This window comes from Centruroides sculpturatus, unplaced genomic scaffold (genome assembly GCF_000671375.1).
Source record: "Centruroides sculpturatus isolate CEXI.00-Female unplaced genomic scaffold, Cexi_2.0 scaffold537, whole genome shotgun sequence".
In the NCBI taxonomy this organism is placed as follows: Eukaryota; Metazoa; Arthropoda; class Arachnida; order Scorpiones; family Buthidae; genus Centruroides; species Centruroides sculpturatus.
In genome coordinates this window covers 351159-423247 of record NW_019384802.1, presented here as the reverse complement: position 1 = coordinate 423247, position 72089 = coordinate 351159, and the positions used below count along the sequence as shown (strand labels likewise).

At 30.7% G+C, this 72089-nt stretch overlaps 3 protein-coding genes and 2 long non-coding RNA genes across 9 annotated transcripts in view; all 5 read left to right on the top strand.

Annotated features, from left to right (window-relative positions):
• Positions 1-1192, top strand: part of LOC111629568 (neprilysin-1-like) — a 12606-nt gene extending 11414 nt beyond the window's left edge. The window contains exons 10-14 of the mRNA XM_023373482.1: positions 72-282; positions 360-458; positions 530-607; positions 693-796; positions 875-1192. Coding sequence (XP_023229250.1) covers positions 72-282; positions 360-458; positions 530-607; positions 693-796; positions 875-1001 — 619 coding nt within the window. The 3' untranslated portion in view covers positions 1002-1192. The remainder of the gene's footprint in view (positions 1-71; positions 283-359; positions 459-529; positions 608-692; positions 797-874) is intronic.
• Positions 1193-2281: 1089 nt separating this feature from the next.
• On the top strand, positions 2282-7476 carry LOC111629570. 4 transcript variants are annotated; one of them, XR_002757364.1, is made up of 6 exons: positions 2294-2348; positions 2802-2867; positions 3187-3285; positions 3358-3431; positions 5452-5660; positions 6193-7476. It is a non-coding gene; the product is annotated as an uncharacterized LOC111629570 (long non-coding RNA). The 4 variants fall into 4 exon arrangements; XR_002757361.1 differs by lacking the exon at positions 2294-2348 and adding an exon at positions 2469-2549; XR_002757363.1 differs by having other exon boundaries at positions 2282-2348; positions 2802-3285.
• Positions 7477-11468: 3992 nt separating this feature from the next.
• On the top strand, positions 11469-15038 carry LOC111629569 (membrane metallo-endopeptidase-like 1). The gene is made up of 7 exons (XM_023373483.1): positions 11469-11556; positions 11630-11697; positions 11765-11898; positions 12151-12216; positions 12536-12634; positions 12707-12780; positions 14801-15038. Exons 1-7 carry the CDS (start codon positions 11495-11497, stop codon positions 14925-14927), a joined length of 630 nt encoding a protein of 209 aa, XP_023229251.1. The 5' UTR covers positions 11469-11494; the 3' UTR covers positions 14928-15038.
• A 16559-nt stretch (positions 15039-31597) lies between these two features.
• Positions 31598-45809, top strand: LOC111629560 (solute carrier family 41 member 1-like). 2 transcript variants are annotated; one of them, XM_023373471.1, is made up of 11 exons: positions 31598-31661; positions 35939-36310; positions 37371-37478; positions 37543-37614; positions 38325-38469; positions 41032-41178; positions 41321-41465; positions 43850-43923; positions 44004-44138; positions 45136-45284; positions 45367-45809. In XM_023373471.1, the coding sequence occupies exons 2-11, from the start codon at positions 35981-35983 to the stop codon at positions 45541-45543; spliced, it is 1482 nt and encodes a 493-aa protein (XP_023229239.1). In that variant the 5' UTR covers positions 31598-31661; positions 35939-35980; the 3' UTR covers positions 45544-45809. The 2 variants fall into 2 exon arrangements, with proteins under 2 accessions (XP_023229239.1, XP_023229238.1); XM_023373470.1 differs by having other exon boundaries at positions 31608-31661; positions 35927-36310.
• Positions 45810-57395: 11586 nt separating this feature from the next.
• On the top strand, positions 57396-58018 carry LOC111629559. Its single transcript, XR_002757360.1, has 2 exons — positions 57396-57590; positions 57806-58018. It is a non-coding gene; the product is annotated as an uncharacterized LOC111629559 (long non-coding RNA).
• Positions 58019-72089: the final 14071 nt, after the last annotated feature.

Below are 72089 nucleotides of genomic sequence, written 5' to 3'. Positions count from 1 at the left end.
TACTGCGGAAAGTACTTTACATAGAATTAATCACGCTAACTTTAAAAGTTATTTCTTTTTTTACCTTTCAGATTATTACTAAATTATGCCGGGGCCTTATTTATCAGCGAATTGCTGACATACAACACCGAAAAAGAGCAAAATAATTTTAAACGTAAATTAAAACGTAGAAGATCTTCGAACTCGGATATGAAATGGTCTTCGTGTTACGATTTCTTTGTAAAATCAGCTAGTCCCGCTTTAGATTATCTGTACGGAAGACACAGAAAACAGAAAACCATTGTAAACATTTTATTTATATTATCTCGAATTAAGTGTAAAATACAATATCACGATTACGGTTTCTGTTTTTGTCTCAGAGCAAAGAATTGATCGATTATATGACGAAAGCCATGAAAGAAATGATTGATCAAACGACCTGGTTAGATAAACCAACGAAAGAAGCGGTTCAAGACAAAGTAAGTCAGAGCGAATTCTCGTATTATTTCCGTCTTAGACCTTGTTAAAATAGGAAAATGTTTCGAAACAGTTGAATCATATGGTGACGTTCTTGAGCTTTCCACAATGGACTCGAGACGTGAAAGAACTGGAAGTTTATTTTAAAGAAGTAAGTGGAAGTTTTAATTTTTACAATTTTTTATACAAATGAGTAAATAATGTAATGCCTAATAAAATAATATTTATATTTGTAGCTTCCCGAAATGACCAACAATTCTTTTGAAAATACTTTAAACTTGCAACGTTTTTCGTTTAGGAAATATATGGATTTCTATCATCAAAAAAATGATAGATCAAAGTAAATTTCGCCACTTCAGAAATGTTTATATTTAATATGATTATTATTATTATTTATTTCGATGATTTAATTTTTAAGGTGGCCACGAATTTCTGAATTAGGAGGATCGCAATTGAATGCGTTCTATTTTCCAGATTTGAATATTGTCAGTGAGTATATTATAAAGCACACAAGTAAATGCCGTATATATATATTCAGAAATTGATAAAAATTAAAGTTAATTCTTTATATTTTAACGTAATTGAACATAAAATACTAAAAAAGAAAAACTGAGAACGAGTTGAAGATATATTCTACCTTTAAGTAGGAATACTCGTCGCCAGCTGCTATCCTATAACATATTTCAACATTGAAATTAGTAATATTTCAAAAATTTACCGCTTTTTATCTAATGATGTTAGATACGTGTCCCAATTATCTTGTTAATCTTATTTTTGTTCAGCGGTTTAGCAATTAAATTCTTCAAATATTTATTTCACTCCGATATTATCCATACAATATGGGATTTTTTGCAAAACAGTTTGTTTAAATATTATTCACTAATGTTAAACAGAGGCAAGAAAAGGTGAACCTCATTTAAGCACTAGCAACGTGAAATGCAGAAGCATTTTACATAAGCTAAGGAATATATTGATAAAAAGAATATCTTGTTCTACAAAGTGATATTCTGCTTAATTTATCAGATGAATAGATAAATAATTTACCAAGAAGAGAGAGTGACAAATTAAGTTCGTTAATGCTAAATCATATATTTTTTTTTCTATAATTTCATGACAGGTTAACTATTTTTCTTTTACAATATTACTACTATATCAATATATACTAACGACACAAGCTTGAAAGTAATACAAGGAAAGGTAAAAAATGAATATTTACAAAGACTCAAATATACTAAATTTATTCAAAGAATATCAAAATGAGAATAGTAAAACAGAAATAATTATAAACTTTGGAGGGTCCATTTCTGTATTCTGCAACTATTGATAAGTTTTCATTGTCATTCGATGAAAAGTATATTATTTAGTTTTTATAATAAAGTCTGTTTATTCATCTACATTGATAGTTATGGTAAATTGATGAAGTACAAATACTGCAGCTATGCGATTCGATATTAAATTCAATTTGCATTTTTGTAATCTTAATAACCTTAGTCTTAATCTTCTTCAATTATTACTCCGAAGATTTCTTTAGTTTATCTAAATTAGGCCCAAAATTTCTATTCAGTAGTCTTTCGGTAACAACTGAAGTTATTTTGTGTAAAATATAACCAATGAATACATTAACACATTATCAACATTTAATTAAATTTTCATGCTATAATCGAATTGACGAAAGTGTAAGCTTTGTATGACTGATGACGTACCGTTGTTATTAGGGATACAATTATATTTAATCATANCCAACGACCCAAGTAAATAATAAATTATAAAAATGCTTTTAATCAAATTATCTCTAGATATATTTATAAAATTTATATATTTTAGATTTATGAATTTCGGAGCAATGGGATTTGTTTACAGTCACGAAATGCTTCACGGATTTGATATGTCAGGTAATCGGACGGAATTACAAATGTATTATTCAAATCACAAATGAAATGTTAAATATTTTCAACTCAGGAAGTTTAAAAGATAAATATGGAAATCTTAAAAACTGGTGGACAGAAAAATCCAAAAAAGAATTTAAGGAAAGATCGAAGTGTTTTATCGATCAGTACAATTCCTATGTACACAAAATTGGCATCGAAAATACTGTAAGTGGTCTAATCATATTTTCTTGCGTACTTAACCGCAAGCAAATCGTGAGCATTTTATTTTGCGTAATAAATAAAATGTATTTTACTAAGAGTATTGGGCTTTTTAAATAAAAAAATCGCGTTATCTTCGTAAAAGCCACATGTTGTAAAGTACTATTGTGTTGTATTTAAAGAATTAAAATTTTAAGTAATTATATGAAACAAAATTATGATTTAAAGCATATAAAGTGTTGTTTTGTAATATTTTAGGCGTACGGTAAGAAAACTTTATCGGAAAATATCGCCGATAATGGTGGCCTTCGTCTAGCTTATTTGGTAATACGATTTGTATATTATAATTTATTTTTATAAATTCATTATACAGTATACGAGTTATTTCTACTAAACTTATAATCTTTCTCAGAATAAGATGGAAGCAATGTTCAATACGTACACGAAAATAAAAGTTTCTTTAGATAGTAAAACAGTAGTGTTATCGATGTTACGACTGTTATTATTTGTAATAAAGTATAGATAAATAGAGTTATCCTTATTTTTTCATTAATTGTAATTTTATTTATAAAAAATTCACAAGTTTATAAATTCTGCGAATGAATTTAAAATGAAAAGTTATTTATTTTTAAACTTAAACTAGAGTTATAAAAAATGGGTGGAAGATCACGGTAGAGAGAAACGTCTCCCGTGTCTAGAAAAGTACAGCCCCGAGCAATTGTTCTTTATATCTTTTGCTGAGGTAATTAATTCTCTTAAATGTAATAAATAAAAATTTAAAGACGAATATTTAATATATTTTATTTAATTATAGTCATGGTGTAGTTACATTCCGTTGGAGAGTGTGGTTCGAGTTGACGAAGACATACATGCTGCCGATCAATTAAGGTAATAATTATCGTATAAATCCATTTTAGATGAGTTATTTAATTTTATCGTATATTTTTCTTAGATTGATCGGTAGCATCGCCAATATGAGAGAATTTTCTGAAGCTTTCAATTGTAAACTGGGTTCTAAAATGAATCCCGAAAGTAAATGTATTATATGGTGAAAGAACGACGTAATAACTATGTTCCGATCAATATATATCTAGATGATTGTATAGCTACATCATGAAGTGTTATAGAGTTAGATCTGAATTATTGAATCTTATTTAATTAAAAAAAACTCTTTAATAAAACACGTCAAAGTTGATATTTATAGTAATTTGAAGAACATCTTTTGTAAATGATCTGAGTTGTACATCACAGATCGTGTTTGTTTTTATAATCAGCAATAGCTGTAAGTTATTAGGTTCTTAAGATCAACATTAATAACTTTATAATAATAATAATTTAAAAATTATTATTATTATAAAGTTATTGAAAAATGCAGCAGAAGGTGACGTCTTATAAAAAATTTTAATTTCTAAACACATTCTTCGTATTTTTTTAAACTTAAATATTATTTTTTAAAAGATACCAAAATTCAACAAAATTACTTCTTTTAAGCTTTTATTATTATTTAAATTTTATATCGTAGTATAATACGAAATTATCGGAGTTCTTTCTATCTCCTTAACCTCTTATTACAGTGATGGGAAAGCTTTTTGGTTTGCAATTTTCAAATTGCAGACCTATAGATTCCCTCTCGCTCGTCGGTCCTTCCTTAATCGCTAGAACAGGGTTACGTAGATGAAAATCGAAACCGCATATAAAAAGCTTAGGACCAGAGGCCCGATTAACTATATACGAACTATATAAGGTTCAGACCGAAATTTCGGGTTACGTAATTTTTTAGATCGAAAGTTTTATTTTTGGAATGGGAATGACTAAATGCCAATAAAATTTTCATTATGTCTCAATCTAGTTCAGATGTGATCTTTACCACTCTTTATCTCCTATTCACCTTGACTTATAATCTCTGAAATGTGACAGCATCATTACCTCATATACAGAAGTATTCTTGTAAAATTCAAAAATATTTGGTTCACGCAGTCCTGAGATATAAAGCAAAATACAGGCCAATACTGTCGAGAGGGAACCGGGAGATCAAAATTTGATTGATCATCCCTATGTATAACCGAGGAGACTTTAAAAAGGGAGGAATTTCAATCTGCTAAAGAAGTTGCTTAATGTTACAACTATTATTTATTTACAATTAGCTTGCATCTTCACATTCGAGTGAACAAAAAATTATCTTAAAAGCTTCATTTATGTTGCATATGCTCGTTACATTTTATCGTTACAAAACAAAAGATAATTTGAAAGTTGTCTTCGTTAGTTGACAGACGGTGATACATGTAAATTAATACTTTTTTATTATGAACCACAAAAATTATACATGTTTACAGTTCTATCATGTAACGGATTCATAATTATTTTCCTATTTTATATTAATTTAACAGAGTAACAATTCTACTATTTATAGTTAAGCAAGTGTAGACAATTCTCTTAATGATAACCATAGATAACCACTATATACTTAATAGGCTATAAAATATAGGAAGGAATATTTATTAGAAGCAATACTATTTGTTAAAATTCTTAATCTTTTTTAAGAAATGAGAGATTTACCGAAATTACTGTAGAAATTTTAATATTCGATCTTCAAGAAATATTAAGAAATTTTATATTTCGTAGAAAAAAGAAATTACGAAACGTTCTAATACTGTATTTCTAAATTAAATCCTTATTTAAATAAATTTTTAAATAACGATCAAGCGATACCAGATATGAAATACAATACTTTTATTCTTTGAACGTTGTTCAGTATTTAAGCTGCTGAAAACAGAAAGACAATCAGATCTCATCTTAACAATGAAGGCTTTGCTAGTATTCTTTCTGATTTCTATTGGTGGTAAGGACAATTACTTCAATATTTTCTTTAGTATATTAGGATAAAAATTTATACATTCTTTACTTTTAGGACTATCCACATTAGTTTCGAGTCAAAGAACGTATCGTTCTCCAATGGATATCTCTCTCCGCGACGGTGCGCTTTGTTCTAGCGAAGAGAGAATTGGAATTTGCTATATCGAATGCCAGATAATTAGAACTCTTGCTTGTACAAAAGCGTTTCCTCCTTGCAGATGTCACGATTACTGAGACGATAAAGAAAACCTTCGTGTTATTGCGGTAATAATTTATTGTTTTAGTTTAAGATTTTCAAATAAATTAAAAACAATATTCTGTTTGAATGGGTTCAAGAACGTCTTCAGATTTTGTTAAAACTAATTTTTGTTTGTTAAATAAAGATAATTAATTGTGGATAATGCATTCCCGTCGTCGCAAAATGAACCGAATATAATTTCATATATTATTTTAAATATTGTAGAATTTTTCTCTATCGAAGTGTACAGCTTTTAACTTCTAACTAAAGGTTTTTTTATTTTACTTTCAGCCACGAATTTTCAATCATGATCATTTTTTGATCTAATGGATGTTCAACATTACTAATTTTTAAACTTAAACTAGAGTTATAAAAAATGGGTGGAAGATCACGGTAGAGAGAAACGTCTCCCGTGTCTAGAAAAGTACAGCCCCGAGCAATTGNCGCAAAATGAACCGAATATAATTTCATATATTATTTTAAATATTGTAGAATTTTTCTCTATCGAAGTGTACAGCTTTTAACTTCTAACTAAAGGTTTTTTTATTTTACTTTCAGCCACGAATTTTCAATCATGATCATTTTTTGATCTAATGGATGCTCTTCATTACTATTACTTTGATCGTTAAAGAATTAGCCTAAGCTATTTATAGTTTATGATATTTTAAAACGATATCCGAGTGCTACCAGTTACATTTGTAACTGCTCTCTTTATTTTTATAGCGCAGTTACGCAGGAAATTATCGCTTACTTTATAAGATCGAAAGGATTAAAGTTGCTTATTATATTTATCTATATACTTGTTAATTCTTTAACTTGTTTTAGTCGAAATTGTTGTATTAATTAGGGGAGACCGGGGCAAGATCGGCATGTTAAGCTTTACTTAAATTTTGTGTAATAAATACTGCTGTAAACTGGAAAAAAAAGCTTTGCATATTGTCTATTGGAATGTTTTCTTACTATAGAACTGGTTAAAATCAGTTTGGAAATAAAAATAATTAAAATAATTACAACTTTACAAGACGAGAGAACTCCGTCTCCCGAAGTTGGTTTATCGTGTTGAACACGGCTTGGATAGTTCTAGATGTAGGTCCGTTGGAAGCACACCTCCACACTCAAAACAGTCAGTATATACATTTTATTTACAAATTTATACAAATTATACAAGTTAGGTATACAAAGAGTGATGTCTCACGTTCCAGTTTGACCTTTGGGAAACGATTATATCCTTGAGAGATATCGGTCAGTCAGTGGATTGGCTCTATCTGCACTGTTCGTCCCGTCTCAGCACTTACCTGTCCCTGAGATATTCTGCAGAGGAGTATGCTCTCTCTCTTTCCCTCTAACCTCAGCGGTTTGCTAAGTGTCTGAGACCTTAGTGCTACCAGTCCCGAGCCCTTTCTCTTTCCCTCTATCTTGCTCGCTTTCCAATTTAAAGACTTTTTGAACGGGAACGTCAGACCAATTACAGCTCTTCCTTGCAAACAGCTTTCATCCAGGTTCGCTTGACTCGGATCAACACCACCTAGAAAACAAGACTTTACGGCAGACTTCATGATGTCTTTACTGATGAATCGTGTACTACTACTACTTGAATGGAATTCGCGTCTAGAAAAGTAAACGATATATATATAATTGATTTAAAAAATGTTTTTATATATAATTCGCGAATTCTTCTTCAAACTAAAAGGCGTTGATGTTAGAATGATCAATCATTTCAAAACAAGGACTGAGGTCTGTTCTTTGTCAAATATCAGTCTATGGAAATCATCCAACACAGATTCTTAAAAACCTTTATTATACAACTGTAATTGCAGGTAATAAATTGTAACTTTACTTTTACATAGCAGCTGTTAAAATTAACACAACTAAAACAAAATGTCTATAAATGTTTTTCATGAAATTTGTCATTAAAAAATACTAATTATTTGTGAAAGAAAAAACCTTTTAATTCAGAACAAATAAAAATGCTTTGTTCCTCAATTGAAAGAATCATAGTTTTAAAATTCAATTATATTTATAATATATACAATTTATATTATAACTTCAATGTAGCTTCAAAATAAATTGATGACTTTAACATAAAAAAAAATATTTTTTATTGTTAAGAGACCAAAGGACACTTAATCTATTAAGTGATCTCTTAATTGTGGCATATTGCTTTTGGCTGAAAAATCATTATTTATCTCACTATAATTATTTAACAAGATATTTGCAGTAATATGTACAATATGTTTAGAGGTCAGCAGCTAGATGTGAATGACAGTGGTGTCCAAAAATTTTAATAAGGCTTGTTATTTTTAGCAAGGGCAATGACTTTATTTCTCTAATTTGGCTGTAGAAAAAAATACATGCTCAAGGTCTTTATTGAGAAGTTTTTGTATGATGACATACACATGGGCAATGCAATAGATGACATTTTTACTTGGATAGCACAAATCACCCCTATCAGATGCTGTTATTAACCTTTCAAAAAAAGGAAGCATAAATTCTTTATCATCTGCTTCACTTAAGGAACACTTTGCAATAGTCACATTTCAGCATTTTTGTTACTGCGGAAGAAGCATAACCTCCTATGTAGATAAGGAAAGGTATCACTCATCATCTACAGATATCTCATCAATAGCATCATCAACAACTATGCAATTCAATTCCAAAGTCTGGAGCAATGTCTGTAAGTTAATATGCTTGCCACTTTCATCTGTAAAAATTTCTCATACAACACAACAATTTACATATATTGGAATTTCACCAAAAATGTGTGACTTAATGAAAAGTGGAAGCAAATTTTGAATTCTTAGTTTGCCTTCAGACTCAAAAATTTCCCTGGCTGATATATGACCCAGCTAATTGACGATATTTCCCAAATCGATCTTCCAGATAATCAGTTTGAACTTTCCCACATAGGAAATAACTATTGCCTTTCTTTGACAGCCAGTATTCTGACAGCTTCAGCAATGCTTGTCTACTGAACTTTAAGGCAAACTCTATCTCATTTGTTAATCCAGATTTATCTGAAAATGTTTCCCATTTCTGTAACCAAACAAAACACTTGTTCAAATACTCTACAATTTCATGCATTATTTCACAATATTTTCTAAATTATTTAAGTTACCCACAGTGAAGTTTCTTCCCCAAACTCCGTCTCGTTGAGTTGGTTTGCCGTATTTATCACGACTCGATATAGTTGTGATCCAGGTTCGGTGAAAGCACACTTCCATACTCAAGATAGACAATATATACAGTTTATTTACAAAATATATATATAGAGTATATAAGTTTTGAACCGCTACCGCTACCGGTATCGATACTTTTCCTCGGGTATCGGATCTGGCATCGTTACATTTTTCACGGATAGGTAAGGTTCGGCCGAAACCGCATTTTGTAGCCAAATCAGAAACTGAAATGGAATTTTACATCATTATCGGTCAAGTTAAACTTATATAAATAATATTAAGCAGCAAAATATTAATTTCTGCTCTGGAGCACACGCAGTCTTAATGACTTGCAGTTTTAATTTCTTTAATTTTGTGTTGTTTTTTTTTATTCTTTAAGCCCTTTGGGCACTAAAAGGGCATTTTTCCAAGCCTATTTCCAAGGAATTCCAGGTCTCTCAGAGAGACTGACGTCTAAACTGCCCTGGCCATCTGGCTAGTTTATTTTTTCAGCTATCATACAATTAACTATACTTATAAATTCTTCTTAAATTTGGTATAATAAATAACGAGTATTTCTTTACAATGTGTTTGTGTATAAATTACACCTTATTTACTAATTACAATAACAACGTACAAAAAGTAAAGAAATGAAACACATATTATAAACTTAAAACTAACATAATTTATTTATTTAAGAACAATAAATTACTAAATGTTATATTTTATCTAAAACACAAATATCCTTTTATTTAAAGTAATAGAGCAATAAGTTGTTTGCAAATAAATATATTTGCAAACAACTTATTGCAAATAACTCATCTTGATAGAGATTTATTGCTTATTTTCATACGTTCATGGTCGGCAGCCATCTTCTATACCGTAATAAGAATGTGGCCAAAAGGATTCAAAAGACTATTGTTGTACGCCACAACGTATTGCATTGTATATCGAGCAGATAGAAAGATAAAATGTTATTCTTCCATCATTTCCTTAACGAAAATGATTTTGCTTATCAACAAAAACAATAGATACTTACAAGTAAATTATGCAAGTTGTGTATCGACAGACAATAAATTTTTACTGCGCTTTCTATTTTCAGGGTCGGATTGATTAACGGTAAAGGCAGCGCAACACATAAACGCAATAAGTATAAACAATGCAACGATACTTGTTAAACTAAATACACGACAAGGAAAAAGTGCCTCTGGGTAGGACTTTTATGGAAAATTGGTCCTTATTTAGACATCAAACACGTGAATGCCAGAAAACTTCGCGTGGCCAGCCTGTTAATCAGAGCAAATCCATGGCCAGTATTCAGCAATTTTAACCACCCGGCAAATAGTGGGCACTTATACGATACGTAAATATTTTAGTATTGTACTGCGTGATGATCATTTTTCCAAAGACTTTACACATTCAATATCCGTGTTCATTCAAATATTCAAACGAAATTCTAAATGCAGCAACCCTTATTGCTTATTGGTAAAATATTGCTTAGTGCGAACTGATTTTTAGATCCATATTAATTAATACGAGACTAAAAATCAGTATGAGAAAGAAGGCAACATTTCGAATACTTTCAAAAATCAGTAAATTTTCGGAAATAGAGTATTCTGAAGATATAGTGGTTCTAATTTTACTTTTCCAGCTCCATGTACTGTATATAAGACGGAAAAGTATTGGAATATGGGCGTGTATTTCATTTAATATGTCAGGATGGGAAAATAATTCAGAAACGAAATTTGACACGGTAGCTTTTGTATAAGGAAAATTGGTACGTGTATCATATCTCAAGTTGGGTTTGACTTAATTAAGAATTTACTCGTTATTAATATTTACAATTGCTTTTTCTTTTATAAAACTGATTTTCATCCTGAAAATTAAATTTTTTGTCATTTTATAATAATTAATTATATAAAAGTTTTTTAAACATAAAGTGTTACAACAGATTGCACCACACGCAATTTCATTTATTACAATTAATAATGTACAAGTCGTTTTATTTTAATACAATCACGTAACGGACGAGAAAGTTACGCAACTTATTGCTGAATTGTTCCTTTATTTTTCTCTATGATAAGGATTACGGCTGGATTAAAAGATACTTTTTTAAGACGAACCAAGTTTTGCATCTTCTTGAAAAAAGCATCGCACTCTATCCTTAACTCGTGTTGCTCTATCCTAGGGGTGGCCAAAACGTGGCGCATGCGCCAAACATGGCGCATTGGACGATTACAAGTGGCGCTTCAGTTACATCTGAGTAAAATTGCNAGTAAGGTAACATTCCAATAGACAATATGCAAAGCTTTTTTTTCAGTTTACAGCAGTATTTATTACACTAAATTTAAGTAAAGCTTAACATGCCGATCTTGCCCCGGTCTCCCCTATACGATTGCATATAATATATTTAAAAAATGAAAAGTAGTATGACGTGTTCAATTTTCAACTAGAATTAATCGTTTACTAGCTGATATTCTAGAATATTTTTTAACATTGAAATTATTGACAGTTTAAAATTTAGTCTTTATCATCTAAAGGTGTCTGAATTATCCTATTAATAAACTAGGATGTGTTTGTTAGTTACTTTTTAGACAAGCATTATGAAATAAGTAGGATATCAGCTGACATAATTTATGACATACTGTAATTTATTTTATATTTAATCATAAATATAATATGTTATATTATCGTTGACTTACACAATGTTTTTAGTTATTCCTGCCGGTATACAGCAATTACCCTATTACCATGCCCAACGACCCAAGTAAATAATAAATTATAAAAATGCTTTTAATCAAATTATCTCTAGATATATTTATAAAATTTATATATTTTAGATTTATGAATTTCGGAGCAATGGGATTTGTTTACAGTCACGAAATGCTTCACGGATTTGATATGTCAGGTAATCGGACGGAATTACAAATGTATTATTCAAATCACAAATGAAATGTTAAATATTTTCAACTCAGGAAGTTTAAAAGATAAATATGGAAATCTTAAAAACTGGTGGACGGATAAATCTAAAAAAGAATTTAAGGAAAGATCGAAGTGTTTTATCGATCAGTACAATTCCTATGTACACAAAATTGGCATCGAAAATACTGTAAGTGGTCTAATCATATTTTCTTGCGTACTTAACCGCAAGCAAATCGTGAGCATTTTATTTTGCGTAATAAATAAAATGTATTTTACTAAGAGTATTGGGCTTTTTAAATAAAAAAATCGCGTTATCTTCGTAAAAGCCACATGTTGTAAAGTACTATTGTGTTGTATTTAAAGAATTAAAATTTTAAGTAATTATATGAAACAAAATTATGATTTAAAGCATATAAAGTGTTGTTTTGTAATATTTTAGGCGTACGGTAAGAAAACTTTATCGGAAAATATCGCCGATAATGGTGGCCTTCGTCTAGCTTATTTGGTAATACGATTTGTATATTATAATTTATTTTTATAAATTCATTATACAGTATACGAGTTATTTCTACTAAACTTATAATCTTTCTCAGAATAAGATGGAAGCAATGTTCAATACGTACACGAAAATAAAAGTTTCTTTAGATAGTAAAACAGTAGTGTTATCGATGTTACGACTGTTATTATTTGTAATAAAGTATAGATAAATAGAGTTATCCTTATTTTTTCATTAATTGTAATTTTATTTATAAAAAATTCACAAGTTTATAAATTCTGCGAATGAATTTAAAATGAAAAGTTATTTATTTTTAAACTTAAACTAGAGTTATAAAAAATGGGTGGAAGATCACGGTAGAGAGAAACGTCTCCCGTGTCTAGAAAAGTACAGCCCCGAGCAATTGTTCTTTATATCTTTTGCTGAGGTAATTAATTCTCTTAAATGTAATAAATAAAAATTTAAAGACGAATATTTAATATATTTTATTTAATTATAGTCATGGTGTAGTTACATTCCGTTGGAGAGTGTGGTTCGAGTTGACGAAGACATACATGCTGCCGATCAATTAAGGTAATAATTATCGTATAAATCCATTTTAGATGAGTTATTTAATTTTATCGTATATTTTTCTTAGATTGATCGGTAGCATCGCCAATATGAGAGAATTTTCTGAAGCTTTCAATTGTAAACTGGGTTCTAAAATGAATCCCGAAAGTAAATGTATTATATGGTGAAAGAACGACGTAATAACTATGTTCCGATCAATATATATCTAGATGATTGTATAGCTACATCATGAAGTGTTATAGAGTTAGATCTGAATTATTGAATCTTATTTAATTAAAAAAAACTCTTTAATAAAACACGTCAAAGTTGATATTTATAGTAATTTGAAGAACATCTTTTGTAAATGATCTGAGTTGTACATCACAGATCGTGTTTGTTTTTATAATCAGCAATAGCTGTAAGTTATTAGGTTCTTAAGATCAACATTAATAACTTTATAATAATAATAATTTAAAAATTATTATTATTATAAAGTTATTGAAAAATGCAGCAGAAGGTGACGTCTTATAAAAAATTTTAATTTCTAAACACATTCTTCGTATTTTTTTAAACTTAAATATTATTTTTTAAAAGATACCAAAATTCAACAAAATTACTTCTTTTAAGCTTTTATTATTATTTAAATTTTATATCGTAGTATAATACGAAATTATCGGAGTTCTTTCTATCTCCTTAACCTCTTATTACAGTGATGGGAAAGCTTTTTGGTTTGCAATTTTCAAATTGCAGACCTATAGATTCCCTCTCGCTCGTCGGTCCTTCCTTAATCGCTAGAACAGGGTTACGTAGATGAAAATCGAAACCGCATATAAAAAGCTTAGGACCAGAGGCCCGATTAACTATATACGAACTATATAAGGTTCAGACCGAAATTTCGGGTTACGTAATTTTTTAGATCGAAAGTTTTATTTTTGGAATGGGAATGACTAAATGCCAATAAAATTTTCATTATGTCTCAATCTAGTTCAGATGTGATCTTTACCACTCTTTATCTCCTATTCACCTTGACTTATAATCTCTGAAATGTGACAGCATCATTACCTCATATACAGAAGTATTCTTGTAAAATTCAAAAATATTTGGTTCACGCAGTCCTGAGATATAAAGCAAAATACAGGCCAATACTGTCGAGAGGGAACCGGGAGATCAAAATTTGATTGATCATCCCTATGTATAACCGAGGAGACTTTAAAAAGGGAGGAATTTCAATCTGCTAAAGAAGTTGCTTAATGTTACAACTATTATTTATTTACAATTAGCTTGCATCTTCACATTCGAGTGAACAAAAAATTATCTTAAAAGCTTCATTTATGTTGCATATGCTCGTTACATTTTATCGTTACAAAACAAAAGATAATTTGAAAGTTGTCTTCGTTAGTTGACAGACGGTGATACATGTAAATTAATACTTTTTTATTATGAACCACAAAAATTATACATGTTTACAGTTCTATCATGTAACGGATTCATAATTATTTTCCTATTTTATATTAATTTAACAGAGTAACAATTCTACTATTTATAGTTAAGCAAGTGTAGACAATTCTCTTAATGATAACCATAGATAACCACTATATACTTAATAGGCTATAAAATATAGGAAGGAATATTTATTAGAAGCAATACTATTTGTTAAAATTCTTAATCTTTTTTAAGAAATGAGAGATTTACCGAAATTACTGTAGAAATTTTAATATTCGATCTTCAAGAAATATTAAGAAATTTTATATTTCGTAGAAAAAAGAAATTACGAAACGTTCTAATACTGTATTTCTAAATTAAATCCTTATTTAAATAAATTTTTAAATAACGATCAAGCGATAAAAGATATGAAATACAAGACTTTTATACTTTGAACGTTGTACAGTATTTAAGCTGCTGAAAACAGAAAGACAATCAGATCTCATCTTAACAATGAAGACTTTGCTAGTATTCTTCCTGATTTCTATTGGTGGTAAGGACAATTACTTCAATATTATCGTTAGTATATTGCGATAAAAATTTATACATTCTTTACTTTTAGGACTATCCACATTAGTTTCGAGTCAAAGAACGTATCGTTCTCCAAAAGATATCCCTCTCCGCGACGGTTCGCGTTGCTCTGGCGAAGAAAGAATTGGAATTTGCTATATCCAATGCCAGATAGTTAGAATTCCTGTTTGTACACAAGCGTTTCCTCCTTGCAGATGTTACGATTACTGAGACGATAAAGAAAACCTTCGTGTTATTGCGGTAAGTTTAAGATATTCAAATAAATTAAAAGCAACATTCTCTTTGAATGGGTTCAAGAACGCCTTCAGATTTTGTTAAAACTAATTTTTGTTTGTTAAATAAAGATAATTAAGTGTGGATAATGCATTCCCTTCGTCGCAAAATGAACCGAATATAACTTCATATATTATTTTAAATATTGTAGAATTTTTCTCTATCAAAGTGTACAGCTTTTAACTTCTAACTAAAGGTTTTTTTTATTTTACTTTCAGTCACGAATTTTCAATCATGATCATTTTTTGATCTAATGGATGTTCAACATTACTATTACTTTAATCATTAAAGAATTAGCTATTTATAGTTTATGATATTTTAAAACGATATCCGAGTGCTACCAGTTACATTTGTAACTGCTCTCTTTATTTTTATAGCGCAGTTACGCAGGAAATTATCGTTTATGTCGTTTATAAGATCGAAAGGATTAAAATTGTTTACTGTATTTATCTATATATAATACATGGCTGTGAATTCTTTGTGTTGAAACTTTCGCTTTGTGCCGGAAGTCTTGTTATTTCAATTCAAAAATTTTCCCCGGAAAGGAATTAGATGGATAACCGGCACGAATTTTTTGCTAACAGTAAAGTATGATGTAGCGAAGCAAGACACTAATGATTTAAAGTAGAGAGCATATATTTTAAGTGAAATAAATTAAAAATATGTTTAAAAATTTCAGCCCGGTATTGTGACGATGTAACAATAAATAACTGTCGTAGGTTGAACACTTTCCATCCTCGCGGCTTTAAAAAGTTTATCTTTTTCACATTGACGATATTTTGATGGCAACTCGAGTAGTAATTTCGTGATATATTGGTTATTTTTTTCGTACCTCCTTTTGGATCTAAAGAATACGAAAAAAAAGGCAAGATATGTTTAACTAGCATTGTCTATAAGTTACATATACTATTATTTTACTTCTCTAATCGACAATAATTAATTATTGAATAGGCATTGTGTTTGATGTGTCTAGAATTTCACAGACAAAGCTAAGAACGTTGTCAAAATTGCTAAGAAAACTTAAACTCACAATACATTAAAAAAATATAATAATACCGTATATGTCCAGTTCTTCATTTATTAAAATATCAAAGAATTATTCACTTTCCATTAACATTTTTTTCGTAAATTTAAGATAAAACTGGTTTCCTACAACATTCCCAAATATCCGATTTTTTTCTTCTTACAATAGAAATCTTTTTGCTAACGTTTATAAAATGAGAGTTTATTCAAAGTTTACTCAAAAGTAATTAATAGATTCCATGCAAACTGCGAGAAAATTTTCAAATATCGCCTTCCATTACTTATCTGATGAAGATGAATTTAAAAAGTATCACGGAATTACCAATGTTTACCCTACCAGTGTTCAGTGATTTTATCCACTCGGATATAAAGCATAGATGAAGAAATACAGTGGATTTAGCTTAATTGAATCACTGGTTAATTCGACATAATCAGCTATTCTCCGACGTAGCCAAATTTTTAAAAATCTACNAATAAACTGTCATAAATTAATTAATTCAACTGCGTGATTAAATTATTCCCTTTTCTCCCCTAAGCGAAGCAGATTTATTCTTATCTCTATTTATCAACCCCTAACATTGAACGTAAGACTGTATAAAAAGTGTTCGATTTATATGGCGCATCTGAACTCGTCTGTCAGAAAATTGGCGCATTGTATGCAAAAGGTTGGCCACCCCTGCTCTATCCCATTTTAAATCAGGTTCGTTCAATCTAAAATCTTTTATGTACTTAACTAATGTATTCAAATATAGTTTAATACGTGAAAAAGCACTGGATTGGATTGGATTGGGATAACGCAACACTTGGGAGGACATTCGCCTTCCGGGAGGACATTCTATGAAAAACTGGCCCTTTTCAGGTGTTAACTCTAACTCTAACTCTAACTGGTGTTGGTGAATACGGGGGTTAGTTTCCATAGGTCGTAGAGTTTAATATATATACTGTATATATTAAAATTTTCGTTTATCTATTAATTTATAAAATTTATTTAAACTAGAATTTATCAGAAATTTTAAGTTTTATGTAATTTTTTAGAATTGACAACTAAATATTCTCTTATTCATCAGTTTAATAATCATTTATGTAACAATGACGTAGACGTGAACAAGCAAAATCTGAAATGTTAATACTTGAAATCATATTTGACTTTTGACAATTATATATTTTTGTTATGAACATAGTCTAACATAAACATCCAAGAATGCATTGATGAATTTGGAATCACTTATACCGTGTGACTTACCCTTAAAATATAGCTCGGCCACAAAATATTTAAGAACTGTTAGGTAAGTGTTTACCTATAAAATTTGATAACTCATTAATATAGAAATAACATTCTTGGTAGTCCAGGAATAAATAGCGATTGAATCAAGAATACAGGTTCACGACGCCCTCCTTTTTATCACGAACGAGCAATAATGGAGGAAGAAGTGAACAATCTTTCTATTCACGATTTCTTTGTTTTACTTCAAGTTAATCTCCTGTTCTCTCCTCTATTCGCATATTAAAAGGCCTCTCGGGGGTGGCCTGCTACATACGTGTATATTTCGGAACTATTTCATTGGAGATTTCACGTTAAAATTTACAAAAAATGGATAATAACGATTGTGTATTTGTACCTTATATAATTTAAATATAAATAATTATATTAAAAACTGATAGGTTGAGAATTATATTTAAAAAAAATTGTTTAACGGCATATCATGCAACATCTAGAAATGTCAGAATTAGTTGTAATGTTAATTTGCCTCACATTTAAGGTATATTTTGCAACACTAAAAATATATATATATTTTTTAAACATAGTTGAAGAAGATAAGAGTTGAACAACGTACCTGCAACAGGTGATCCTATAATGGATGCTGTTCCTNTATAATAAAATTATGATTATAATTATATTTTAAAAATAATTTAATAATAGACTTCGGAAGAACGAATTTTTTGTTCATATTTACGATGACGAAGCATAATTAATGACTCAAAAATCGTTCGAATTTTGTGTTTATAATCTAATTTCTCTACTCATATAAATATGTGTAAATTAAATTTCTGTATGATAAATATATTTTATCACAAAAATTTATATCTTAAATCAACATTACTGCTGATCAATCCTATTGGGCATAAGAATCTTTCGTAATGGAAAAGATTGTAAGATTGCAAGATCGTATTGTACTGATTCCTCGCCTGTATTAATTATCATTAAACTTTACTATACAGTAGATTTTTAAAAATTTGGCTACGTCGGAGAATAGCTGATTATGTCGAATTAACCAGTGATTCAATTAAGCTAAATCCACTGTATTTCTTCATCTATGCTTTATATCCGAGTGGATAAAATCACTGAACACTGGTAGGGTAAACATTGGTAATTCCGTGATACTTTTTAAATTCATCTTCATCAGATAAGTAATGGAAGGCGATATTTGAAAATTTTCTCGCAGTTTGCATGGAATCTATTAATTACTTTTGAGTAAACTTTGAATAAACTCTCATTTTATAAACGTTAGCAAAAAGATTTCTATTGTAAGAAGAAAAAAATCGGATATTTGGGAATGTTGTAGGAAACCAGTTTTATCTTAAATTTACGAAAAAAATGTTAATGGAAAGTGAATAATTCTTTGATATTTTAATAAATGAAGAACTGGACATATACGGTATTATTATATTTTTTTAATGTATTGTGAGTTTAAGTTTTCTTAGCAATTTTGACAACGTTCTTAGCTTTGTCTGTGAAATTCTAGACACATCAAACACAATGCCTATTCAATAATTAATTATTGTCGATTAGAGAAGTAAAATAATAGTATATGTAACTTATAGACAATGCTAGTTAAACATATCTTGCCTTTTTTTCATATTCTTTAGATCCAAAAGGAGGTACGAAAAAAATAACCAATATATCACGAAATTACTACTCGAGTTGCCATCAAAATATCGTCAATGTGAAAAAGATAAACTTTTTAAAGCCGCGAGGATGGAAAGTGTTCAACCTACGACAGTTATTTATTGTTACATCGTCACAATACCGGGCTGAAATTTTTAAACATATTTTTAATTTATTTCACTTAAAATATATGCTCTCTACTTTAAATCATTAGTGTCTTGCTTCGCTACATCATACTTTACTGTTAGCAAAAAATTCGTGCCGGTTATCCATCTAATTCCTTTCCGGGGAAAATTTTTGAATTGAAATAACAAGACTTCCGGCACAAAGCGAAAGTTTCAACACAAAGAATTCACAGCCATGTATTATATATAGATAAATACAGTAAACAATTTTAATCCTTTCGATCTTATAAACGACATAAACGATAATTTCCTGCGTAACTGCGCTATAAAAATAAAGAGAGCAGTTACAAATGTAACTGGTAGCACTCGGATATCGTTTTAAAATATCATAAACTATAAATAGCTAATTCTTTAATGATTAAAGTAATAGTAATGTTGAACATCCATTAGATCAAAAAATGATCATGATTGAAAATTCGTGACTGAAAGTAAAATAAAAAAAACCTTTAGTTAGAAGTTAAAAGCTGTACACTTTGATAGAGAAAAATTCTACAATATTTAAAATAATATATGAAGTTATATTCGGTTCATTTTGCGACGAAGGGAATGCATTATCCACACTTAATTATCTTTATTTAACAAACAAAAATTAGTTTTAACAAAATCTGAAGGCGTTCTTGAACCCATTCAAAGAGAATGTTGCTTTTAATTTATTTGAATATCTTAAACTTACCGCAATAACACGAAGGTTTTCTTTATCGTCTCAGTAATCGTAACATCTGCAAGGAGGAAACGCTTGTGTACAAACAGGAATTCTAACTATCTGGCATTGGATATAGCAAATTCCAATTCTTTCTTCGCCAGAGCAACGCGAACCGTCGCGGAGAGGGATATCTTTTGGAGAACGATACGTTCTTTGACTCGAAACTAATGTGGATAGTCCTAAAAGTAAAGAATGTATAAATTTTTATCGCAATATACTAACGATAATATTGAAGTAATTGTCCTTACCACCAATAGAAATCAGGAAGAATACTAGCAAAGTCTTCATTGTTAAGATGAGATCTGATTGTCTTTCTGTTTTCAGCAGCTTAAATACTGTACAACGTTCAAAGTATAAAAGTCTTGTATTTCATATCTTTTATCGCTTGATCGTTATTTAAAAATTTATTTAAATAAGGATTTAATTTAGAAATACAGTATTAGAACGTTTCGTAATTTCTTTTTTCTACGAAATATAAAATTTCTTAATATTTCTTGAAGATCGAATATTAAAATTTCTACAGTAATTTCGGTAAATCTCTCATTTCTTAAAAAAGATTAAGAATTTTAACAAATAGTATTGCTTCTAATAAATATTCCTTCCTATATTTTATAGCCTATTAAGTATATAGTGGTTATCTATGGTTATCATTAAGGGAATTGCCTATACTTTGCTTAACTATAAATAGTAGAATTGTTACTCTGTTAAATTAATATAAAATAGGAAAATAATTATGAATCCGTTACATGATATTTTTTGTGTATAATTTTTATGGTTCATAATAAAAAAAGTATTAATTTACATGTATCACCGTCTGTCAACTAACGAAGACAACTTTCAAATTATCTTTTGATTTGTAACGATAAAATGTAACGAGAATATACAACATAAATGAAGCTTTTAAGACAATTTTTTGTTCACTCGAATGTGAAGATGCAAGCTAATTGTAAGTAAATAATAGTTGTAACATTAAGCATCTTCTTTAGCAGATTGTAAATTCCTCCCGTTTGTTCTTGTTTATTTTAATTTATGGCAACGCAACACTTTGGCGATCTGTCTAGGGGATGCCTTCCGGAAGGGCTTTTAAGGGTAACTGGTCCCTATTCGGGCATTACAGACGTGGAAAAAACCCAGAAAACTCCACGTGATCAGCGTCCTGGCTAAGCGCGAACCCACGACCGAATTTCCAGTATTGAGGGAACGGATCCGCTTGGCCACTAGTGGGCCTACCTGTACACAGGAATGATCGGTCAAATTTTGATGCCCCGGTTTTCCCTCGACAGTATTGGCCCGTATTTTGCTTTATATCTCATTCACTATACCATCTGATAGAGTGTCTTCATATGCGAGAGAACGACATTTCGCTCCAGAAAAAGATTTTATTTTCCGATCCGGATGCGGGTAGCATGATTTCGACCTCCCAGAACATCTATTTATGAGAGAGGAAGAACGGGAAGCAGGATCGTGGGAGAAAAGGAGAGCAGTTGAAATAGAGAACTGGGACTGTGTGTAATTTGAGTTAAGGACTGTAATCGAAATCGTCCAGACCTGCCTGAGATTGGCAGAGATCGGAAACTGATCCTCATCAGAAGAGATAATCAGAACATGATTCCCTTCGGGGAAAATTAAAAAAAAACATTTTCAGTTTTAACATTTTTTTTTCATTCACAACTTTCTTTATACGTAAAAATTTCATACACAATAAATAATTTTCATACACATCTATGCAAAGTTCATTTCATACATTACACGTGCAAAGTTCTTTTCGAAAACAGATTTAATTTTATCATAGAGGCAATCATTTCGAGATATGAAAACTGTGAAGCAAAATTTAAAGATGGTTCCTAAAATAAAATTATAATTAAAAAAGTATGATATCATGTGTTATTGCAATCTAATGAAAGAGCACTGCAATAATGAATCATATGATGAACAGATCAATATGTCCTAAGAGAAATCTTAGGAAATACCGATACAACAAAGATATATGTATCAGTTTTTTCAGGAACTTTAGGATAAGTAATCAACAATATTCTAAAATGTTGTTATTCTGATTGGTTAATTTGAATCTCTTTTCAAACGTTACTACCTTTTTGATAAAGTGGCTTCTTTATCAGGAGGCAGTCGAAAGACCTTTCAAAAAAAGCATCTTTAAATGAGGATCTGGTATCGTATCCGATATTAACTCTTACAGTTTGTATGGTAAATTTAAATTGGATTATCAATTTCTATTCCTCAGTTATACTTCTTCATACCATAGTTGATCAGGTTGCTCGTAATGAGTAGTACAGGAAATCCTCGTTAGTTCGAAATTCAGGGGACGAAATATTCGCAACTTCGAATTATCCGAGATTTACATATTTCTGTACAACATACCAAATGCCAGATAATTGATGTAATTTATTAAGCAGATGGAATAGGGCTACGCATATAGCATGCTATTTTCGTTAATTAATAATAAATAATAATAATATAAATAAATTTATGNTTGCAAGCTCTTGGTGTATTATATTTGCTACTTGATTGTGTCTATGTAAGTAATCTGTCTGTGCCAAGAGCTTGCACCCAGATGTAATGTGTTGTATAGTTTCTGGCATGATGTGACACTTTCTGCATGTGTCATTTCTGAGTGTTGTATCTTTGAGTATGTGTTTTCTATAGTTTTTAGTATTTATGACCTGATCCTGTATGGCAATCATAAATCCTTCCGTCTCCCCAAAGAGGCATCCCCGATCTAACCAGCTATTTGACGCAGTTTTGTCAACATAATCCTGGGCCAAGTCATAAGGATGCCTGCCATGAAGTGCCTTTCGAGCCCACGATTGCTTGATGGTGTCTATGCTTTTTATGTGTTGTGTCATGTCTGTATGATGTGAGTGTAAGTTTAATGGTGTGTTATTTGAGTCTGCTAGAGTTACTGCTTTATGTAACTGTGATGTTTCTTGTTTCTTGTAGAAAAACTCTCGCAGTGACTGTATTTGTTTGTAGTGAAGGTTAACTATGTCAATCAGGCCACGTCCGCCTTCTTTACGTGGAAGGGTTAATCTTTCTGTGGCGGATTTAGGATGATGTTGTTTATGCTTAGTAAGTGTTGTTCTTGTTTTCCTTTGGAGTTGCTCGAGATCTGTGTGAGTCCAATGTATAACTCCAAAAGAGTATGTGAGTACTGGGATGACATATGTGTTTATTGCTTTAACTGTGTGTTTTGCATTTAACTGTGTTCTAAGTATAGCGTTTAACCTACTTTGGTATTCTTTAATTAATCGTTGCTTTATTTGTGTATGTTCTGTTAGTTTGGCCTGTTGGAATCCTAAGTACTTGTAGAACTCGCCCTCTTCCATGGATTCAATAATTTCTTTATTTCCAAGTGCAAAATCTTCTTTCTTCAGGATTCTTTTTTCTATGTGAAGTGTTTTGCATTTGTCTAAGCCAAACTCCATTTGTATGTCCTTTGTGTATGAATGTGTGATTTGTAGGAGCTGCTGAAGTTGTTTTTGTGTGGATGCATAAAGTTTTATGTCGTCCATATACATTAGATGTGACAGCGTAAACTGTGTTGTTTTTTCATGTCTGATATTATAGCCATATTGCGTGTTGTTTAACATGTTGGATAATGGGTTCAGGGTTAGGCAGAACCAGAGAGAACTCAAGAAATATCCTTGAAAAATTCCTTGCCTAATGAATATCTTATTTGTTTGTATGGAAGTGTTACTAACCCTGAGATGCAGTGTTGTTCTCCAGTGCTGCATAGTGTTTTGGAAGAATGCGGTGAGTGATGGATGTATTTTGTACATATGTAGAATATGTAGCAGCCAACTGTGTGGAACGCTGTCGAATGCTTTTCTGTAGTCTATATATGCCATGTGTATGTTTCTGTGTTGTTTGTGTGCTTGCCGTAGAATGACTGAACCTATGAGTAACTGTTCTTTGCATCTCCTGTGATTTCTACGGCAACCTTTTTGTTGTTCCGTGAGAATGTCGTGTTCTTCAACATGTTTGTATATTTTGTTTGTGATACAGGATGTCAATAATTTGTAGAGTGTTGGAAGACATGTAATTGGTCTGTATTGTGTGAGGTCTGTGGTGTTGTTGGTTTTAGGTTTCATATAGGTGATGCCCTGAGTAAGAAATTTTGGCATGTCTTGTGGGTTGATGATGATGTGTGTTAGATGTTTAGCTAGTTACTGGTGCAGTGATGTAAACTTTTTGTACCAGAAATTGTGAATGTTGTCTACACCAGGTGTCTTCCAGTTGTGTGTTCTGTTAACAGCGCAGCGAATATCATGTACGTTTATTTCAGCACAGGGCATAGTTGGTATGTTGTGCAAGTTTCTGTTCTCCTCCTCGATCCAGCCTGCATCAGCATTGTGTGTAATAGCATTGGTCCAAAGAGAAGACCAATAAGTTGTGAGTTTTTCTTCTGTTGGTGTGCCACTGTGCTGTGTATCAGTATTTGTTTTGGTACTAATTTGTCTGTAGAAAAGTTTTTCATTGTTTGTGAATAATTTATTTTGTTGTTTTCGTAGTGTACATGTCTTGCATCGTTTGAGTCTACGTGCTTTGGCTGCAAGATTTGTTTTAGTGTATCGATGTATGCTTTGGCTGCAAGTTTTTGTTTTAGTGTATCGATGTATTCTGTAATGTGTGTGTTGTGATGTTCATGTTTTGTGTGTGTTTTGATTTTCTTGAAAATGTTTTTGAGTTGTTTCTTTAATTTGGGTGTTATATTGTTTTTAGTGTATTGTGTCAGATGCCTAATTGCTGTCTAATGTCATTTATTTGTGTTTCTATTCTTCTCTGCCAGGCAGCTTATGATAGAATTGTGTTTTGTGTATGTTTGTCTGCAATTGCATTTTCAGACCATGGTGTGTTACTACTGTGACTGCCCCAGCATAAACTAATGTATGAATGTCTGAGAGTGTAGAAATTGAATGAATGTAGTTTGGTAGTAAGTGAATGTTTACATAATTTAAAGTTTTTCTTACTTCCTTTGACGTGTTGATTTTTGGTTTTCGTGGTGTTTGTGTAGGATCTGTACCAGTATATTTAGTGAGTGTTTTCTGAAATATAAGTGAGTTAACTAATTCTATGTCTATGTTATCAGTGATGAATGAGGAAGTGCCTGTAGTATCATTAGTTGTAGTTGTTGTATGTGTGTTATTATCAATGCTTGTTGCTGGATTACCCTGACAGGTTACGTGATCTTCATTAATGTTAAATGTTTTTGTCTGTTGATGTATTTGATCAGCAACCTGTTGTTTGATAAGTTCAAGTGTTGTTTGTGGAATAAGGTTGTTGTGTATAATTGTTCTTTTTTGATCGACAACCTTTTGTTCGGTGACAGTGAGGTCACCGAACAAAAGGTTTTCGATCAAACATTTCATCCATTGGCGTGGTTTTCCAGCGTTTGTAGTCTGTGGATGCATTGCCACAGAAACACCAAGGCTAGATTGATTCCTCACATCTGTTGAGGTCATTGCAGTAGCCATGCTTGGGCCGGCCTGCTTTCGCCACCGGTAACCAAAGGAGACTGCGGCCTATTTTTCGAACGTGAGCCTCTGCCTAACCCACGAACGCGGACCTTGTTAACCCGGGCGACGTCCGAGCCAGTATCAAACTTAGATCTGGTTACTACCATGATAATTATCTCCACAGAATGTGGGTGTGTGGTCACTCTTAGCTTCATTTCTCCCCATAGACCTTACTGGCATGGGTGTCCCTACCAGGAACTTTTGCTCCAGCCTGCATTGCCCCATGGATCAGTAAAATTACTGGGCTCTCCTACCACGACCAAGTGGTGACCACGGGAGAGTTATTATTATTATTATTGCAGGTAAATAGCACGTGCCAAACAGCAGATAGTTTTTATAAAAAGTAAAGCAGAATTCCTCGAAATGTAACAAATTATTTTTAAAGTGGTCCAAAAAGTAGTAAGTCGCCCAAATGTAGAGCCTAGAGCTATAGAAATATCTCAATGTACTATTTGTAGCACATTCTTGCAATCTCCAGTCGTATTTTATGAGATAAAAAAAAGATAGTCCATGGCTAAGGTTACACCCGAAAATGTGTTACTGAAAAAAACAAAACCTTATTGACCAGATTAGAGTTAGTTGTTCTTGATCTGTGGAGGCACTTCGATCTCAATCAGTGTTGTCTAACAGAAATTGTTTACTGAGCCAAAACCAAAAATAAAAATACAATGTGGGCCGTACATATTTATTTACAACAAAACATATACAATTACACAGTATTTTGTATGTTTGCTAATGTGACACTCGCTTTTCAATTTTTTTTTCACTTAAATTTTTAATATCAATAGGTATTTTTGATTAATCTTCAATTTTCCGAAAAAAGATTCGCAAAGATAGACGATTCCCATTGCAGCTGTAATGCTCATCATGTTTTTTTTTTTAGGTTAGGGAATTTATCATTACAGGGAATTTGTTTAAAACTGAACTTTGTTATTGGCTTCAAAGATATATTTCAATTCAGAAGATGAATGGAGGTTATCAAATCTATCTGTAAATTTGTTGGAGTTTGTTCCACAACAATGTCAAATGGACACAAGAAAATATTAAATACATTCTCATAAATTTTAAAATATGAAAATTTTTCTTGAAATTCTTTTAGTAAATTAGTAATTTCTTGCGCATATTTAGAAAAATGTTTTTTGTCACTATTAAATTTATGTAATTTTGGACGATGAATTGCAGTTTTTGATTTAAACTGACTTTCATTAAAGTTTGAGTTTTGCTACGAATACTTTTATATTTTGATAACAGTCTGTAACCAATCTGTTTTCAATTTCAAGCTGCTTATTAAGTTCGTTTAATTTCATTGTGATATTAGTAAGGAAACATAAATCCAAAAGCCACAGTCTATTATATAATTTAGGAACATTCTGGTTCTTTTCATTCATAAATTTCAAATTTCTTCTCTGAATTTTCAAAATTTTTTAAAGAATTTTTCACCACTTAATTAGCAGAGATAGCTAAAAAGAATAACTTTGACTTTATTAAAAATGGCTGCCAGATCAAAGAAAAGAAAACCAGTAACTAACGGTCATCCGTTTTTGAAACGACCTACAAAACATAACCGTTACATAAAGCGCCCGTTGGTAGCTGACTATAATCAAATAACTTGCGCAGTAAAACATAATTAAACCCTTGATTAAATCAAATTTTCGACCATACAAATAATTTTAGGTCAGTTTAAAAAATGCTTTTTTAACAACTTTAAAACAGAAGAGATGATACTAAAAGAATAATAACAATCTGTCTCTAGCTGGAATATTAAAAAAAAAAACAATCTAAACACGGAATGATTTGAAAGTTTAAATCTATATGCACGTGTAAATATGTAATTCTAATTAAAATAGACTTATTTCCAAAGAATTTAAAGAAAACAATAAAATTTCTTATCGTTTATTGAAAACACAGAAGACCGTTATTAACGAGGATTTTCTGTAGTGACAAATACAACGAAGTCAATATACAAGAACATATCAAACCACAGTAATGATTTTCTTATTAAGTTTAAAGAGTTCATTACAAGTTATAAAAATATTTAACGGTTATCATAGTATAATAATCACTAAATGATACAGTTGAAAAGAGACATAACAGAAATCAGTTCTAACATTGGAAAATAACCAACGTTACCCCAAAACACACCAGAAATCGCTAGACTTACATTCTTAAATGTAAATATAAATAAATAATAAAATGAAATTATCACATTATCTTAATAGAAGTGTAAGGGTAACAAATTAACACTCGTCTTAATTTTACTCTGGTAGTCCTTCCCCAAAAATAAAAGTTGCCTATAAAAAATAAACAGTTTGACGTGTTAAAAATTTAATCTGCGGCGCTGCCAATTACAAAAACTACGAATGTTAAATAATTATGTATTGTTATACCTAGCGATTCCCTCCTTATACAGGCGTGTAAAAGTTATTTTGAAATGATAAATAATGAAGACGTTATAAAAATAAACCCCTTTATATATATGGTAAAACTGGGTGAAATGCCTAGTCGGGAGAGATTTCTAGAGGTTGTTTCTTCAAATAACTCTCAGTAGAACAAGACGTTCTTGCCTTTTATTATTTTTCTAATGCTTGTTTTGTTGATTTTTTGTTAAAAGTAAGTTTTCATTTATCATCGCTCTATAAACTTTTTTGCGAAATTCACGTTTATGCGAAAGGTTCCGAAATTCGAATATATTTATATGGTATTTGTTTCGTGTGAAAGTAGGTTAGATTTTGTGTTGTACTCGAAGCTAGAGGCTCTTTTAATAATTTTTATTTAAAATATAGAAACAGGTATCTGTCCCATACGGCTTGGGTGAGATGCCTAGTGGATATAAGAAAGCGATGTATATTTTTTCTGAAATATTTTATTATGAACTAAATCAAATTCAATAATTTTAGATGCCTACCGAATACAAAAGGGAAACTTGTGCCAATAGAAGAAATAGGTTAAAAAACTTAGTTCTTCCAGCTTAAACAGTACATGCTGTCTAACAAGCAAAGAATTTAACATTCCATATCGCACTTTTCGAAGAAGACTGAAAGATAGTAATTTAGCAAAACGAGCTCTTGGATAAAATTCAACGTTAGGTATCCAAAATGAATCGTATAATTAAGTCTAAACATCGACACAAATAAAGCAGATTGGATTCGATGTGCGATTTGCAAAAAATGGAGGCACAAAACATGCATAATATATATTACAGAATGTAATGAGTATGGAAAATACAAAAAGTGCAATATGTTGATTAAATTAAATTAAGCGTTAAATAAAATAGGTATCTCACACTTAAGCATTAGGCAACTCTCCCGGAGATATGGAACAGATGCCCAAAACGGACAAGTATCATTTTGTTACATCGAGATTTTATTTAACTTTGTTCACTTTTATTAAAATATAACTCTTGGCTGCATATGCGTTATATGTTTTACCCTATATAATTGTCTGCAAGTTTTGCCCATCTGGAAAATTCTCTGTAGAGGCTTATTTATATATAATAAAATATAACATGTGTGACAATGCCGAAGGTCCTTGATGTAGGTTCGTCCTTTAGGGCCAAAAGGATCCAGGAGTTAGTTGAGTTCAGGTGCTTGTTCAAGTTCAGTTAAGTTCAGGTATTAATCCAAAAGTTGATCTAGGAATCGGCGATGGTGAAAAGCCCGCACACATACATAAAAGTTCACGCTCGCCGACGGGAAAAGCCTCTGTCGTCATCGTTCCCTCCTGTTTGTAAGGGGGTCTCTCCTGAATTTCTCCCATGACTCGACCCGGAGGTTTAGTATTTCGGGCCCAATGATCGAGTTTCACTCGTTACTTCCGAGTGACGCATATGAAGTGTCACTTTAAACAAGGAACTAAGCCTGTGGAAACATTTTACAGTCGACCCCCCTATAACACGGTAGATACGTTCCATTCTTTATGAATCAATTTTGTTCGAGTCCTTGACAATCACAGCCCGACACGTGTGAAGTTTACGGACTACGGCTGTTTGAAAGGTTTTCTTCCGTAAAATTAATCGATTCTAGATTAATTCGACTCGACATTTCCAAAATATGTATAATTTTTTTTTGGGAATAATCCGTATAAACTACGATATAAACAAAAAATTGTAGGATAACTTACCGAGTGTGCACCGTTCGACGTCGCCATTGCTCAAGCTTGTTTTCGTCGCGGAGCGGCGCACCAAACGGCGGATGATTTCTGATAAGTTATTTTTCTGCAAAAACTTCGTTGAACATCATTAATATAAATAATTTTTATGGTCGTTGAATAAGAAATGTTTCTTTCACAAGAAATGTATAAAATTACAGTGCTGTATTAGACTTACGGTATCTAATTTACATACTGTACAGACGATAGTAAACTTAACTTTCTCGCCTAAACTCTCCGTAGCGTGGCGCTGGACGGCGGAAAGTAGTTCGGCTGCCCGATGACGTTTTACCGAATTATAGGAGTTTTTTTACCAGGTTTGTACGGATACCATCGCAATTTTTTCGCCGTCTTATAGGAATCGTATTAATAGGAATCCGTGTTATAGGGGGACTACTGTAATGTCTGAGTCAATCAACAATTTCTCGAAATGGAAAATTATCGTATTCCGAACAAACGTGTTATAATAATTTATAATGATTTTATAATAAAGGTTTCCCGTAGATGCGGTTCTCACACATGCATAACGTACTGTATAAGATACGAATACATACAGTATACGCATACAATAATATAATAGGCCAGGGGTCGGCAACCTGTGCCACGCGGGACGATTTTCAGTGGCACTCTGATTGAATAGAAATTAGAAAAAATTAAATTTTAATTATCAATTTTTGAAGTCCGTTATAACCGGACTAATTTTGATTTTATATATAACAAAATTGATAGAATCGTGTCGCCATCCGGAATAACACCAACTTAGGTTCGGCACAACACCGCTGAAAGATTGCCGACCCCTGTAATAGGCTACGCTTATTCATATGTATGTTGATGTAGACTATATATAACATTCGATATAGCGCTTTTTAACCTGGGTCACCTTCGTCAAGTGCCAATGAACATCTATACAGTGGCGCGTTAAAGCTTCGTGGGGCACAGGCAAATTTGAATTAGGGGCCACGTGCACAGTATAGTGTTGACTTCAGATATTTGTCTTCGAGCGAATTTTTGGGGGGAAATATTTTCTTATAAAAGAGTGATTTGAGGCCTCCTGTTGGTGGTGGCCCCAGAAAATTGCCCTTTTTTGCCCTCATGGATAACGCGCCACTGCACCTGCCAATGTATCTTCCAAACAAGTATTATTAACTCTGGGAATTGCTAGTTGTACGATATTGTTATCACCATGGGACTTTTCAAAATCTCAAATCCAAATATAGCTTTTATTATTATACATATAATTGTTATTGTTCGAGATGATTTAGTTTATCTACATAGTCCATTTAGTAACAATTAGAGACAAACAAACGGTGGCACTATTAGGTTTGATTGTATTCTTTACATAGGGTTTATACGCATATAATGCTACCAATATATTAATCTACAAACAATATGCAGTAACAATATACATAGAAATGTATAAATAAACATACGTATCTTGAACAAAGTAAAAAAAAAAGTATTTTATTTTTCATCCTTACATTTCCCCGGAAACCAAATTTAGTTGTAAGTAAAATTTAAAAATAATATATTAAATCTAATAAGCTTTATTAAAATTCATATTTTCGTGAGAGGATATCAAAGTAAATTCTTTTTAAAACTTAAAAAGAGCTCATTTCGAGACTGCCATCTCGATTAAATGAATCACGAAANTAATAATACTAATTACCCATCTTGAAAAGGACACATTTCATTTTAAAGATAAATCACACTTCATTGATTCGGAATCCATGCTGCGTGTATAATATAAATTAAATTTTTCCTGTTAAATGTGAAAGTTTTTATATTTGTTTTTACCACAATATGTAAAATTTTAGATATTTCCAAATTTTGAAAAAAAAAATATTTGACTATTTCGGTCCTAAAAGTTTAAAAAACAATCATTTTTATAGTTAATGAAGTAGTCATTTATTCATCGCTGATTCAGCAATAATCAGTTTTGTTTTCTGTAAAAGCTATCAATCGCAATTAGATGCGAAATAAATTTTATTTTGTAAGTCTTTGTTGAATAAAAATGAAATTGCATTCTTTTACATTTTGCTGATTGTAAGGTTAGTATTGACGCCGTCTCTGCCTAAGTTAAATAAACGTTTGAAGGTTTTTTTTGTTCAGAGACATTTTTACATCATTTTACGTATTGTTCGAATGTAAGTAGTCATACTTTCGTATTTTAAATTAAATCTAGTAAATGATAATAATATAACTCTTCTTTTCAGACAGGGCTTAGACTTTTCAATTTTTATGATAAGATAATTCTTAGACAGAATACTTTTGTTATATTTTTTCAGTCTTTTCGCATTTTTAGAAGTTCATTATTCAATGAGGTGAAGGATTGGCTCATAACCTTCTGTAGAGGGAAGTAAGGATATTTCCGTAGACCTGAAAAAAATTTTAGGGGTCGTATTGGTTCCTACACCTGTAAATTAATGTTGTTTTTATTAACAAAAAGCAAAATATTTAAGAGTGCTTTTTATTAATAAACATTCTACGTATTGGCCTGCTAGTACAGGCCAAAAAAGACTAGCTCTGTCTCTATAGAAAGTCCCGTAAAAGCTCTGAATGGCTCCGGGCAGGATCGTCGAAATATATTAAACTATGTCTCAATATGTAAAATTTTTACATATTGAGGAGAGGGAAGAGCCTCAAAATAAAAGTAAGCTCTGCCGTGCGACATTATGAAAACGTGTTGAGTAATATGTTCCAAATGTGTTGAAAATATCATTTGTTGTATAAGTTCGTAACACGTGACACCCCAAACATTTAAAGGATTTGGAGGGTGCTCTTAAGCGGATTACATCGTTTCGAATATTTTATCAATAAAATTTTTAAGCTATATTTTCATTTCGTTTACAATTTAAAATATAGGGGAGACCGGGGCAACTTCGGCATGNTAGATCTACTCAAAACCCGACAATAAGAAATTTCTCTTAATCATTGTCATTAGTTCATTCCCTAAAATTTATATAGATCGATCCTGATGCAGCGAAGGTCCTTGATTCTGGTAGTATAAGTTATTATAAAAAATACTTTGTACAATACCATATTTCCAGAAATCCCTGTATTCTTGTAATAGATGAGAAGAAAAACATTGAATTGAATTGATAGAGAAAAACATTAAATTACAAGGCGATTGGCCAAGAATCTTCTATAAAAAACTGGCTCCTATTAATTAAACACGTAAAGAAAACATAGAAAATGCCACTTGGCCATCCCGTTGATGAGGGGCAAACCCATATATACAGACGGCATTCAAAGTATTTCCGAAATAGCAATTTATTAATACGTGTTAAAGTTATAATTTTCCAAAAATTTTCTACTATAGAGTTGCTTTGATGACATAAAATTTTACCGTACGTTCTGTTTTTCTATACTTAATTTTTTCTGAAAATTTATTATTTAAAAAATATTAAAAATCATTTGACTGTGCTTACTTTTATTGTTATACGTATACGTATGTGACCGGAGGGTCGGCACCTCTTTAGTGCCTCGTCAGGACTGACACGGGAGTCGCGACTGTGAGTTGATTTGGATTAGAAAGTAGATCACGCCAGCGGTCGCGTATGGGACGATCGGATTCGGACGGAGGCGAGTGAGACAGCGTTGGAAGCAAGACACTCAGAGACTAGGTTAACAAAACAAATACCCGTTTAATCTTCGTACTAGATCCTCAGGCTAATTGTAGCAGGACAATTAGACATTGGATATATTTTAAAATTTTAATTGTGGTGGGCCATAAATTTAAAGTATTTTTTGTCATCCTTCAAAAATCTGTATATAATAAATATTTATATTTCCTATGAATTCTCTATTATTTTGAATATATCATTAAAGTTCTTTACTCTTTAATGATTTTTTTAAAATTCTGCTTATTTCTAATTATCATCTAATTTTTTTCCCTGACAAACTCTATTTTAAAGGTGATAAGCATGTTAATTTGTAATTAATATCAGAAAGTCATTGATAGGTAATATTATTATTATTCGCCTACATAATTACGTTACACTTAATTCTTCATAAAGACTACAATTAATTAAAAATAAATACTTAAGGCATAAATTATAGTTACTGTATGTAATTTCTGTATAATTAAAAACCTATATTCGTCTTCCTGAAATAAATTGTGCTTAAAATAATTTTATTTGTTTTCTGTAAATAAATTTATTGCTCTCTCAATGTATTTCGACTGCTTGATAGTATAATTTCATACACTTTCCTATTAATTAAAATAATAATAAGCCTGTTTTTGGTGGTCCTTTTATTCAGGCTATTGTTTTCTTTTATATCTTTATCTATTGCTCTATTTAATAAAAAAATGTTAGTCGTGCTTTAATTTAAGAGCTTTAAAAGCAAAATTATAAGTGATAAGACTAAAGTTGGATTTTGACTGTATAATAACATGTAACATACCTCACTTCCACTAAATAATAATGGACAACACATAGCAAGATTTCTCATGAGGTGCTACGTTTTAGTTTTGTATTCTTATGTGTAAATGTATTTACATTTACACATAAGGAGGAGACGTTACATTATAAATGGATACATGCAATAAGAAACACTATAAAATTGGAATTAAATTATTTAAAATTTGCAAACAATTCGCACGACTAAACTCGTAAGTTAATTTACATTTTAAATTATTTAACAATTTGTATGCCACTTAAGTGAAACGCATTTACTGTATGATATTTACTTATTAATAGTACATAATTTCCAATTAGAAATAATGATAATGTGAAGTTTAATAAAAACAGTAGACAGCTTTATATGCAACTATATTTTACTTAAGATATAAATATAAAATTAATATAATTAGGCCTATATTTTATAAATACAAATTACAATATCCAAGGCATTCTTATAAAGTTTAATTTTAATTTTTTAAATTAGTTATCAATTAATAGGAGGGAGAAATAGTTTAATACTTATATCTTTAAAGTTTTTTTAAAAACAGAATCATATTATTTCAGAATATTCAAGCCTTATATTTATTAAGCATATTTTATTGATATTTGTCACATAGATGCGTTACTTAATTCTTTAAATAACAGAAAAATAAAAAAGACAAATTTTATATTTAATTAATTATTTTATTTTATTTTTTATGATTTTATTGGTGAATCGTATATTTGTAGATTAAGAGTTAAAAACTCTACACTTCGTCTCTACAGAATAATCAAGATAATTGTCAAAATTCTGTAAAGTAATTTGAAATTTATATGGCATTAGATTTAAAAAATCTAATGCCATAAATATTGCAAGAATGTATTTTATAAAAAATAATTACCGTATTTGTTTTTTATATTATCTATTACCATCTTTTAGCGTTTTAGTTGGATGTCTGTAATTATCATGAGGATCCGCATTGAGATACTTTGTTTTTAATTTACATGATTAATAAATACAAAGGAAGAGGTTTAAAGAAAGGATTTACATTCTTTAACTTATGTTTCAGCCCACCAGTGACTGCGTGAATTAAACCACGGAATACTGGTAGTTGGTTTATCAGCAATGAATTGGTCACGACGTTTTCGCGTGTCTCATAATTAAATAAGCGTCCAGTTTCCCGTAGAAAGTCCTCCCGGGAGGCATCACTCACGTATTGCGTTGCCTTATTTCATTAATTAATCAGTGGTTTTTAACTGGAAATATAATTCTGAGCAGCGCCATAACATTTCTTACGTGTATTACTAAATCTAGGAAAAGCGCAATAACCCTAATAAAGAAGTAGGTGTGCCTCAAGAAAAAATTATCAAGTTGTGGTGTTACTATTAGAAAAAGATTGAAAAATACTGCATTAATCCAATTTGCTTGTATTTTATATGAGTAAATTAAAAAAAGTCCCCGCCAAGTAAAAAAACTCACTGGATGGCTATACGAGTATATACAAGTGCCGATTTTCGGGGGTCGATTTCATTGCTCCTAAACACTTGAAGTATTTCTAAATATATCGTTCGAAAGAAAATTGTTTTCTTAGGCAGTGTGCAAAATTTCAAGATTTTCTATAAAGATTACATTTTTCTTCATCCAGGCACTACAGACGTTGGTAGAGAAAAACTACTGTTCTCGTTACTTCCGGGTCTGTAGGCAAAGTTCACGGAAATTTTCCATAGAGCTATTTCAGTTTTAGGGCTTAATTTTGTTTTTAATGGTAAAATTGCATGGAAACAAATGAATTTTATTTAAATGATACTGTATTATTCTTTTGCGCATTTCGCTTCCTAGCGCCAAACTTCTCTTTACCGAAGGAAAACCAAAAAACAGTTTGACTGTCGTCTAAATTGTCATAAGTTTTTTCATTGGCGAAATTTTTTTTACATCTCAGATGTTTTTCTTTGGATAATACCTTCGCGTAGAATTTTATTTCTTCTTATTTTGCATAGAATTTAAATTTATAATAGAATTTTAATAGATTTTTCTATAGGACCGTTGAAAAGAATTAGTCTTTAAGAATAATTGCTTGGACATGAAACACAAGAAAAGCTCTATTGTATACACTATATCAGACGATGGTGAGAAATCCAAAGAATGTGTCTTACTTAAAAAGTCGTGTTTCAAAAACGAAAATGAAGTAATTAAATCCTGCGAAGTAGTCAAAGAAGATTACGTTTTAGAACTAAAAGTAAAAGATGATCTAATTTCTGAAATTGCTGCTTGTAAACCCGAAGATGAAGTTGATAACGAATGCCACGTGAGAAGTGAAACAACATTTTCTTTGACTTTCCAAGTCTTTATACCATTTATAATTGCCGGCTATGGTACGTGTGGAGCGGGGTTTCTTTTGGATATAATACAGGTAAATTTGTTAACATTTCTTTGATTTTAAATAAAAAAAATATAATAAAACATTAATTCAGCTCACCAATAATTTTAATTCAGATATTTTCATAAGGAATGTTCAATTATACTAGAGCATAGAATTATGCTTATTTATAAATGGAAAAACTGAAGAAAAGAATTTAAAATTTCGAATATATTAACATTTCAGAATTTGAAAAATGTTCTTTTATTTAATTCGATTAGGAAAACAATTTAAAATTATTAAAAACCAGATGGAACACACTTCCATAAGACTGAATTATCTTCCAGATTGATTTCAATTTTACTTAGATTAGATTCTTGACTCCAAAATAAAGAAAAAGTAATTTTTAATATTTAAAATTTATGAAAGAAAAAGTTGTTATCGGAAGTTGTTCCTGAAATCACGTTAGATTTTTTTTTATATGTATAAATTGAGTGCTTTGGAAATCTTAGTTCAAATCATTGTACTTGTAGTGTAAAATATTGAAATTACATAATTAAATAAACCAGCAGCCAGTTAGTTTCTCAACTTTCCAGATATTTGAAATTTTGGTAGCTCTATCTCTTATCATATTTTATTTAACAATTTTATATTTTTATCTATTATAATATGGCAAAAACCTTAATTTAACTGTGTAGGTGTAAATTTTATAAAAGAATTGTAAATGCTAATAACAAGTAAAATCGTCATTAAGTCCGACCTTACTGGAGATAAACACGATCCCCTTTATCTCCCCACTCCTTCGACTTTTAATCACCAAAATTTAATGACATTAATCTCACTATTAAACAAATCTCCCTGCACAACTTCAGAAATTTTTGGCAAAAAGCACAGGAGTTATTAAGCTTTAAACAGGGTAAACAAAATCGTGTTCCCCCACACACGAACACTAACATACAGGAAAAAAACCCCGATAACTTTATACGTGTCCGTAGAATATATATAAATCATTTAGTTTATAAATAATTTAATATTTTTTTTATGTTCCTCAATTAGATACTATACATTTAAATAGTTTCATTATAGTTATGTTTAGGGAATTTTATTCTTATAGCATTGGACTGTGTTTCGGGAAGTAAGCGAGTTATTTATTGTTGTACCGACTCTATTAGGTTTGAAAGGAAACTTAGAAATGACTTTAGCTTCTAGATTATCAACTCAGGTAAGTTAAATTCATTCTTCAATGTTTTTGAATTTAAGTTCATCGTGTGTTTCTTTTACTACAGGCTAATTTAGGAAATTTCAATACTGTGAAAAAATTTTTACTTATGGGTTGGGGAAATATGGCATTAAAATTGGTAAGAAAATTTTTCTGTTTTTGAGATTTTTATTTAGTTTAATACATAATTTTATCTTCTATCTACTTACTTTAGCTCCAGTTTTTGTATTTTATTATTTATTAACAGTTCTACGCTGTTTTTTTTTTCTTTGCAAATGCAAAAATATAGATTAGATACGATTGAATTATTTAATAGAATTATCACAATGTAAACTTACGTTACAATATATTATACCGGTAATTTATACTCTATAAATACTGTGTTAAACAAGTAAATCGAACAGTAAGAGGTGGTGCAATTAAATAACTCCGAGTATTATTGCATTAATAAAGTCGAACTATCATTTAACGCAATTTATATGATTTAATTAAATAAAATTAACAAAATTACTTTCCTAACGTCAAAACACTATTCTTCTCACTGTGAAGAATATAAACAATGTATTTTACGCTACATATGAGCAAAATATAATTAAATAATTAAATATTTTTTGTCATTCCTTATAATATCAAGATATATTTTTAATTCCTTCTTCTATAAGAGTTAGAAAATAATGAAATGTTTTCGTGTTTTACATATATTGAACAGGAACTTACACGTATTTTTCTAACTGAGATTTTTTAAAATATGTGTATAAAAACGAAGTAAATATACTAAATTATATTTATATTAATAATTTCATTAATTCTATATAGTTTTCACGTAAATTTAATTAATTTCATTGATAGGCCCAAGCATCAACTATGGGTTTCATTGCAGCTATATTTGCTGTTATTATGGATACCGTCCAGTCAGGAAAATTTAATTATCAACATGCGCTATTGATCAGTTGCAGTAGCATCTCTACAGGAGCCATTACTACAATAGGATTAGGTATATTCCGATATTCTTAATAATTTTAAACTATTTTCCTAATATGTATACCCATTGACTGAAAGCTACGTACTAAGATTAAGAGACGTTGAGATCGAATGAAACTTTATTAGCGCAAATGTAGTGACAATGGTAATAAGAGATTATAAATCAGTTACTGTCATCAAAGGGACAATTTCTTGTGGATTAACGGCCAAATTAATAGAAATCTTTAATATCTTTATCATATCCTCTTGCCCGAAAGCTTGCAGCGATACGGTTGGACATTGCGGCATACAGGCACCTTAAGCTAATCTATGACAGATTTGCCCACAGATGTTGCAAATGACATTCCGGATCCCTCACATTTGTTATGGCTAAAGCTGACGTCCCATCTGGTCCCAAAATGTTGGATGGACGACAAAGCAGAGACCGGACAGTCAACGAACTGTGGCAACGCAACACGTTGCCACAGTCCTCAGGAAGCATCTACTAAGGCAAGGTCTTTTGTTTCGATTTTTTTTAATAGTGTTGCTTACAAAACATTAATTTGTCTTTATAAATGCTAAGTTTTGTTCAATAGATGGATTTTTTATTTCTGTTTGGCATTTTCTAATTTCTTCACAGGCGGATTTTAGGAAACTATGACAGAATATATTTAAAACAAGCCAAGTGATCTGCATAACAGCATACTGCGTCTATCCATGCACCCCATCTCGTCACGATAGGCTCAGAAAGAATTGCTATATTTGGTAATTTTTCTCGAAACAAGATTTAAAAAAAAATATTTTTTTTTTCCGTTCTTAATTAACTCATTCACCAACGGAAACTACATTTTACTAGTTTCAGCAATACGATTCACTCCATGTGCTAGACATGTGCAGTGAATTAAATTGTCGTATAATACATTCAGGCTGAAATATGCTTTCAACATGTAAGCAGCTGCATCAGAAAGCATAAATAATATTTTATCATTTGGCACAGGATTTGGTAAAAAGCTATTTATTAATCCATTAATAAATCTCGTAACTGTATTGTTATTTGTCTGAGCTATCAATAACTGCTTGAAAGTAATTAAAAAAGCATTAGTAGTAGAATATTCATTTAATATACCAATTATTAAATGAGCGATGGTACCGGCGGCACGAATCTGTAGTTTTATCTACGCCAAACCTTATGTAATTATTTCCAATTTATTTCTTTATTTTGTCTATACAGTTTCTATACACTTGGTGAACATAGTTTTTTCGTTTTCTTGATTTAGCAGGTATGTGTTTACCGCAGTATTTTTGCAAAACAGATCTACAAATGCTATTATTAAGTTTCGTTAATGGTTTATTTGAGAAAATAGCATTACATAAATCATAGTAAAATTCTTCTTCACTTTGTATGCGTGCCTGAACCAGCAACTGTCGAATCTAAAGTAGTCTTTTGAATACTTGTTGCATCTCTACATTTTTTCAGGTTTTGCTGAAAAATGATAGTTTTATCATGCTGTTTAATATTGTATTTTTTCGCAATTAATCTGCGAAATATGAGATGCTGTTGTACTTAAACCATTTTAAAATAAGGCGAGAAGCGAAGAACTTACCGATTTGAGGCAGGCGTGAAAAATTAATTTGGTGTTCTCATATTTAAATTTAGGTTGTCCCCGCATCCATTCGTCAACAATAGGAAATTCCATTCCATTCCTGGAAAATACTAACTGTGGGCGACCGAGCATTATCTCGATAGAAAATGATTATTTGCAGCCTTACTATCAATGGCAACTCGATTTTCGTAATGTACCGCTGTGCCGTTTAGTCCCTTGAACCACAAACTGGAGTTAGAGAGAATGACTGTCATAAGAGCTTTCTCTCCGAGCCATCAGGCCAGCACTGGAGATAGTGTGTAGCTCAATAATAAAGGCCAGATTGAAATGCTCACCAATCATTCGCACTCTAAGCAGACAATGTTGATAATTGCAATGGTGTTAATTACAGGGCACACAACGGTTGCCGTGCATTCAAATTTGCAACTGTTGATGTTTCCGCATGTTAGCGAGGCTTTTAACTGTCTGAGTACACTGGTTAATAGGTAAAGACACTGTTGCAGCTGTACTTATTCAATATTTCACGATCAGATCAATATCACATTTTTTGGTGGTCTGTTAGGGGCGTCCAGATTCCGGCTATCGTATATGTGCGCTCTGGTATATCCACTGTCCCCAACGTCTGCACACAGTCAGGTCAGAATAGGAAATTCGGCGAAACTGCGCGATGATTTGGTCTTTCTCTAATTTCGTCAACACTGCTTATTGTGTTTAAATGCGTCGTACACACATGCCTTGTATTCTAACATCTTCAAACAATAGGTAACTGAAAATTTTAAACAAATTGATCCTCTGAAAGTCTTTTTATAGGATATTGAGTATTAATTTTAAGGCGGTCTGGTTACATTATCTGGCATGCAATCAAACTACAATTGTAATCATTTATATATCTGCCTAAGACCTACCCATATGCAGAATTTTGCAGTAATTAAACAAGTCTATTTGGGGACGTAACTTTTATGTCAATGGGCGCACAATTAAATTTTATGCAGGTACAATTACTACAACGGTCGTCTTTGTATCACATCTATATAACATCAATCCAGATAACATCGCAACACCAGTGGCTGCTTCTCTTGGAGATATAACTACTTTGGGTGTTCTAGCAATTATTTCTGAAAAAATTTACGAAACTCCAGGTAATTGGAGAATTACATAAACTATTGTTACGATAAAATTTTCTCTAAATTTAATGGGTTTTATCCACATTTAAAATAGTAATTCACTTTCTATATACTTAAATTGAAGTCCTATAAAAATGTTGTTAATATTATATTATAGATTTTTTCATTATCTCGGGTGTTGCAATTGTAATTTTGTTGTTGCTGGTGCCACTTTGGATTTATTTTGCTAGAAAAAATATCTATACTAGACGCCTAATATTAACTGGTTGGTCACCAGTCCTCATTGCTGCTGGAATTACCAGGTAGAATGTTAATGATTTTACGAAATATTCTATCTATATTATTACTGATTTTATTTTTCCATTACATATCCAATAACCTAAATAAAGTCATATTTGGTTAGGGAAAAAACTGCTAAATCAGCAATACTCACAAACTTCGACAACAAATTTTAAATACGTTTAGCATAAAAATTCCTCATAAGGTACTGTACATAACATAAAATCCAGCAACGAGTTCTTTATATCATACTATAAAAACTAAAAGTAGAAAAGAGTATTTTCACAACAAATATCTTATTTTGTAGATCTACTCAAAACCCGACAATAAGAAATTTCTCTTAATCATTGTCATTAGTTCATTCCCTAAAATTTATATAGATCGATCCTGATGCAGCGAAGGTCCTTGATTCTGGTAGTATAAGTTATTATAAAAAATACTTTGTACAATACCATATTTCCAGAAATCCCTGTATTCTTGTAATAGATGAGAAGAAAAACATTGAATTGAATTGATAGAGAAAAACATTAAATTACAAGGCGATTGGCCAAGAATCTTCTATAAAAAACTGGCTCCTATTAATTAAACACGTAAAGAAAACATAGAAAATGCCACTTGGCCATCCCGTTGATGAGGGGCAAACCCATATATACAGACGGCATTCAAAGTATTTCCGAAATAGCAATTTATTAATACGTGTTAAAGTTATAATTTTCCAAAAATTTTCTACTATAGAGTTGCTTTGATGACATAAAATTTTACCGTACGTTCTGTTTTTCTATACTTAATTTTTTCTGAAAATTTATTATTTAAAAAATATTAAAAATCATTTGACTGTGCTTACTTTTATTGTTATACGTATACGTATGTGACCGGAGGGTCGGCACCTCTTTAGTGCCTCGTCAGGACTGACACGGGAGTCGCGACTGTGAGTTGATTTGGATTAGAAAGTAGATCACGCCAGCGGTCGCGTATGGGACGATCGGATTCGGACGGAGGCGAGTGAGACAGCGTTGGAAGCAAGACACTCAGAGACTAGGTTAACAAAACAAATACCCGTTTAATCTTCGTACTAGATCCTCAGGCTAATTGTAGCAGGACAATTAGACATTGGATATGAGTGACATCGACACACAGAGAGAGAGAGTTCATATGAAATCGTGCATTGGTTATATGTATACCTGGCCCATTATAGATACCTGGAGGGTTGGGAGACTTTTATAAATGAGATGATCGTTCGATCTTTCGTTGGAAAGTTCGATCCAGGAGTTGGAATTTTCCTTGGGCGGAGGACGGAGACTCGGGAGACAGAGGCGAACCGGAGAAGACGATAATCCGTTATCGGCAGGATATAATGTTCGGTGCTCCTATACAGAGACACAGGGCACTATACCCGTTGTGAAACGGGCGTCGACTACCCCCTTCGGCCGTTAATTACAATATTAGAACGATATCGCCCGGCCAAGAGGTCAACAGATCACGGGAATGCGTCGTTTTCGCCGTCGAAAAAGTGTAAATAAAGATTTTCTTACGTAGTAGATGACAACACTTATCGAATAGGTATGACGGAATCGACGACCGATTTTTGTTAAAGTTTGGATTCTCACACGTATATAGGCTATATATAGGGATTAAAAGTTATTTCTGCTTAACTCAATTTGATATAAAATTTTAAACTCCATCTGGTCAGTCTTTCGGTCATGCGACTACATCTGTTCAATGATTTTCTTCACTCGGCTACTGGTACGCTTTAAAAATACTCAACCAAGTGGCTAGTTACTTAATTGAGATTGTACGAGTAAATTATAATATTGCCAGAGTTTGTTTTTTACAACAAATCCGCCAACTATGGACAGGTAATATTACAGTAATAATATTATCATATCAATAATCAGTACAAATTAGAATATTTTCAGAGTGAATATATATATATATATCTTCCATATCTTCAATGACTCTACGCCACTCTCTTTCACAATGCATACATGTTTTCAGTACCGTAGCAATTATAAAAATAACAATAAGCAAGATTTTTAGTATATTACTAATACGTGTCGAAGATCAGCCTTATCATGCTTCTATTCAGTACGGATTTTGAAGGGACCCAAAGCAATTTCCAGGCCTCTTGCTACAAAAAAAAGGAAGTCAGAAGAAAGTGATATAATCTTAAAACATATCTCGGTTAACAGGCTTTTAGGCCATCCAAAATTAAAAGAAACATTTATAATTTAACTTCAATTAGACCAAACCTAACATTAGTTGCTAATTATAAATTCCACACTACATTATAAACTTCTATGTTATACATATATTACACGATAAACTTCCATAATAATTCTATAAGAAATAAATATGCAACAAGAATATTATAATATTTCATCACTTTTAATTAAAATTGATTTTTTAGTGGAGGAGGTTTTATTTTGCAATATGCTGTTAAACATTACGAAGGAATGGCCGTCTTTCAACCCGTTATAAACGGTAATTTAAATATCTATTTTATATTTTAGTGAGTAATACGTAATTTTTGATTTAATTAAGGTAATTTATATAATAATTAGGTATTGCTGGAAATTTAGTTGCCGTACAAGCTAGTCGCATTTCTACTTATTGTCACCAAAGAGCCGAATTAGGGAAGTTGCCGAAAGAAAGTAATAAAATATGTATACTTCCATACGCAGCATTTTTCGGAAAACGTGAGTTAAATTTATTTATTTATAATTAAATTGCTAGAACTTAGCTAATTAATTATGTAAATAGATAATAAATTTATTAAGCAAACATGTAATATTTTTTAAAATAATTTTAGTACGGATTTGTCTGTTTATGTCAAATAAGAACAGATATATTTTAGCTCTAAATGTTATGGGAAAAAAGTTTAAATCTTTTAAAAAGATTTTTCATTTTCCATGATTTTCTATATTCTTTTAAACTTCAGGCTACTCAAAGTCGACAAATTCTCGAAAAAGATTTTGTCGTTACCTCTCTGGCTAGCGAGTGCGCTGCAACAGTTGAAAGAAAATAGTTTGCCTCATAGGCCTGTGTGTATACGTGACAGAAAAACGTTACCAGATGAACCAATATATATTGACTTACCTCGAGTTTTTGCATCATGGACGTTGTAGGTGTGCTTGCTGTTTGTTCTGCCAAAACCCGTAGAAAACGGGCTACGAGAACTGCACGAAATGAACTCTAGTGTAGGAATACCCAGAGTTACTGAGAAATATCCCTACAGTGATGTTATAAACATCCCTATAATGAACTCTTTATAAATATATAACATCTCTGTGCATAGGAACATATTAAAGTTGACAACCTGGGAATGTCCAGTCCGACGGCAGTACAGAGGACACTGTACAGTCATAGTGCACCACATTGTTTTGATTTCTGTAGACTAATTCCAGTCATAACACATAAATATTACTGCATCGTTGTAGCCACTTCCTGCAACTGTTAAAATACAGTTTTATCGCATACACACCTCAATTTGAACTTCATTAATACATCGTAACGACAACAAAGTATTTCAATAATTTGTCGACTGTGTACCTGTTGCTTTAAACTATCTCTTGCGCTAACATTCAAAGGAATTATGGAGAAAAGTAATGATCAAACAGAAATTTTTTTTACTAACAAATTCTAACAAAGCTAAAATACATTTTAAAAAAGCATTAATAATTTTTCTTTTTTCAGATGATAATTCACGTACAGCTAGAATTCTCTTGTTAATGATAATTCCCGGACATTTAATATTTTCTTACAGCATTCATTTAATTAAGCACGGAAATACAAGCCTTAACTGTGTTTTCCTTCCTATTTATTTAGTTGCTACTCTTATACAGGTAATTCTTTAAAAGTTTTTAAATTCACATAATTAATTTTAGGACAGGAATATCTTAAAATTTTGACTTTTAATTTTTATAGATGATTATATTATTATACATTGCACACGTAATGGTACATTTAATGTGGAGGTGGAAAATCGATCCCGATAATTCTGCAATTCCAATTTTAACAGCTTTAGGAGATCTTTCGGGGACTGCTTTTTTAACTATTGTGTTTTATATTTATACCCAAACTCACTACGAAGATGTGAAATAATGATGTTCTCACTTATGAATCTTTAGAAAAATTTTATCATTAAGAAAATAAATAACTTCACAATTACGTGTTCGATAAAGTATTGTTTTTCACATTTCTTATTTAATTTTAAATACTCGAAATTACTCAATACTGTACAAATCAATACTTATACAACTTTCGTGTTCTACATCTATGTAATTTATCCGCTTTCGCTCCATATAATTTTGTGTATTCTACATCTAAACATATAGAATATAATAGAGTGTAGAAAATGCCGTATAAAATATAAACATACAATATATAAAAAATTTTAACGATTTTCTGTATTGTATATGCTTATATTCTGCGTCCTATATTCCCTATTATAGAAGTTCTGTTATAGAAAATCGTCTATACTTTTTAACTGTAAATATAGAAAATTATTGGTACGTTAACAGCTTGTTGTTCCGTTATTCAAATCAAGCGCAAGTTTGTTTTAAAAGTCTTATCGTACAGGAACATTCAGACATTATCTAAAATATACTGGTGTTCTGTAAAATATAAAACAGAGATTATTTGGGAAGAACATTTTTCTGCTTGTATGTTAATAATAAATAACAAGCAAATAACAATAATAATAATAAAATAATAATAATAAAATAATAAATAACAAGCAAAACAAGCAACAAATAATTATAACAAGCAAATCGTTACTAGATTTTTTTTAACTTTTCCGACTACATTTGGTAGTGCCTCTTACGATATTTTATTTTTAAAATGCTTATATTTTTAATTATTATAAAATTACAAACTCTTAATTTTGAGAGTTAGGATGAGTTTCATAAAAAATTGTAAATGCTAATAACGAGTGAAATAATCATTAAATCCGATCCCAGTCGAGATATAAAACATTACCTTTTTATATTTCCACCTCGTCGACTTTCAACCACCAAACTTTAATAGCATCAATCCCCTAATAAACAAACATCCCTGCAAAATTTCAGAAATTTTCGACAAAAAGCATAGGAATTATTAAGCTTTAAACAGAGTGAACAAAATCGTGCCTCTCCCACACACACAGAGAAACGAACATCCAAACAAACAGAAAACACCTTCGATTTTTTTTTTGTTTTTACATTTTTCGACGTTTCAACATCCCGAGATATGTAAAAATCTTGGGAGTTTATTTTAGACCAATCGCTATACTTTCCCTCTGTTATAGGGGAGACCGGGGCAACTTCGGCATGCGGGGCAAGTTTGTCAAGCGCTTTTTTTTCACAAAATTTAAGTAAAGCTTAACATGCCGATCTTGCCCCGGTCTCCCCTATATGTCGTAGGCGAATTGGAAAATCATCTTTTATTTGCTGTTCACCCTGTTTCTTAGGCGTTTTGCAATCAGCCCACAGAGCTCTAGGCGATTAAGAAAGTGAACTGCAGTTTGTTCAATTTGCCTGATCGATTCTAGACTTATTGTTCAAGCACCCCTTCAAATCGTGGCTTCGTCTAGGTTTGCTAACGTGCGCGTAACGGTAACTGTTGCTTTATTGAGTTAACATTTAGTAGAATTTAAATAATTACATCGCGTCTTGTGTGTGTGTCGTGTTTGTATTTAGAATGATTTAGAAATGAAGATGGATTTAAGAATTATATTTGTTGGAGAAGAAAATATGCAGCTTAGAACGAAAATCCGCGAGGAAGTAAACGAAAATCAAGAGGAAAATTTCGAGAGACTTGTTCTGTTTATTTACGCGATCTCAATGAATCACATATAACATTATGTTCGTCGTGTGCGATGAGAGTTCAAAAGAATTGTGCTCAGAGTATTGAAGGGATCTCTAAAGACATTAGTGACGTTTATGCTTGCGACACTTGGAAAAGACAAGAAAAAATTGCGGAGGAACGTCAACAATTACATGGAGGCCAGAAAAGAGCAGCAAAAATTGATCGAAATTACTACCAAAAAACTAAAACCTGTTGAAGTTGGGAACTTTATTTTATTGAACGTTCTAAAGGTTAACCGAGGGCCATTAGACTGCAAAATTGTAACGGAAAATTCTTAGTGCAAAAAATGTTTATCAAATTGGAACAAAGGGTAGTTCAGTAGAAGTGATTTCCAGATTTCTGGGACGCAAATTCTTGAATATATCCCAGTAAAATATGTATCTCTACGTGAAGCTGTGGTGAAAGAATCTATGTTGGGGAAGAAGGATTTTCCAGTTGTAAGTATATAGTATCAAAGAAAACTAATGTCAAGCAAAAAAGATGCGCGTGTAAGAAGCTAAACCGATTGTGACACGACAACAATTCATCGTGTGCAAATAAATAAATGGAACGTTTATGCCCCAAGAGAAAACTATAAATCAGTATTTTTCATTTTTCCTAATTATTATACTATTTTTTTAACAATTAACTTTAAACAAAACAGTCTTCTAGCAATTTAATATTATTTTCATAAAATTAAGTGTTATTAATTTTCGATATAACACTGCTACCAGAAAATCTAGAAGGAGTTTACATATACTTAATGGCTCTAAAATATACTGTATTTTATAAAGTGTACTATAAATACACGCGTGTATTTTATAAATACATGTGTGCATCAGAAAGAACCTTTTCAAGAGTAACTGAAGAACACTTACACAAAACGAAAGTGTAATAATTAAAAATAATGAATCAATAGCCTTTAATGGGTTTGATAATTTTGATAAGATAAAGTAACTGAATATATATGCGAACTACCAAACCGGGTGCTTTCTGGAAAGATATTCTATAGGAAACTGATCTTTAATTAAGTATTAGACATTAGAAAACCGAAAAAGCCCACGTGACAGCAGGTTGGCAGGTTCGCACTACATCAACATGCAGCCACGTTGAGTTTTCCGGACCAACTACAGAAGCTACCAATATCTAGTGGTTTTTATCCATTCGGTCACTGATGGGCATCCTTAAGGCTCTTTACAGGATATCCACTTAAAAGCCGAGCAACGCTGGGCCCATGCAACTATTTGATATATAGAATTCAAAAATAAAGTGAAAAATTTTAAATCTTCGATAAATTATTCTAATTCAAAAGTGATTTGTAGAAAATTTATTTACAGTTTAAAAATCAACGAGACCTTGAGAATGATTTTCCTTAAATTTAATTTTACAATTCATAATACACGATCTATCAATTCAATACTTTTAGCGATAAATAGAATTGTGAAAGAGTTCATTTTGAAAATGTTTACAATTCTTACTTAATTACTTCATTAACATTTAGTTGAACTTAAATGACATTAATTTTGTTTTAAAGATATGAATCATGTTGTAAATGATGCTGATGTGATATTTATTTTATACAATAATACTTTCTTTGTAAGACACACTAATAAAATATGCATAATCGACACATTTACACTTTATAAATGTATTATTTCGAAAAACGTAAATAGTCTTTCTGTATAATGAAGAATTAATGATACTAGTAATTGTTTTCATTAATTTACCTTACATATCAGGACTCAATCCTGTGTTTTTCAGAGCGATAGACTGACGCTTTCGATTGATTTTTTAAGTATATTATATTAGAAATTGTTTGAATAATCTACATTTAATTCTTACTCGCAGATATTAAGAAATACAGAATGATTATAACAAATTTATTTTATGTGCTTTATCATAAGCACAGCCACACGTGTAACGTTAAAGTGCTGAATTTAATGATTAATATCTCCAACCCCACATACCAATTTGAAAGAAATTTAAAATATTTAGTGTCTGCGATGATAACTACGGAAGCCTCGTGTTTTGAATAAATTCGTTGAATTGTTCTAGACTTACACAATACCAAAATCAGCATCTTTTTCTACTAGATCTACAACGAGATAGATTTTAACGACACCAAGCTACCAGAAAATCTATAAGTTTGCATATTCTTAATAGCTCTTTCCAGAAATAATTAGGTTCAGAATGAGCTTCTGTAATAAAATAACGTTTATAACTCATTATTACTTTCCGTATATAACTTTATAAAACATAATACTAATGTAACGACGTACTGTACGTCATTCGCTGTCGCCTCCCGATACCTAATTTGGCAGGTAACCGAACCCATGAAGGGTTTGCTGGTATGAACCGCAAACCCTTCTTATGGGTGCCGATCGATTTAGACTCGAAACACCTTTACAAATTTTCCCGTTTATTTCCCCCAAAAATTGTTGCTTACATAGTTAAGTTAATTCTTTCACCCTTGCCGATCATTCCACGAAAATGCATTTTTCTTGAGATCGACTGTTTGTAAGTTCACTGCGAGGTTCGGTCGGCGCTGGCCCGGGATGATGTGGCTGACGAGGTGGATGAATGAAATCACTTAGTTCTTCAAATATCGAACCCCCTGTCGCTCAGTGGTTTTCTATTTTTTTTCCGAGTCCCTCGGTGATAAGGCCGGGTTAGAATCGATAGACTGACGCGAGCGAATAAGGGCAGTTTTGAGATGAAAGGTTGGAGAAGCGTGGTTTTAGAAGAATGGTCGGAGAAGCGCGCTATGACCTTGAGATACGGGTTTATATAAATATTAGCCGCAAACCGACCCTATTCTTTCTCTTTCCTCCCCGATTCGTCTCTTCTTTGTCTCCAGGTGGAAAGAGACCCGATTGGGGAGCGAGAAAGATCGAATCTCGATGTTAACACGACACTGCATCTCAATCTCGGACGACAAAATGTTTAAACGAACTCTGGAACTTTTACTCGTATTTACTTCTTTGTCTCCTATTTTCCGGAAATAATAATATCCCAGTTAATCCAATACTACTTAAATCCGGTACGGAATAAGTGAAATGGGTAAAATTTCAAAAGAACGTAAAGAACAACGCTTCTTAATATAGTTACTTCTAATCAACCATACACTTCAGTAAAGTGCGGTCATTCTCTTTCACCCTTTTGGCCAATAGCTTGAAAAGCATGAAGTGAATTATAATAAGTTAATGATTCATCCAAAGATATTTTTGGTATCACGGTTAATGAGATCCCGTACAATCGAGAATCTACTGCAGAAATACAACATAGAATATCAGAAAAGAATAGGAATATAGTAAATTATAGTAAAAATTACAGATGAAGATTGAAAGTAAATTAATAACGCAATGTAAAAGTAATCTTCGAGACATAGTTACACAAAAGAAAACGAATAAAATGAGAACAATTGTAAGTGAATTTGATAGAAACCTCGCCTGATATAATAAGACCATTAAAATATTTAAAATATAAAATTTAATCAAAACAAATTATTCCGTAAGATAAATCTGGAAGGCTCAACCTCACTCTAGAGTTGAAGGGTAGTTCGTAATCTATTTAACATAAGATAAATTTAAGACGTTATATAATAACTGTTTAGAGGATGGGGTTCAAGATATTTAGCTTTAAATGTCAACTGCTTTTTATAAGACATCCGGCATTATTATTTCTTTCTTCTCCGATGTCTAAGTGTCTAGTATATAAAACAACTGACAAACCTTTACAAAAATTTTATTTACACGTTATACTTTGTTAATTTAGGAGGGTACTGATGTTATCTGTATTGATATACAGCAATTAATAATAGACTGAAAATTAATATTACTTGTTAGTAAACAAAAGACAACGGAGTGCAGATTTAGATGTAGCGGTTTTGCCACACAACAAAATACGATGTCCCGTGACAAAACATTTAATAATTTGTTCAATATGACAAGACGCAGATTAATTATCTTCACTCTGTTAACTCTCTTGTCATTTGTTCGGTATGAAATGGTAAAAATGAGATTTTCTATAGCTGTCAGTATGTCCAACAATGCGCGGGGTTTTCTGGTAAAGTCCTAGATTCCAGACAATTCGTAATAAATATAAATATACACATGTCTACAGTATTTATATAATATTACTATACACTATGACAAAACAATTCATTCCTCCGGATCTTGTGAGGAAAGAGGGATGTTGAGCTCGATTAGCCCAACACCCTACTGGAACGATAACTCGGAACATACCAACTAGTAAAGTAAAAACTTCTTATTCACCCCTAATGCGTTGTGTGTATAGTAGTACACATAGGGATCATTAATAAAACTGTCGATCTGGGGATTCTTTTGTATATACACTCCTCAAGAGTAAAATCGCAACACCACGACGGAATGCGCGTAGTCACTTGCACTTCAAAAGACTGGTACACAGCGATGCACAAATGATTAAAACAAATAGGCAACAGACATCTGCTTATTCGGTAACAAATATGCGCAGCTATACAGGCCGATATACGGCGAGACATACTCAATGGGGCGATTAATGGTTGCCTGATATATTCCTTGCAAGCTGCATCCACTGCGCCGCGTACGTCGTCAACCATACGTTGCGGTGGTCCCGGTGCACCTCACGTCGGACAAGATCACATAAGTATTCGATGGGAGAGAGATCCGGCGAGGGTGAAAGCCAAGGAAAGATGTGAATTTCGTTCAGGTTGACAGAGTTTACCGTGCGACCTGCGGTCGGCATTATCTTGATTTTTAAAACTCTTTCCGCCCTGTGGGTACCAAGAGATCCTCTGTCAGCAAGCCTATTATATGTTGGACCAGGCCCTCAATGGGGCGGCTGGGTGATGAGGGAGTGAGTCTGACAAATCCGGACAGATCACTCCCAGAAAACTTCCTGGGGATTTTTCGACCCGTGTGGATTCGATCCCAGGTCGCCCAAAGCAGTAGACTACACATTGTCTAATCGGCCATCTGGCTGTCGGCATTATCTTACTGGAATATATTGTCGGGTACAGCCTGCACCGGTGGCCGAACCACAGGCCCCACAATTCGTATGACGTACTGGTCCGCTGTCAGAGTACCGAAAATGTGTACCAGGGCTGTTCGCTGATCGAATATGATGCTTTCCCAAATCAGGACATCCGGTTTGACGCTCGGCGAAAAGGGCTGGCATGTAGCGTTCTTCGAGATAACACCACACCCGTCCAAGACCATCATTTCTCCACAGACAGAAGCAGGATTCATCCATAAACAATACCCTATGCAATTCAGTTGTCCAGTTGCCATGACGACGATGGACTCTGCCCATGCCCTCTCAAAGAACAGGAAGACCCACTGCACATTCTCTTTCACTGCCCTATCTACTCAAGCCAACGAAAGGGACTCATAAATGAAATACATAACAGGAATGAGCTCTGGCCCTGTGAGCTTAGGGTCTTCACGGAAAACAAATACATCTCCAAAGCCTTGAAGAAATTCATTCAAGTCATCAAGATATTGGACTAGCACGGTGTAGTCTATGCTTGCATCCCTGTAACTATCATGGTAATAGTAATTGTGTTCCCTGTTATTCAACTTTACGTCACTGTATACCATCTCCAAAATCTTTCAACAAAGTCACCAATTCATGTACGTGAAAGTATTACTTGTGTAACTTTCCACTCTGAAATTGCACTCTCTGAATTTTATGCGTATCTTCTGCAATGTAACGACAATGTATTATCTGTCTACAAACTCATCAGCAACCTTTGTCTGTTTATCTACTGTACTAACTATATACATCTATAATTAATGTAACGTAAGTATTTGTCTTAAGTGTAAGCGAAGCGGACGCCCTTGCGTCTCAGAGACTAAGGTCTTTTTCCCTCTATCCTATCTCCTGTACTTCCCCTTCACCCTAACTTCTTCATACACAACTTTACATCTTCCTCCTGCTTCTGGTCTTGGGCTATACCACTGAGTGCGGCCCATACCCATCTTCACTCGATGCCATGACGACGACACCACACCAGGCGTGCAGCCCGTGATAAGCGGTTAATGGCACCCCGGTTGCTGGTTGCCGTGCGTGCAGCCCGACTTCATGAATCATGTTGCTAATGGTGTACATGGACGCACGCATTCGTTGATTGTAACAGACGATTTCGAATGTCCCGTGTGGCGAACTGGTCCCGACGGCCGTTCGGCAAATCTTCCAGTCTGTGCGCTCTGTCGTGTCCTAGTGCAGTCCACTTCCTGTTTGGCGTGTTCGCAAATGTTCCTGCGTTCATCGTGTCACACATCGATGGATGATACTCACGTCGTACCCAACACGTGAGGCAACTGCGGGCATCGATAAACCGAGGTCTTGCAGCTCTAGAATAGTCTCTTTCCCTAACCGTTGTCTGGTGGTATTCAGTTCGCTTTCATCTCCGAGGCATTTTCTACACTTCGAAAGTTCGGCTGCTGAGAACCGTTCGCTGATAGCATTTATGGCCCTATCAGGCTGCTGATCGTTTAGTACGAAACTGGGTACAACATGACCCGATGCATAGGCAAACTTAATCATTTGCATATCTCTGTCGCCTCTACAGGTCCTGCAGTCGTGGTGTTGCGATTACACTTTTGAGTGTATAAAACATCGTAATAGTGACGATGTCTTAATACAACTCCTCAAAATGAAATACTGACTGATACACTCACTGACATCTGAACCAGACATCCGGAAATCAATTCCCTGGAGTAAGCAACAAAATATTTATTGCTGTTGCGGTTCCCACTCACTCTTCATTGTACTGAGTACAGACTTTTCGTAAAGAAATACATCAACAGATGGCAGCAGATGCCTGGTGAAATTCAACCTACATCACCAGATACTACACGTTCGGAAAAATAAAATAATTAAGCGAAATATAGAATTTTTCTTTTAAAAATATCTATAGAAAAATATATGTTATTTATAAGTTTAAATTGTAAATAACACTGTTTAAATACGCCTACTTGGTAGGAGCTGCCCAAAACAAATGGTGGGGTGTTTTACAACATGTTACATAATTCTAGGGTCTCCTCGAATATTACGTAATGAATTATTCTGTTGTGTAACGTCCGAAAGTTATTGGAATGTACGAGATATTCCGAAGTAGTTAATGTTTTGGTATTGTACTGTACGTTACACGTGTAATTAATATAATAATGTAACCTTCATTATTCCGTGCTGTGTATTATGTTTTTGTACAATTAAGAGGTCGATTCGGGACAAGCATTACGTAATTTTGGGGGTGAGTATGTGCGAAAGCATTACATACCGTTACGAGCGACTGGAATAGTAGTTAAAACGTAACGTTGCATAATTTATGGACCAGTCCATATAAAAATATATTTGAAATAAAATATAATTAATAGAAAATATAAAATTAATTTCTAGTATTCGTGTTATTTTTTGTCACTTTTTTAATTGTTCTACAGGACTTTGATACTTTATGATACGAAATGATTATAGAACTTTGAATTATTCTTTGTTACCGGACCCGTAGTCATTATTTTCTTTCGGGAGAAGCTCATTTCTTGAATTGTAATAGCTAACACCTTAATCGCCTCGATCTTCCGGTCGTCGTTTCGCTTATTCGCCGCAGGCTTTAGCCGAAATCTGTAGAGGGACCAACGAACCGCTTCTTTCCTACACATGTTTACTACTCTTCAAAGTTTCTATGAGATTTTTAAAGAATAATAAATTCTTACATTTTCTCATTTAAGAATTTTCTCGGAATTATGATTCACTCAGATCTAACGATATTCAGGCATACCCAACTACCAGCCCGTTGGTGAGGCCCGAACCCACGACAAATTACTCTCAGTATTCAATGGTTTTATAAACACAATCACCGGTGGGCACCTTACCCGAAGTAAATTAATTTATTATATTTTTAATAATACTTTAATTTAGTTAAATTAATAAAATTTGATTGATCAAAAAGAATATCATAAATCTAAATTTAATTATAATAATTAATTTCATCGTGTTACAGAATATATAATTTTAGTTAATTAACTTGTATTTTCTTGCCATTAATTTGTTAATAAATGTGTAAAAATAAGATAATTCGGCTCTATTTCGTTTAATTAAGTAATTACCATTTTGGTTTCATCTTGTTTTATAAAGCGTTAACAACACTTTGTAATAATTTTACATTTATAATACATTTTCTATTAAAATTAGTTTATTTAAATTATCGATTTTTAAAAATTTTTGAACATTTTCAAAATAAATAAAAGACAAGAAATATTAGTTTATGTTTTAACATAAATATTTTCAACGTTTTTTGTCCCTTAAATGAGGAGCATCAATTAAAAGAAGCTCTCATAAAACCTGATTAACACAAGAACTTAATTCGCATCCCACCATCCGATAAGAATAATAATATAAAACACAGATTTTAAAAATCTTTCGTATAACAATTAAATTAAAACGGTTGTAAATATGAGTTATACATTTAATTATTTATCGTTTTCAAAAGATTATTCTTATCTGACAGAGAAATTTATTTAAATGGAAGCTGTTGAAATTAATATCTGAAATCCTAACAGAAACTTATCACACTGCTAATAGTAACATAAAAATGGCACTTCTATCATCAGAATGCAACTTTATTACCGGTACGCATTTCGGTACACAAGACCCTCATCAGCCATTCATAAAAATATATAGTTATCTGTTCAAGATTTATTTCCACCCACACTGCACAGTACTATGAGGATTACATTATAAACAGGCCTACAATATCTTATTATAGGCCCGTTAGGGTCTTGTGTACCGAAATACGAAATGTAAAGTTGCATTCTGTTGATAGAAGTGCCAATTTGACGTTACCAGTAGGAGTGTGATCTCTAATAAAGTACCTTCAACAATTTTCGAGACAAGAAGCTTTTTGGTTCGAATAATTAAAATTTAAAGTAAAGTATTTTAGAAGAATGTAAAAAACGAACACTTTTGTATCTATTACGTGGTTTTCATCTCCATCGCTCACCAGCATCCGAGTGAATAAACCACAGAACGGCCAGTCGCGGGTTCGCGCTTCACCAACGAGACGAGAGCGTGAATTTTCTAAGTTTTCTTCAAGTGTCTGACATATAAATAGAGCCAATTTACCATATAAAGTTTTCCACTTGTCAGATCGCTCAAGTATTACGTTGCCATATTCCATCAATCCAACGTAATCCTTCATCTTGATCAAGATGAAGGCCAAGATATAAGATGACAAGTATTAAAATGGAGTAAAATTAATTTAGTTTAGACGAAATCATTTTAAGAAAGTCATTATGATTTTAATTATATTTTAAAAAATTAGTTTTATCGATATAAAAATAATCTTAGAAAAAAAATGTATATCTCGGTTAATCAATTTTTGGGCCACCCTGTATATTTTAAGACTACTAATTTATTACGATTAACAGCATACTTATTTATGAACAAATGAAAATGATCAATTACATATAGAAATTAATATTCATTAGTTATATAAGTATAATTATATATTTATAACGAAATTAATATGCATAGTTTGAGTAACGTTATTATAAATAGATAAACAGTTGTATATAATGAGAAATTAAATTTATATATGCCCAGACATTAAAATAAAACATTTGAGACCGTTATTTACTTAATATTAATCTTTAATAAAAGAGTAAAAGAAAAATTATATACAGAAACAAAATTTCATTTAATAACATATTACTCGATCACCCTTCTACATTTATATTAATTATTTAAAATAACATTATATAAGCCATTAATTAAGAATAAATGTTATAATCTATAGATTTATTTTTGAATATTTCTATCTATCCGTAATAGAAATGAAGAGGGAACTCTCTAAAGGGTTCCAAAGGAGTAAATTCCTTGTGGTGTGGTGTTGAATCATCAAAATAATAGTAGAATTAGATAACAAATCGAAATAATAATAATAATTTAAATATTAATAAATATTTAATTATTAAATTCCATTAATAAATAAATTATATATCTTGCATTAATTATCAGTTAATTAATATTCGCTTTTGTAATTCTATTAGTTTCACAACACTATCGTATTATCTGTAATTAATGTAATAATTAATTAAAATTATTTTATTAGCGAATCGTAAACAATAAATAATGTTTCTTCAAATAATTGATAACAATAAATAATAAATGAGAACAATAATTAACAATAAATTAAATTTTATTCAATTCCGAAGAAGGTGCAGGGAGGATGTAGAATGGTCTGTTGGAATAAGAACTATTTCCCTTCAGTGTATAAATTAATTTAGTCCTAAAATTCTTAGTGTTTTATGTTTGAAAAATAAGTAATACATAATTTTATTTAACTATTTAACATAAACTTTTAATAAGAATTGTATTAGAACCTTTACAAAAAGTTTAATTATATTTAAAAAATATTACTTATTAAACAATTTTATTTCAAAAATTATATATATTTTTTAAAGTTTTGTATATTTGTATATACTTTATAAGTATTTTTAAACTAAATCAAGTCTTTTCAATTGAAATTTCATCTCAGGATTTTTTGGGGTGGTCTGTTCCTGTTATATAAGACCACATCATATAAGTATTGTGAGCCTGTCTGAATCTACGATAAGCCTGGAAGAAAGGCCCTAAGGATGGAAAATTAAGAAATAAAAAGAAAGAAGAAAGTTTGCATCCCCATTTCAAAAGAATCTTGTAATACCTGTTGCATAAATCGTTTCTCTCATTAAAAAAGCATAATTCGAAATTAAATTTACTATTTAATATTTCATCGCGAGCATTACACATTTCTCATCTCTTAATTACAAAAAACAACTCGGAAATAATCACTCGAATTACATACATTTTAACATTGAATAAATCACAAAGAAAGATTCTAAATTCGATATTAAAATTAACATTTTGAATTCAACTGAGATAAAAAAAGTTAAAGGATCTTTTAATACTGATTCTTCAGTTCCTACCAACTCATTTTTCTTTTATTTTTATAATTTTATACCCCTTAATTATATCAAATACGGTTAACTTCTTTCAAAAATTTCCTGTATACTTCATTACGTTTGATTTAATTAAAGTTTATTTAATTCTATAAAAGTTTATCTGGAATTTCTTCGATTCGAAAATTTATAATTTAATTCCAGAATCCATTTATTATCCAATACACTTTATTAATTCCGAGTTATCAACAGCAGCTGTTCTATAACCAATTCAACATCCTGATATAATTTTTTCATATCCAGATGTTAAAAAAGATATGTTTTTAGTAGGAAGATTCATAAAAACTTTTTAAAATAAATCATCTTAAATTCTTTCTTCTTGTTGGCTTTAAATTAGAGAATTATATAACACTTCTTCATATAGCCATTGAAGATTATGAGCTGTAGGAATTCCGATTTCTAGAATATAAAATTTTTGAAATATGAGTTTCTATTGAATTGTTAAACGGGGGAAATCATTTTCGACTGAAGAAAAAAAAATTAGAACAAAATACGAACTTCAAAAGCATGAAAAATTAACGGTACAATACGAGGAACATAAATTATAGGAAACATTTCAGCGATTATTGAATTGTTTCCTGTAATTAGAATCACATTGCGTACGTTAATAATGTTAGACAGATATGCCACGAGTTAAATTTGTAACCACTTCCATCAATCAAATCAATTTAACTTGCCTAAGTCTAAACAAATTGTTCGATTCGATAGATGTCTGTAATTCCCTTCATACATATGCAATGCCCACTTGTTAATGTTAAATGTATCGATCTGTTTAGTCAACCTTCGATATAACAACACGCTGTTATGTACTGTACCTCTTTATAAAGAAAGTAATTTGTTAATAGGGTTTAACTTGTGCGTTAGATTCAACAGACTAGCTCGTGTCTTATTGTCGAAAATATGACTTAAATATGAATAATTATACGTTATATTTGATTTGCTTTGATCTAATTATTTCTAATTATTTGCAAATTAATTACATTAATAAGTAATATTTAACAAATTTACAGCGATAAAAAAATTATTTAAACCGATTTTAAAAGTTTTTATTATCGGTTTAGATAAATAAACATTTAAAAAATAAATTTATAATTATATTTTTTGAGGTTTTAATAAGAATATCATTAAAATAAATTGTAATTAAATTTCAAAACGTGTATTTTAAAATACGTACTGTACCCTGCATAGTTACGTTTGTAAAGAAATCTTTCAGTAATATGAAATTTTTCAGATAATGCAACATTCACATTATAAACAAAACCAATTTATTATTAATAATGAAAAACAGTTACAAAATTCATTATTATCTTAAATGAGTAAGACGTTTTATATATATTTTACGCGCTTATCGTTATGGTTGATCCCTTAGACTGAAGTGAAATGAAATTTATTTTTTAAAATATTAAATTTTAATTTCACAAAATCATAAAATTTTAAAAAAAATCGTAGAATTTTTACTTTCTTTACCGATTTAGAAACTAGATTAACACTTGGGCGATAAGGTAACGTACCGAGTAACACGTGGGAGATATGTCAAGGGGGATGCCTCCGGGAAAAACTTTCTATGGGAAACTGCCCCTATTTAGTGTTAGACACGTGAATAATAGTCAGTCCGTTGATGAGGCGCGAACCCGCGACCAATTTCCATTGTGTTACCTAATTTGCAATGCGCAACTAAAGAAAATTCATCGCAGTTTCCGAACAAATATTCATAAAACGTAATTCAGATGATCATTTTCCTCACCAGAATTTTTAAGACTAAACTTTTTAGCACTTAGGACAAATAACAATAATGCCGGAAATCATGCTATTATTTATGGTCGAGAACAGAAAGATGAAAAAGAAATTACTTCCTTACTCTCTTCTAAATAATAAAAGTATAATTATCATTTACTATAATATAAAAATTAATATAAACATATCACAGTAAAAAGTATGAAGAGAAAAAGAGGATTCTATTAATGTAGTGTTAAATATGTAAAGTAACAAAAAAAGTAACAAAAAAAAACAAAAAAACGATGAAAATATTTATTTTTCACTTTCTTGCTTTTCACGGTGTTCTCTCACTTACTTTTATGAGACCTCCGGAAAATCCAGAGAACTCCACGTGGTTTGCCCGTTGTTCGAGCAACACACGACCAGATAACAGAAAATGCATATTCTGTTCATTCATTTATCTTCTTTTGTTTTCTGTCATTCTGTTATATGGATTAGCATTTTAGTAACATTTTTAAATTGAAAAAAAATTATATCTAGACACGGAAAAAGATCTCTATGTATTTCAATTGAATGATTGATATTCCTTCCGACAACTTTAACACAGTTTGAAATTCGGGATGTAATAGATTTGTAATAAATCATAGATTTAAAAAAGAGAGATGCAATGAAAGTAACCCGTGTTTAAGGATCCGTAACAGCTGTGAATTGCACACGAAAAGAATAATTTTTCAGTTTGTATCCGATTATCATATCTAAAACATAGTCTATAAAATTTAATAAATACTGCAGTTGACAATTGTAAAAGCCAATGAGATTTTTTTACGTCCATCCTTTGATTTATTAAGTGCACAACACTTTGAAACTTTTCAAGAGTGTAATTTAAAAAACAATTCAAAGTTTTTTCACAATAATTTATTTATTGACTTTTTAAGTACTATTATTACTTATTTTAGGAATTTACAAAAGTATACTTTAAATAAGCATTGTCCAAATCCCAGTCAATGGAGATATATTTTAAGAATATCTTTTTATGAAATTGTAAGTATATCGAGGAATTTGAGCGTAGACGGGAGATTAAACTAAATTAAAATGAAGCGTGTTACTATAATAGAAGATTCAGAGAGAAGCTGATTAAGTCACGTCGCAAGGAAGCTTGAAAAAATGGATAAATAGAAGTTCTAAACTAAATCTACCACATTAAAAAATTTCCTGGAAGACATTTAGGATTTTTGTTAACATTATGTAGAAAAACACATAGAGACTATTACTCTGATGCATAGTATACTATAAATTCACAGATACTACGAATGATAATCCTATAAATAAAAAGAGATCGTGTTGTATTGTATTAGTAACTATTCATTCCGCAAAAATCGAAAATATGAAGTGCTTAAACAATGTTAACATCTAAATAGGGTTCAGTTTCCCATAGAAAGTCCTCTAGATTTGCAATCCTCTTTGACAAATCGCTCGTGTTTTGCGCATTATACCATCAATCCATTTAGACGAGATTAATTTATTTTAGAACCTCAATAACCTGAATTATATTAATCAAGAAGAAAGAGATAGTTCTATAAATTAAATATTATTTATCATCTATGTAAGATTTAAACCGTAAACCATGTTATTTATTCGTAACACGAAGTACATCGATGGACGAAACGGGGCACTTTCTATCGACTTGATACAAATCGAAACATTTACGTGTCTTATTTACAAATATGGAAAACACAGATGTATACATATATTTAACTCATATATACAGCAAATTCGTGTAAAGTTTAATAGAATATACACGAATTTATTGCGCTATATTCTTACAGAAATCGAATAGCTTAGGTTATGTTGTGATAACAACTATACGTGGTAAGAAATACATGGTTTTATCCTTCGATTTATTCCCGATTTTGTCAGTAATTTGTATTCAGTTGGGTAGATTGTCTTTCCTGTGTTGATGCCAACACACGAAAGAACAATTTTGGAATTAACTACAACAAACTCATCGTTTGAACTGCATTTAGATGCTCGTCATCTGCATCAGGAAAACCTGGGTTTTGTTTTCCCCCTTATATGTATGCATGAGGTTATTCCGTTTCTTGTCGCGAGGTAACTGTATAGTGTAGCCGACATATACATTACGATGGTCAGAACAAATAAAATCTTGAAAATAACATCATGAACATATCATCTCCTCATTCATTTTTAACGATAAACTTACTATTTATTACGAAAATAATTACATTTTTATTCACCCTGATAGGTTAATTAAATTATTACCAATAAATCTGATTACACTTGTTTTATTTGATGGTTAAAGTAGATTTTTGGCTACAAAAAACGGGGAAAAAGATTTAGAAAGAGAAAAGATTGGAATACAGAAAATTTGATTGTCATCAGCGGGTCGAAAATCCCATAAAAAACGAAAATAAAAGTTATTTCTTGACTTATAACGCGAAAACCTCCAACAAAATAAGTTTTGTACTCAATTAAAGAAGATAGAAAGTCTCTTAAAATGGAAAAAGTTTGAAAAATTTAGTGATTACTTTGAGTTATTACCTATTACTTTGATCAGTGGCTCGTATATCAAAATAAATAAGTAATCAACAAAGTTAACTATTATTTTTAAAATCCCTACTAGTTTTTCCTCACGAATCATTGTAAATTAAAGAAAATCGCAGTAGAGATGAATCTATTAATGTTAATTAAGATGATTAGATTCTTCCAGTGAGACAGTCATTTTTAAATCTAGTTAAAAAGATACTCTTTAAATTAACGATGTCCCAAAAGATATTTCACTGATATCTATTCCAAACTATTCTTTAAATAATTCTTAAAGTGTATCTCAGTTTAATCGAATTAGCCCATTAGTTGCCGAGTGGATAAAATCAGTAAACACTAGTCACGGGTTCGTGTCTGACCAAACGGTCTGGTTTTCTTCACGTGTCTAACACCTAAATAGGAGCCGATTTCCTATAGAAAGTCCTCTCCGTGTTTAGTTGTTCTCTCCCCTCAATCCAATTAGTTTACTGTTTTTACGTAAATTTCCTCTACTTTCTGCTCAAATTACTAATCAAAATGGCATTAATTAGGTTTTTTTTATATTTCTTTAGAATCAAAGCGTAAGATAAATTTTTAAATGAAATTATGTATCAATGAAAATGAAGTGACAAAAAACTGTTTAAAATGCAAATATTTGCATTATAAATACTTTCTCCCCACTTTAAATCGTCTCTCTAAATGAATTTTTACAATTTTTTTTTCATTTATTATCTTATATTTACTGAGAATTAAGATTCAGTAGACGACATCGCATTTATTCTATTTTTGCTGCAAGAATTGTAATTATTCATCAACTGTTTTCGAATATAAACCATTTTTGTTAGTTTATCTTCGAGTTTTGCTAATGAAATTATTTCCTGTTTGACGAATTAATCGATTTTTTTTAATGGCAAAGAAAGGAATTATGAACGAATAGAATACTTAATTACATTAGAATATGAATGATACATTTAGAAATAAAAACATAAATTAATTAAAAATATTTATTTCAAATTTCCTTTTCTCAAATTACTGATATTTTATCTTTATTTCATTTTAATAGCATTAATATTATAAATTTTCAAACTAAAATGAACAAAATGTTAGAATCAACAACGAAAATTTTCCGTCTTAAAATGCTTTGGAAATTACCCAGTTTTTTAATTAAGTAGATTATTTTATGTATTTTAATGTATTTTATAATTTAATGTACATTATAAAATACAAAGCTAGCAGATATCTCGTACAAATATATATTTACTTACGAGATAAACAAGCAACAACTTATAGCCTTACGCTACGAGGATACAGCATAACGTCTTATGCTTTTAAATTTATTATTATTTGTTGAAGAGAAAAGTCCTCTTACCTATATATATAATAAAAAGTGTTGTTTGTATATCTGTTCTCTACGCATTTCTGAAACCTTGAACGATCTGCACCAAATTTTTCATGCTTATAGGTTTCATGGTAGCCTACATGTTCCTAGAGATTACTCTCTAGGACCATGTAACCTAGACACCCCATTCTTTCCCGATTTACACCCTCGACTGATTGATTAGTGGGATAAGACAACGCAAGGAATGATACCTCTCGGAGGAAATTTAGGTGTTAGACACATCTTGACACTTCGTGATAAAGATAACGATGGGGGATAAAACAACCAAATTTTTAATATAGTTTTCGTCTTAATGTTTGTTGTTATTACGTTTCGGTAACGGCGACTGGACATATCTGCTACTACCTTACAGTTTAAGTTTAAATCTTGTCACATAGATAAAATATAACGTAAGATTAATTATAATTATGTAAATTTTATACGTAAGTTTAATTTTCTGAACTATTATTATTGTTGTTTCTTAGAAAGTGTTTATGGAGTTCAAATCATAAATCGATTCTTTAAAAATCAAAACTAAAAAATAAAATCAGCAACTCACGAAATTTGGCAAACAAAGTGAACCAGAAGTAAATCTATAATCAATAATTTTGGAAAAAATATCTTCAAATACGTAAAAAAAATAACCTTAAAATGTCCTCGAATCATTTAAGATTCCATTTAAAGATAGCACAAGTTATTATATAACACGGTTTTTAGACCTATATTCTTCGAATCGTCCATTGAAATTACTACAGACGTAAGGCATTAATATATAATATTCGAGTATTAAATAAATATTTCATGAGTAAAATTAAATACCTATCTGTGTTTGTAGTTGTCCAATTAACGTTTATAACGTTCAGATTGTTTACACGAATATCTACAGCAACATAACTTGATTTCAATTTACAATTGCGCTTAATTCCTATCTAAATTTAATTTCTACGTCTGCAAATATTGCTTTCCGTGTTTGTAAGTAAACTAATTATATTTAATACGTGTTAATTAATTTTATTTTTTATTTATATGAATATTTACCTTTTCAGGTAGGCCTATATTTAAATTGACTTTCGACCGAGTTAGGAACTTAGTTTAAATGGTCTTTAGCAATATTATTCGAATCATCTGGTAATTGTAGCAATGTCATCACACGAATTTGTTAAATGATGATCATTTTCTCCATTAAAGTTGAACGTCTGTATAATTTCCGCATAGAAACTATTTATTAAAGTAAGTAACGTATAATGTTATTTTCAGAAAACTCAATTTTTTACTGTAATTATGTTCTAAAATTTAATTTAAAACTAATTTAACACTATTTATCGACTTATATTTTGGTGTTATCTGAAAAATAATCGGTTAGTCTATCGTTAGGATTTGTTTTACAAGAAAAAGATGGAGGATCACATAGAGATTTATAGTTGTATACGTCATAAATAATCTCACTTTCTCTTTCATCTTGTTCTTGTAAGTCACAAAAATTTTTCTTTAATTTTCGTGTTGATGTTTTCTTCGGTGAAAAAATANGTCCACGATGGATTCACGATTACGTATAAAGATCACCTGTAGTTTTTTTGACAAATTATAAATGGCTTCATAATGGCTAACTAAGCTGACACTCTGCAGAAAAGGTAATTTAGTACAGAATTTGATGTCCTATTCATTTTATTTGTAAAATCCGTGTTGTAGCATAAATAATAAATAAGAATGGTTATCATCGAGGGTTCTAACTTACGGAGGGAATCGGGGAAGATTTTTTTGATGGAAATGCCAGTAAATATATAACTGTACTACGTTTCCTTTGAATAATTTTTGTGAGAAAAATGGCTGGTATTCTGGTTTTCTTTTCTCTAGAAACTATAATGAATGTCCAACGTTAATCACTTTCGCTTTTCCGGCACATAATTGATTCAGAGAACCCGTACACCAACGCGTGGCACTGTTAGCAAACTGTGGAATTATAAGAAACTCTTAGAAGGGATAGAGTGAATCGGGGAAGACACTATCTCGGGAGGAGACAAAAATCCCTTCGTGTGCCTTATGAATCAGCTCACCAGGATCCAAGTGGATAAAATTACTGAATAATGTAGTCGATCGCACAGTGTTTAATGGTTTTTATCAGGTGGAATAAATTATCATTAGTGGAACAGTTCATTCCACTAGTTAATTAAATAAAGATAATTCATCTAAAAGCTAACCATTTTACACTTTTGTATTTTAAACAGTTTATTAAATCAAATTGTGTAAATTATAAATTAAATATTTCTGTATAAAACAAAACTTAAAAATAATAATAATTTCCTTTAATTAAAAGTACTGATATTACACAAGATTGCTTAAGTGCACAGAAGAATTGTTTTTTGTACTACGACTTCTGTAAAGAAACTTTGATATTTTCGTATCAAATTTTGGAAATTCTATAAATAAAATAAAAATTTATCGAATAGAAAATTATTGGAATAAGAGAATGGAAACTTAGATTTTTTGTTTTATATTTCTTTTAAAAACTGTAGAGAAAACACTATTTTCTGATAATTCTATAGCCTATTCGAATCGTAACAGGAAAGAAATATTCTTTATTAATTTTTTTAAACCGAAAACTTAGTAAATATTCTATGCTAATTATTTTAATACTTTCCATCGTCTAAAATCCATTTACTCAATGTATTTTAACGCAATTTTTAATAAAATAAATCTGGAAATAATTAACTAATCATTAATATCGTTAATTACACACTAATTCTTAGAAATAAATTCTATTAACAATGCTTAAAAACAGAAAAATTATAAATTATAATTGTCTCGATAATAAACTCAAAATAAAATAAAACCATATTTTTTTCTTTCCTCAAATTTATATATATTTTACCTTTAAAATCGTATTCTTTTTTTAAAGCAATAATGGCTTAAATTTAATTATATTCTTCGTGTTTTGTAAAAATTCAGTTCACCTTTATCACTCATCTCTTCTTCCTAGCATTTATGCAAATATATGTTAAAAATGTAGTCAAATGGGTGTTAGAAAGTTCGCACTTTAGGCAAATATGTGTTTAAAATGTGTAGTTTAGTGAAAAAAATATATTAAAATTATTCATTTTTAAGCTTATTTCTATCAAATTTTATCATTTTTTTCAACGTTTTTCTTCAATTATTTGGCATTTAGAAGAAAGAAAATATTGATTTTAGACACCTGTTTTTCTCTTCTACAAATTACTTTTATAATCATAAAAGTAAAATAATGAAAATGTCAACAAAGATTTCTTCCAATACTGGACGATAATTAGCATAATGTGCTAAACTTCGAAAGTGGTAATAAATTATTTTACGTGTTTGTTAATGACTCAACTTTCCACAAATTGAATTTTTTTTAGTATTTAACTTACAAACTCATTTAATTTTTTATAACTAATCACAATTAACTACGCTCTAATTTTGAATTATTTAAACAATAATTTAATTAAATTTATTTAAAAATTTAATTAATTTTTAAATATTTATAGTTTTCTGTATTAATAAAGCATCTCTCTTAAAACTTTTAATTATTTTCTAATAAAATTTATTTAAAAATTACAATTTTATGGATTATTATCTGGGAATGAATAATTAATTTTCATATAATAAGATTATACGAGAAAGATTAAATTTTAAATTTAAAAAAATTTTTAAATAATCATTTCATTATAATTTATTATATTTTTAATGTATTTATTAAAAATATAAAAGGTAATTAAACATTTAAAGAGAAATGATTGATTTAGACTTATTAAGTACACATTTTTAAAGCATTTTTATCTCCTTTTACTCTAATCTCTTATAATTTAAAACGTTATTTGCATTGTCATAAAATTAATTAGACGTTTTAATATTAAAAGAATTAAGAAAAATCTTTAAAATTTTGAAGAAAATTTAATTTAATTTTTTATTAAAATTGTTAGATTTTGATAATTTAAACTGAAGGTAAGAAATTACAAGACAAAGAATCGCTTATTTAATGTAAAAGTAATTGCTTTATCTTCAATATTTTAAAGAAATTTGTATTCATAAAAGCCAAAACTGTACTTTTAAATTATTAAAATGTCAAAATATTACAATTTTTATATCTCTAAATAAAACAATTTATTAAATAAACAAAATTCACCTGTTAGCACGTTTGTCTTAAGTACATTTTTCAAAACGTACTGTAACTGAATTTTACAGACTTTCAAGACAAAATTGGTAAAATTGTGGCTTAGAAACTGTGCTAAAATAAAATTTTATATAATAAAATCCATTAAAATTATAAAAATTTATAGATAATTTCAATAAAATACATCGAGTTGCACACTTACAGTATACTAGACAATCCGCCTAATTTCAATTTTTTTAATTAACACCGGCTAACAGCACAATAAAAAATCACTTTATGTCGAATAATTAAGTTCATTCCACATAAATACGTCCAATTCAGACGAGACCAACAGTTAAACATCTTTATAAAATGGTTTAAACAACATAAACACCCTCGAAAGTGATTTTAATTGATTTATAAAGGTTATATCAATTGTAAATGTCATTAATTTATAATTAAATATTTGCCCTTAATTTAGTATTAGACAGCGAAGAAAATCGAGAAAACTCCACTTATCCAGTCTGTTGAAGAGGCACGAACCCACGACTCCTACCAGTGATCAGTGGTTTCATCCATGCTGCTCGGTGGGGTGTTAAAATAATTTAAATTGATGTATAAATAATATATATTAAGTTTTAAGAGTTAATATTTATAGTAAAAATAATTAAACTTTCGAGAAATTTCAATTAACATTTTAAACGAACATTTCTAATAAAATTTTAAGAAATTATATTTAAAAATTGACATAGAAGTGGATAAATTCAAGACGAATTCTTTGATTTTTTTAGTGGAAGATTTGTTTTTAAAAGTTTATTGTCGTTACAATTTAAACAATTTTACGATTCAATTAACAATTAAAGAGAATTTCTAAAAAAAGTTTTTTAAAGTCTAAAACTTGATTATATTCTAGACAATTGCATTAAAAATTTCTTTAAAATAGAAAAAATAGTTGTATTAGTTTAAAAACTGTTTATAAAATAAATAATTTTTACTCTTAATTAAATTTAAAGAATTTTAAAGTTTACTAACGTGTTTTTCTGTTTACACATACTGGAAAATATTTATCGAAGAAAAATATTTATAATCGGAAAAATGCGATTTCTTAAAGAAAAATCAAAAATATTTAATTAAATTTGCAAATAATTAAATCAATTTTTCTTCAAAAATTTTTTTTAAATTTTATTTTTAAAATCAAATTTCTATGCTTTTGAGAACAATAAATAGTTTTTTAAAAATAAAAATAGAATTAAAATTAATTAAAGAAGCAATTATTTAAGACATTTTTATGCTTCTTAAAGTGGAAAAATCATTATAAATTTAACTTTCTACAGAATTTTTTTTATTATAAACTGCAAACTTTGTTTATATTTTAAATCTTTTATTTTATTCTTCGTCTTTTTTAACCTTTAGACAAACTAAAATCAATCCAATAGAAAATTTATACATAAATATTTAAAATTTATTTAATATAAAAATAAAATTGTTTCTAGTTACAACAAAAATATAACTTATGTATTTCAGTAGAATATTTACCTTGTTCTTATTCTGTTTTTTTAAAAATCGAAACAAAAAATAACTTTTTTCAAGACGTGATTTATTTGAATATTGATTAGAACAACATCATATACTGTATTTAAGCTTGTAGGATTTTATTTATACAGAGCAAATCAAAGTTTATCCGATTTTAAAATACAGACAAGCATCGAATGTTGCATGATTTAAAACAAAAATAATGCCTTTATCAGCATAGTTTTTTAAATTTTATGAAATTGGAGCGATTGGAGGTTGAGATGATGGGGGTGAGGGCACCCCACCATATACATTACTACAGTACATTTACACATGTAAATGGGTTAAAGCTTAACATGATTAAGTTTAGCATTTGGTTATATTTATCAGGTTTCGGGGTAGAGATGCGGGTAGAGCATCATTAAAATTTGCGGACACCAATCTTAATTAGAATTCAATGAAATTTGAGTCGCTAGGTTTGAAGACATACAAAGAAAGTTAAATAAAAGCGTTTAAAAAACGACTCTACGCATATGGAATCTTGCAAGGTTTACTTAGCACCCAATTCTCCAATTTTTCGCTGTTGTGTGACCACGAAACGATGAGACGATTTTGATTGTCTCATCTTTTAGTATGATTCCTTCCGTCAAAATCGACGTGGATCCGTTCCAACCTAACGACGCCATCGCTCCGAAAACGGCTTCCTTGAACATAATATCACGTACGATCCGTTATGTGGGTGTATCTAAACGCAGCTTTACACACGTGAAAAAATTCCAGAAAACTGCACTCGACTAGCCCGTTGGTGAGTTGCGAACCCGAAACCAAGTACCAGTTTAGTGGTTTTATGCCACTGGTAGATTTTGTATGTTTAGGAAGCCCACCAGTGGCTGACTAGAACACAACTGTCGTGTGTTTACGTGATCAACGTGTTGATCACGTGAACTTTTCCGTATTTTTTCATGTGTGTAGCACCTAAATAGGAAAGTCCTTTCGAATGACATCCTCGTAGCAAATTGCCCGTGTGTTGCATTCTCTTCTTCTATCAAACCATCAAACTTCTAAACTCAAAAAATTTCTAAAGATGAGTGAATTATGGTTATATTTTTAATAATATTTATTAATTATTCATTACTTCACAGCTGGGTGCATAGATAGACACTGGGCATTTTTAACAACACTCTTTATTCAGGAATATCTTACTTTTTCGACTAAGCCGGTGGAAGAGTGGAGTATGCCTGAAACACATATCGGTGTGTAAGATATTCCTGAATAAAGAATAATGTTAAAGATGCCCAGTGTCTACCCGTGCACCCAGTTGTGAAGTGAAAAACAATTAAAAGAAGACAGGGTTTCGGAATAAGTCAATATTTATTAAAATTGAATAAATTTTCAATTAAAATGTTTAAAGTCCATTTTATAAATATTATTTTAAAACCCATNATGTATGATTTCCTTGTTTCCAAGGTATGAGAAGAAAACAAGATATTTTATTTTTTTAAATTGCTTCTTTTATTTCACAGGACATTCAATTGTATATTTGTCCTGGGGTTTTATCAATAATATAAACTAATATTAAAAGAAGCAATTAATGAAACTACATCTGATATTTACATATGTACAATGATTACAAAACACAAATTGAACACTAAACAATAAAGAACACTCATCATTAATTGGTACAATACACTCAAAACATATTAATTTTCTGTTGACAGATAAATTATTATCAGTTATATTCATATGGCTTATTGTTTCAATAAAGTGTTTGCAAGAATTTAAAATGTTTCGAATATTTATAATAGAAAATGTATTAGATTAGAAATGTAAAAATTCACTTGTTTTGAATGAGATTATTCGAATAATTAATTAAAAAAGTATTTGAAGTTAATAACAAACACGAATCTATTGAGGAGAAAGGAGGTAGACATTCGTTTCTTTACAGTTATTAAATTACTAATTAAATTAATTTAATTTAGCATTAAATAATATATTTTACATTGATAATTTAAATCATGTATCTATAATTTTTTATATAAAAACATTAGAGGTTATTGGAAAAAATACCTAATACAAAAGTTTAATTTGTAAAAATTACAGTATATAATTAATTTTTAAAGTTAAAAAAATCCAATTTTGTTACTGAAAGTTTTACGATGGAAAGATATATTTTTTATTTGCAAATATTATATATAAGTTTCAATATTTTTTACTAAGGATTATTAGACAATTTAGTATTACATTTAGTGAATTCGCTTTCTCTAGGGACATATTCAGAGAAGGTCAAGGAGTCTCCTACTAATATACCTCCTATTAATTTTACTTCTTTAGATTTTTTAAAAATCTGTTTACAAAGATTTTACTTGTGAGTATTTTTGATAATTTATAAGGATAAACTCTGGATACTCTTCTAAGAATAGGGATGATAGCTGAATACTCTTGTAAGGATAATATCTAGCTAAGAATGATGCTCTCTAAGGGTGATGTCTGGATTGACCTGTAAGGATAAGGATGATATCCGGATATTGTTCAAAGGATAAAGATGATATCTAGCTACTAGTCTAAAACA

Bases quoted from the DNA above. Each gene is read 5' to 3' on its own strand.
- LOC111629569 (XM_023373483.1), top strand. From the start codon at position 11,495: ATGTTTTTAGTTATTCCTGCCGGTATACAGCAATTACCCTATTACCAT. The intron at 11,899-12,150 runs GTAAGTGGTCTA...GTAATATTTTAG, and splicing joins AAATTGGCATCGAAAATACT to GCGTACGGTAAGAAAACTTT. The intron at 12,217-12,535 runs GTAATACGATTT...AACTTAAACTAG, and splicing joins GCCTTCGTCTAGCTTATTTG to AGTTATAAAAAATGGGTGGA.
- LOC111629560 (XM_023373471.1), top strand. From the start codon at position 35,981: ATGAAACACAAGAAAAGCTCTATTGTATACACTATATCAGACGATGGT. The intron at 41,179-41,320 runs GTAATTGGAGAA...ATTATATTATAG, and splicing joins AAAAATTTACGAAACTCCAG to ATTTTTTCATTATCTCGGGT. The intron at 43,924-44,003 runs GTAATTTAAATA...TATAATAATTAG, and splicing joins CTTTCAACCCGTTATAAACG to GTATTGCTGGAAATTTAGTT.